This window comes from Pan troglodytes, chromosome 16 (assembly GCF_028858775.2).
Source record: "Pan troglodytes isolate AG18354 chromosome 16, NHGRI_mPanTro3-v2.0_pri, whole genome shotgun sequence".
NCBI classification, from domain to species: domain Eukaryota; kingdom Metazoa; phylum Chordata; class Mammalia; order Primates; family Hominidae; genus Pan; species Pan troglodytes.
The window spans coordinates 55013670-55085202 of NC_072414.2; the positions used below are offsets into that span (position 1 = coordinate 55013670).

Here is a 71533-nt window from a genome sequence, read left to right on the forward strand (position 1 = left end):
CATCCCATAGGGCAGTTATTGTGAATTGTGGGGGGCAGAAGTTGGATGCTGGGTGTGCAAAGGAAAAGCAAGGGAGGTTGTTTCATAAATGACACAATGGCACGCTCCAAAGTTGAGTTGCAGGGCTTCCGCTGCCCTGAGAGACTGCATGCCTTTCTGGAGACTAAACATTTTCACAGTTCCTTTGGCCCAAGGGTTATTTTCTTGTTGGAAAAAATGGAAAAATTCCCCACACGGATGGCAAGAAAAATAACTTCAGCTTGACTAATCCAGAGACAAAGCTTCTTCTGAAATTGCAAAAGGATAGAGTTGGAGGGGATCAAGCATTTCTTTTAAATAAACACAGAATATTTCTTTCTTTGCTTTGTTTTAGAGACAGAGTCTCACTTGTTGCCCAGGCTGGAGTGCAGTGGCATGCAGTTATGGACCACTGCAGCCTCAAACTCCTGGGCTCAAGTGGTCCTCCTGCCTCATCCTTGCAAAGTGCTGGGATTATAGGTGTGAGCCACCATGTCCAGCCCCACAGAATGTTTCTTCTGGGTTTCTTTTTATTTGCTCATGCCTAAGAACCCCTAATTGGCTCCTTAGAGAAAGGCCGGGTCCCATGGGTCAGAGGAGAAACTGGGTGGGCATGAGCCTACGGGAGAAGCCCCAGCTCACTGGAGCTCCCTGTCTGGCCAAGCCTGTTAGGAGCTGTGTCCCACAGGGCCTGGGCTGAGAGGGAGACGTGCCTTCTTGCAGAATCCCCCGCATACCCAGATGAGCCCTCCCTAGAGATGGGACTATCAACTGTCCAAGACCCTGTTCATTACTTATCTTCAAAATGTGCCTCCTCTTCTTAATGAATAAATGCCTTTGGCACTAAGAGTTCTTTTGCTACAACTTGTTTCTTAAAATCAAAATAACTTAGATTGATTTTATCAATTGCATAACTTACTAATTTTTTTATCTGATTTTTCTCAGTTCTTTAGCTAAAGAAAAACTCAAATTAGTATCTATGTTTAAAATATTTCTTCTATGAAGCCTGGGCAACATAGAAAGACCCAATCTCTACAAAAAAATTAAATAAGTAGCCGGGCATGGTGGTATCCACATGCAGTCCCAGCTACTCAGGAGGCTGAGGTGGGAGGTTCACTTGAGTCCAGGAGTTCAAGACTGCAGTAAGCGAAGATCGTGCCACTGCACTCCAGCCTGGGTGACACAGTGAGATCTCATCTCTAAAATACATTAAAAAGGAAAAAAATATAACTGTTGGAAAATACTGAAATTGTCAATGACTGCAGGTATCCTTGAAAACATTTCTCCTGTGAGATTAAGTAAATCATCTATATGTTCATGGCATCTATTCTGAGAACTTATTGATGCCTTTAAGGGACGCTTACAGCTGCACTGTCATTAATGACTGTGGATATTGCTAAACAGCAGGTTACCATCTTCTAGAATTTGTATCAGTTTATCAAATGTAGTCACACATAGATGGCTCACACTTGGCAAAAAAGTTAGGAATTGTCCTGGAAGGGTCCATGCGAGTGTGAGTTTTGATGCTTAAATGTCCCCGGCTTCACAGTAGACCTGCCCTGCAAACCATTAAAATGGTTTGTCCCAGCCTCGCAGGGGTCATTTTACCTACCCTTCAAGATACCCACCTCACAGCCAGTGAGCATGGAAGAAGCCCAGGGAACTGGGGTCATGACATGATCATGTGATATGAGTAGAGCATGAAGGAAAGAGCATCAGATTCCGGGCTGGGTGAATTAGGACAATGCTTTTCATACGTGACTATATGTTCACTCTTCTCTATAGTAGTATTCATAATACTAGCCCTCTATACCTCACAGGTATGGGAGTCAAGTTGTAAAACATCTGGAAACTTACTTCACAAACTAGAAAGCACTTCTTGAAAGTAATGTCTTTTGTTCATAAAATCATGCATTCATTAAATATTTATTAAGCACCGACTATATGCTAGGTACTGTTCCAGCATTGGAGATAGAGAAATAAACAAATATGACTATCTGTTTAAGACATAAAATGTATTTTCCTCCTAGCCTTTAAGGTGAATAGCCCTTGGGACAGTAGTCAGTCTCCAAGATGGTCCCCAGGGACCCCACCTCCTATTGTTGTGCCCACCATACTGAATTGGGGCTGACCTACACACGAGAATATGGTAGAACCAACAGTCTATGACTTCCAAGACTGGGCCATAAAAGACACTGCTGCCTCATCCTTGGCCTCCTGGATTACTCGCTCTGGGGAAGCCAGCCACCATGTCTTGTGGACACTCAAGAAGCCACCAAGAGGCTGGCGAGGAGAAATGCAGTGTTCTGTCAACATCCAGCACCAAAATGCCAGGCATGTATTACCTTAGAAGTAAATCTTCCAGCACCAGACAAGCCTTCAGATGGCTGCAATCTAGTTCACATCTTGAATACAACGTCATAAGAGACCTCAAGCCTCAGTTGCCAGCTAAATCACTTCTTCGTGTCTGACCCATAGAAATGTAAGAGGTAATAAATATTTATTCTTATACATAAAGTGTATAAGCCACTACATTTTGAGGTAAGTTGCTATGCAGCAATATATAACTAATATATTTCATTACATAATTCTTCCAAAAGGATAAAGGAAGATAATTCCACCTTTGGTCTCATATCACTACAGACTGATATTTGTTGCCTGACAATCTTCATTTGGTTGAGGAACTGCCATGGGTACCAATCATATAGTTGGTGCTCCATAATACTTACTTGTTGGCTGTTGGATTCATGATTCTGGAGCTGATGAGCACAACTATGGCTTGGTGGACAGGGATGAGGTCACACAAAAGTTGGCTAAGGCATAGAGAGATCCACCCAGGTAGGGCCGGGGGTGGGTGAGGATGGTCTCAGGAACAGGTGATCCTAGGAATCCAGATAGACAAGACCCTCAGGATGGCCTGAGGGGCAGGATCCCGGTGGTCAGTCAGAGCACTGCATTCGTGCAGATCCAGGTCTGATGGACAGTCTGGATTGGAGGGAGAATGGTTATCATGGAAAGACAGTACTTGGGTACTGAGGCCCAACAGCAAGACTTCAGACCAAGATGGGCGTGGGGGACAAGATAGAGGAGCCCAGTATTGGAGGATTAGGAGGTCAATGTAGAAATGGTAAGCAAGTCAGAAGCCCATCCCTGGAGCTCAGGCCCAGGTGGAGCTGAGGGTGCAGCAAGGCTGCAGAGGCCCAGGTTGACTCAAGGAGCATCTGCAGAATTGCAGCTGCAAGCCCCATAGCTGTGCTCCTCAGTTCTAAAGTCATGAATCCAAGAGCCAACAAGTAAGTGTTTATAGAACACCAACTCTATGATTGGTACTATGGGAGTTCTTCCAGCCAAATGAAGATTGTCAGGCAACAAATACCAGTTTTTAGTTATACGAGACTATCCTCAATCTGGAAAGGCATCCTTCATCTGCTGCCACAGGTAACACCGATTCCCCCTCACCTGGCACCTGGACCCTCCTAGCTGGGCACCCCTCTCAGCTGTGGAGCTCCCCACAAACTTGCCTTAAAGGTGTACAGCTCTAAAGTCTGGAATTCACTTTGATTTGGGATGATGGGGCTGCAACACAGTCCTTCATATTGAAATCTCAGGAGAAGCAGCCTCTCCTTAACTACACCTTCACAGTTTTCCTTTTTGTAGTCTCTGGGTTTCTGAGATAATAAACACTATCTCCAAAACAGGTGATAACAATGACAGTGATGACACTAGACTGTGAGACTCCAATGTGGAGTCAAGGCAGGAAACTTTATTGACAAAAGGAGGACTTAGTCAACACAGGAGTTCTGGGGACAATAAGATGGAAATCAAATACAGAGTAACCAAGATAAGGCCCTCACTTTCCATAAATACCTTTGCCTTCTCCAAAAGCAGGTACTTTCTAACTACAAAAGTATAACACAATGTGAGATGACAGGTTCAAATCCAAACTCCATCCTATTACTTTCAGAGACTACCTGTGATTTTGTAGCATCTCCTAGTTTTTTCAAATATATCAAAGACCCTAATTTTCCAAGCATTCATCCCAAAAGTAAATTCTCCAAAAAAAAAAAAGGACATACATCACCCAAAAATTATGCAGATTGGTCCTGAGCTCTTCCACGTCAGCTTCTGGCCTCTCAGAACACCCTCATCACCCCAATGTTCAGGTCCTGGGACAATTTTTCAATATCAATTTATCTACATAATGTTCACCATTGTGAGCAGAACTGGCATGAATCTTTGCACCTCACTGGAGCTATAAGAATTGTCTCTACTGGAAATGCTTCTGAATTAAATCAGCTGGGTTTCAATTCCTCACAAGCTAAGCTCAGTGTTATGTCTCATGTTGGTCCATTTTTGTGGCTTCCTTTCCCTCTCCCCAAGGCTTTTATGACCCATGAGAAAATGGGGGCAAGACCTCTAGTTGTGGTCCACTGTGGTCACTGTTAGTCCCTGGTCCAAGCTGTGGGGTCCATTCAAAGGTAGGCTGCTCCACAAATATGTCCACAACCAGCATGCCAAGCTCAACCACGGACAGAAGCCAACTCCACAGGTGCCATGGTCCTTAAGCTTTCAGGCAGCCATCCCACCCCCAGTTCTGCCACCCTCACAGAGCTCAGCGCAGGGTTGTTGTACAAGTATTGATGGATTGGGTGAAACCCACCTTGTTTCTTTCAGCTATCTGACATCTGGCTCATTACCATTTCAGAAACTAAAATACGGCTCCCAAAAACAATGGCCATGCTCATCCCATGGGCAAATGTACCTTACTACTAATTTGTCTATTTTGATGGTTGAAATAATTTGTTGTGTGCTTGTTAGGCACCACCAAAGATTAAAAGAAATAGATGACATGGCCACTACTCCTAAAGACTTTTATTTTCTAGTTGGGAAGGTAAGTACCCATGGGAAGGTTTAAAGTTAATAATAGTACAAAATAACAATGAAAGTAACACCTCAAGACACATTGGCACATCTCATTGGATTCTCGGAGCAATCCTGGGTGACAGGTATTACAATTTCCCATTTTGTAGGTGAGGAAACTGAGGCATATACGATCCTCCCATAAGACTTGCCTCTGGAGGGGGAAACTAACCTGGGGCCAGAGGGGGTCATGCCCGGCTGTTACCCCCTGCTGTCTTGCTCCCTACCCTCTGTGACCTGCAAACTTCACAACACACATGTATACACACACACACACACACACACATACTCCAACCCTACCTTATTGGAACATCTGACTCTGTAATGATCTATAAAAGTTTTATTGTTCCTGCTTTTAGAAAGTTGCTGGATCTCCCTAGCACTTGTAAATAATGTGTGCTCCAGCCCCTATCTCTGCCCTGTCCCTAATCATAGGCACCCAGTGGGTAATTATCCAACAGCCAACAAGGGAGCAACAAGAATCCCATGAGGAAACTCAGTCCGGGGATTCTTCTGAGGTCACAGACCTCCATTCATGGGTGGTCGACCCTTCAACCCTTCTGCCCCAACCTGTCAAGGAGACAATTGCCACAGCCCATGTGAGAGGCGCTCTGGTTTTCCAGCGTCATCCCCCACTCTGCCCTTCAGTCTTCCCAGTAGATCAAATGACTTCCCACTATTTCCTGAACATACCCCCTCCCCAGGCTTGGGAGCGTGTCCTTTCCTCCTCCTGGAGTGCTCTTCTCTCAAGTAATGCTTGTCCAATTACTGCTCAGACTACAAAAACTAGGCCTAAATATCACCTCCTCCTTCAATCCTTTCCTGATTTTCTCCATCCATATATGAGCTTGCCTTTCTCTGAAACACCATAAAATTACAAGTGGATCATCTAAAAGTGTTCATCTCTATCTGCTTCTTATTACAGAAGCATATTTGCAGATTTGTCTTAGGGGATAGGAGTCAGAGTTCTGAGTCTGTCCAACCTCTGGCACTTATGACCCATGCAAAATTGGGAAACTGAGCCACAAGAAAGTCATCTATAAAATGGGGTTTCATGAGGATAAAATGAGACAACAAAGAGAAAGCACTTCATAAACAATAATGGGCTTTACTCATGTTATGCTTAACCTCTCTCTGCCTCAGTTGGCACGTCCATGAAAACACGTGTAGTGATATGTCTCCCGCTTGGATTTGCCGTGAGGATTCGATGAGGTCGTGTATGTAAGGCAAAGTGAGCATAGTCCCCCGCCTCCATCTCTGGCCCTGTCCATGTCATAGCAGAGCTTGGACTGGAGACCCCCCATTATATTTTTCACTCTGACCACGATGTTGTACAGGATTTAGGATGCTGCTGCAAACACTCTTTCATGGGGGTGACTTTTGGAACCTGGGCAGGAATTCCAATGCTCTGTAATAATCATCATCATCATAAACAGTTGGTGGTCCCTGCATCCAGGAAATTAGTTTTTAGGGGCCAAGTCTGTGCTGTGAGGGAACATGCCCCTCCCTCAGAGGTAGAGACTGCAGAGCATGTGTGTCTATAAAACCACAGCTAATCCTCAGAGCCAGATGGAAGAGCTGCCTTCCTGAGTGGCCAGCTGCGGCATCGGAGCCAGAAATGCCCCACAGAGGCAGTTTGAGAAGCATCAGCCCTAGTGCTCCATGAGCCACGTTACTGAATTGCAACATTGGTGCGGGAAGGTGAATAATAAATCAGGTTAGACATTGGGTCAAGGATCTGCATCTGAGAAGAAAAGGAAATGATAAACTATCAGAGTTAGAAGGAACCAGCTCAGACCAACATCTTTGCTGCAAACTTCCAAGCCCCTCCCTTCCCCCCTTTCTCTTCTTCTTTTCAGGGCTGGGTCCCACACCCTTTTAGCATCATGTGTCCCTAAACCCTCCAGCCACAGTTGACGTGACTGAGAGCGGACCAAGCTGGGCCAGTCAAATTCTCTCTCCTGGAATTCTGGAATTGGAAACTGGACACTGGTCAGCTTCTATTGGGATCTTCACCCAGGAAGACTCACTTTCATGGATGGAATACAGACTGGAAGCCAGACAAGAGAGAAGAGTATGGGAAACGCATGCCTCATTCCAAGAGAAACAGATCAAGCAGGAAGCCCTGCATGAGGAACACCGCAAAAAAAAAAAAAAAAAAAAAACACTCACTGAAGACACAAACCTCTCTTGCCTCATCACTTTAGTGAAGTAACAGAGTGCCTTGCACACATAGGTGCTACTAAATTCAAGTTTATTGACATTCACTAATAATCAAAAACAAGTGGGGATCTAATCACAGTGTAGATTTGAGGGAGAAACAAAGAGCCACTGAGCTCCTTAAAATCAGGGGCCAAGTTTATATAAAGCTGAAACGCAGGAAAAAACTAGCTGGGATGGTGGTCAGCTGTAGAGGGGATAATATGTGGAAGGGGGCACAAGGGGCTTCTGGAACGTTCTGATTCCTGTTCTGGGTGCTGGTTACAAGGGCCTGTTGGGCTTGTGAAAATTCAGTGAGCTATATGAGTATGACATACGCACATCTGTGTACATATGGTATATGTCAATAAAAAGTTTAATGGTACAACAAACGGGAGTCAGGTCTTGACTTACCCAGAGCCCACCTGATACAGTCCTGGCAGGAATTCAAGGTTCCATCTCCCTAGCATTTTCATACAAGCAATATCTGATTAAAATAAATAACCAAAGTGGCCTGGAAGAAAATAGGAATCAGAAAGCCAAGTCAGAGAAGGGCAGCAGTGTGCTCAGAGGAATTCAGGGGGTAGAAAAAGAACTCGTTGCCAAGAAGACAATCCCAAATGACGCGTTAACAGTAATGTGTTTGGGCTAATGTTTTATACACAGACCCACAAACAAACACACATATTTGTCCATGTGTACACATGCCTTGGACCTTTTGATAAATTTATAACCATTATGAGGAGAATATTTAACTTTTCTACATGGTAGGCACTGTGTTTTACATTCATTAAATAGCTCAATCATGATAATCACCTGCTGAAATGGGTACTATTATTATCCCCATTTTTCAGATGAAGAAATCAAGGTTCAAAGAGGTAGTGACTTGGCTGTCACCCTGGTAATAAATGGGTAAATTAGGCTGGTCTAACTGCAAAACCCATGCTTTTAAAATAACACTTTCCAACTCCCCAAAAACATACAGACACAGATATTGGTACCTCAGCGCCTCTGTGTGAAATATAAGACAGAATACGTTCCATTTCATTCATCAATGGCTTCTACGGCTAACACATCCAACAGCAAGACAAGTGAGTTTGTTTGTTTCAAGGTGTAAATAGGAGACGGCTAATTTGCCGATCATTTTCGAATATGTGAATGTTGGAGAGGAAGCGGCAGACACGGCGGTTCTGCTAGCACACTTAACCCTCCTAACAATTTGATGAGGTACATATTCTTATCTCAAGTTTACGGAAGGAGAAACTGAGGCTGCATGCAATTAAGGGCCTTCATCAGACCCTTGCCTGGGTGACTCCAAAGCCCAAGAAGGCATGTTCACTCCCAAACAAGGCAATCTATATCCTTGTGTTAACCTCTGAACTGGCCCCACTGTGTCACTGGATTGGGCAGGAGGGCTCATGTATGATGGGGCCTCGCGCCAGGCCAGGCATGCTCAGCGACTGGGCTGTCACTCTCAGGGCTTCTGTTTGTCTCTGGCAATACCAGGGTGCTCAGGCCGACCAGCTCAGCAGGTGCCCAGAAATGATGACACTGAGGAGAAAACCCACCCTGGGCTCCCTGTCATGGAGGAACCCACGAACCCAGGGAACAGCCATCAGCACATGTGCCTTGGAGAAATTTGAATGAAGACGGAGAAGTCACAAGCCAAACCAGCTACCTCGGAAGGGAGAAGGACATGAGAAGTACATCATTCCAGCCATGAGCTCACCGTCCTTACTCAGAGTTCAAGGCTGATGAGAGGGAGCAGAGGTAAGGCCGCGGTGACCCCTGCCTTCTCTCTTCTCAAGCTGAGAAGATCCTGGCTGCTGGCTTTCCTATTGCTGTTAACAATGTACAACTACAAGATATCGTGACTGTACTTTTTTAACGCACTTAGGAACAATTGTTCACTCAGTAAATATGTGTGGTTGGCCTACTCCCATCAGTCATCGGGAGGGGAGACATAGTCTATTGGTTAAGAACGTGGACTCTGCTGCCTATCTGAAGAGTTAAGTCCTAGCCTCATCCAAGCCTTGTCTAGTGGGGGTCTGCGGCTATGATTACTTGTGTTATGACTCAGCGGAAGTCCTAAGGTGAGTGCTGGTGAGGAGCATGCCTTCTAGGAGAGGCTTTAGGACAAGTACGCAAGTACCTGTGATGGTGAAGACAGAACAGGTAGAATCTGGCATGTAACCTAACAGGTAATTCAGAGTCACAAGCACTATTCCTTTCAAAACTGTCTCTTTGGGAGGCCTCTTATTTATATGTAAAGCATTGTTGTGGATGGCTAAAGGAGCTTTTAGGCAAGCTTATTAACATTATTATTATTATAAAAGTAGAACATGCTCATTTTTCAAACATTGGAAAATAAAGAATTTCTGAAATTACTAACAAGTCCATCATGCAAAACAATGACAGTCAACATTTTGCTGTCTGTTCTTTTATTTGGATTTGTTTCCAAAAGCATTTTTTAGCTCCACATTTGGAGCTGCTATTCCTTTAGACTCTGTAGCACATTCTTTTTTTGTTTTTTGTTTTTGTTTTTTTGAGATGGAGTCTCACGTCGCCTGGACTAGAGTGCAGTGGCACGATCTCGGCTCACTGCAACCTCCGCCTCCTGGGTCCAGGCAATTCTCCTGCCTCAGCGTCCCAAGTAGCTGGGATTATAGGCACGCACCACCATGCCTGGCTAATTTTATATTTTTAGTAGAGATGGGGTTTCGTCATGTTGGCCAGACTGGTCTCGAACTCCTGACCTCGTGATTCACCCGCCTCGGCCTCCCAAAGGGCTGGAATTACAGGCATCAGCCACTGTGCCCAACCTGTAGCACATTCTTTTGACTTTGCCTGGTGAAGCAAATCTTCTTTATCCTTTGAAGGTAGGTTGGAGTTTTGGAAACATCCGTAAGTCGTCAGGAACCAGGTGTGGCAAACTTAATAAAAGATCAAGCTGGGGGCATGTTGCTTTTGGTCCAAACACAAGATGGTAAAGCAATGAAACTAATTTTACTGGGTGGCTTGTAAAAGACCACTAACAACAGTTCCAGTAGGTCGTTTGAAATTTGGGTTTGCCACAGGCAATAACCTAGAAATAAAGGATCCCACAGAGGGCCACAATTCCAGGTAGTTCACTTTTAAATTTCTGGTGCCAAGTTTTATGCCTGACAAATAGTAGGCACTGAAAAACAGCTGGGTGTCCCAAAGGAAATTGACTACTTTATTTTTATATTAGTTTTTACTTGCTGTGAGGCTTTGGCTTATGTACACGCCAAAGTGGATTCTTCTTCCTTTAAGAGACTCAGGCAATTATAAACCCTCCAAAATTTTCTGTAATACACTCAAGAATATATTTTTAAATAACAACGAAGGGAAAATAGGAGATTATTAATACTTTATATAATTCACAAATATATTCTACTTTAAAAATTAAACCATAAAGATATAGCTATACTCCTTTTTGAAGACCATATCTGATCCTAGCACCCCTCCTACCTCTTCAAAAGAAGTGAATTCAGTTATCAAATTAACAGTAACTTCCCACATCGGGTGTGTGTGTCTGTGCGTGTGTGTGCGTTTGTAATCATACGCATATATGACATATATTGCATATATGTAATACATATCGGGCTGGGCGCAGTGGCTCACACCTGTAATCCCAGCACTTTGGGAGGCCGAGGCGGGCAGATCATGAGGTCAAAAGATCGAGACCAACCTGGCCAACATGGTGAAACCCCATCTCTACTAAAAATACAAAAATCAGCTGGGCGTGGTGGTGCACGCCAGTAGTCCCAGCTACTCGGGAGGCTGAGGCAGGAGAATCACTTGAACCCAGGAGGCGGAGGTTGCAGTGAGCTGAGATCGCGCCACTGCACTCCAGCCTGGAGACAGAATGAGACTCCATCTCAAAAAATAAATAAAATAAAAAATATTTTAAAAAATACATATCATTTTTAACTAAGTTATATTACCATATGTTTGATTTTACTGCTTATATTTTTTGCCCAACTAAAGCAAAACTGATCATGGTGACAAAATCCATTTCAATATATAAGTTCTGATTTCCTTCCTTTTAAAATAAACTCTTGATTTCATACCAGGCCTTCCACAGCGTTTGGGAGAATTTAGAGTTGCCAGAGAAATTAGCAGAGGCACGTAAGAACTTCCACACTGGGTCAGCCCTAGGATTTAGCCGCCCAGCATTGTACATCTGACAGTGGTGCCAAGGAATGCTGTGGATGGATGGGCTGATGTCAAACTCCAGGATTAGAGACATCCTAAGACATTCTCATTATCCTTCATGACCCACGGTGCATCTGTCCTCCACAAATGTATCAAGCTTCTTGATAACATATTTCTATTTCCAGCTTGTACCATCTTTATGGACTAATGGGCTCCATGAGTTATATTTGCTAGGAGAGGGGTTTTCCTTCCCTTTACTATCATCTCATCTGAAACATTTGACCTGCCTTTGTCTCTCACCTTCACCTATTTTCAGGGATATCAAAAGAGGACTTTGCTTTGGGAAAAATATGTGTAGACATGCTTTTGTTGCTTCCATCTGGCAAGGACAGTAGAAAGATGGAAACTGGAAGCCTTGGGGAAGAAGGAACCACAGAACTATAAAATAAAACAGGCAAACAAACAACAGAAAAAGAAACTGTGAGCCAAGGGTAGATGGCTGGCATCAAGGTAGATAGATCCAGTGGTTTTATTCTAACTTCTTCCCAGGGCAGATGTCGCACTTCTCAGCCAGGATCTATAATAGCCCCACAGCTTAGGAAGGAACAAGAAGAGGTAGAAATGAAATGGCTCCCAAAAGAAAAACCTCCCTTGGGTGGTATTTTAGGACATTAGCTCAGGCTGCCTTGTCCTCAGTCATCTCAGTGGCATTTAAGTAGCCCCTTGGGTTACAGATCACGGCAGGTGCTGGGAAGTGAAGAAGGCCATGCTAAAAATACAGGCCTCTTCTGGAACTCTGCCGGCAGCCCTGATGGAGCTCCCTCCTCAAGCAGCAGTACCTCAGCAAAAGAACAGTTTCCTCCGCCTTAAGCAGTAAGAAAAGTCTGGCTCCTTCCTCCACTGAAGTTCCTGAGGTAGAATGGTCCTCAGGACAAAATACTCAGAGAAGCATTTCTATTGAGGAACAGCGATTTCTATCAAAGCAAGAAAACAGGTTCTCTTAAGAACTCAGGGTCCCAGAAGAAAGTGCTAAACCCTGGGGTACAAGGTTTTGCTTTTAGCACACTCATCCTGATGCTGTCATGAGAGGTGAGTAGGAGGAGGTAATGAACTTGTAAGTGCTTCTTAAACTACACATATATAAGAGAATATCACCATTCTTCAGACAGCTAAATTCCCCCACATACAGAGCTTGAATAAACCTACATGTTAACCAATTAAACCTTGGGGGAATGGGTTTTGCTAGTCTGCCAAGAAAGGGTCTTTACAAAACCAAAAGAAAGCCCATTGCTTACTTTCAGTAACCTAGGCCCACCCATAGGCCTCTAAATCAAATAACCTCCACTGAGAATTAAGCTGTTAGCACTAGGTCTGGCACAGGTGCAGAAACAAAAGTTTAGAAATCCTAATTTTGAATTTATCTAACACGGCTGCCTCCTAGAGCCTGAGTGGGTTGTAGCGAGACCTCAAGTAGAGGAGAGGCACCTGGGCCATCCGCCTCCATGGGCTTTTTTTTTTTTTGCATCGAATTTCATGGTCTGCAAAGTAAGGGTGGGGCTTTACTTGCCATTCAGGAGGTTGCAAAGGTCACTTCCACATATGTTCCTGTTAAGGACATCAGCAGAAACTTGAGAAGCAAGTATAAAAACATAAAAATGAGCAGGTGGCATTCAATAGGAAAAGAATGCAGGGTTTGCCGGGAAGTCATGATTGAAACCAGTCCAAGGCTCCGACGTGGCCTTCAAGGCTCTGGACTGCGAAGTCTGTACAGATGCTTTCGTTTCTGCGCAGGCTGGGTCTTAAGGAGGCACTAGTTGCTGTTTTGCCCCAAATTTTCTCTTCATTTTCCCCCCAAACATACTGCCTGGGTTAACTGGTGGCTCATTCCTTTGCAAACCCAAGGGTTTTAAGGGAATCAAGTGTAGATATCTATTGATTACCCCAAATCTCCATTAAAGCTACTGGGAATAAAATTAACATACTCACCTTTCTATCTTCAAGATGTCCTTATTATCCCTCCTTTGGTCATAAACACAAGAGTGGAAAAAGATTTTGTTGGCTTAACAACGTTTTCTCACTAGGTTCTCCCATCACTGAGAGTGGGTGGGAGGGTTTAAGAGCCCAGGCTTCTGTTGTGAGCTGGCCCATGCAGGTCAGGGCAACCCTTCAATCTTAGCCTCATTAGTATCACGTTTTAACCACGTTCTGCATGTAGAAACGACCTTAGCGCCCCCCCCTTCCCCTTATAATGTATTGCTTGTAAATATGAAATAAGGCCAGGCGCGGTGGCTCACGGCTGTAATCCCAGCACTTTGGGAGGCCCAGGTGGGCAGATCACCTGAGGTCAGGAGTTCGAGACCAGCCTGGCCAACATGGTAAAGCCCCATCTCTACTAAAAATACAAAAATTAGCTGGGTGTGGCGGCGCATGCCTGTAATCCCAGCTACTCGGGAGGCTGAGGCAGGAGAATCGCTTGAACCCGGGAGGTGGAGGTTGCAGTGAGCGGAGATAGTGCCACTGCACTCCCGCCTAGGCAACAGAGCAAGACGCCGTCTCAAAAATAATAATAATAAAAATAACATAAAATAAATATGAAATCAAACTGAACCTAAAGACAGGCTGGGAATGAATGAATGAAAAGGGCATTGTTACTGAGAGTTCAGATATCTGCATTTTTGTTCCTGCACTGCCACCTCCCAGCTGAGTGGTCTTGAACCAGTTACTGCCCTTGGTGTGTGTGGTTTTGTTTTGGTTTAGGTTTTTTTTCTTTTCAAGACAGGATCTCATTCTGTCACCCAGGCTAGAGTACAGTGGCACACTCACTGCAACCTCAAACTCCTGGGTTCAAGCGATCCTCCTGCCTCAGGCTGCCGAGTAGCTGGGACCGCAGGTGTGAATTACCATGCCCCGCTAATTTTTAAATTTTTTTGTAGAGATGGGGGGAAGCTCTACAAATTTGCCCAGGCTGGTTTTGAACTCCTGGCTTCAAGTGATCCTCCTGCTTTGGCCTCCCAAAGTGCTGGGATTACAAGCATGAGCCACTGTGCTCGGCCTGGTTTTCTCATGTACAGAGTGAAAATCGGAGAACTCATCCTGATGCTGTCATAAGAGGTTGGGAGGAGGAGGTAATGAACTTGAAAGTGCTTTATAAACTATACAAACATGAAGGAATATCACCTTTCTTAAGACAGCTAAATCTGCCACACTTGGAGCTTGATTAAATCTACACTGAGTTGCTACTGTTGAGAGACAGACAATAAGAGGTAAGGCAGGAAAACTCCTATGCCTTTTTTTTTTTTTTATTGTACTGGGACAATCATTTTGCCCATGCAAACATTCCAGGTAATAAGCGTGCTCAAGGGCCTGTCCGAAGAGTCAGGACCAGCTGTGTGTTACTAAACAATAAAGGCAGGCACGCCTTGAAAATGGCCTAAAGACCTTTCTCAGAGATCCAAACCAGCCCCACCCCCCGCCCCCAGGAAGCATAGCATATTTTCTGTGAGGCCTTGATGGTAGCATCACAAACCCTTGGGAAACACAACTCCCCAGTGTTTGAGGAGAGCATGCCGTATCTTGTTCCAGGGACACTGAGTCGTGAGCATAAAACGCTGCATTCCAAAAGAGACGAAGAAGCAGTCGTCTCTCCGTTTAATTATAGATTCTTCACTTTCCCTTAATTGCTTCAGTCAGCACTGTTGACTCTGGGGGAGTCACAGTACACCGGCAGGGCTATTGCTGTTAAACAAGGGGTGACTATCAGGTAATGAGGTTTTCATTTTGTTTTTTCAAACAAACAAACCCTGATGTACATATTCAAGTGAGCATTCCTGTTAAAGGTGTCACATTGGGAAATGATGCTCATGTTGACTCTCCTTCGTAACCAAATATTGATAAATGTAGTATGACACATACAAGTGTTTTATGGAAGGAAAAAGGCAGTATATTTAATATTAAAGCTTTCCTAGAAAACCCGAGATATGTGATCCTCATAACTATAGAGGGCCCCAGGTGACCAACTGAGCTGATGGTCATGCCATGGGAAATACACATTAAATGACTCCCAAAGAGAGGGTTCTCCCTGCATCGTACATAAACACTTTTCCTACAGAAAAAGATCCATGTCTTTTGTCTGCTTCCCTGGATCCCATAAGCCCTAAATGTCTTGCACACAAAAGGTGTCCAATAAATATTTGGAGACATTTGTCTTACCCTATCACAATACTTATATTCATTCTTCATGAAATAAGACACAGAGCCCATATTTTGAATGGAAACAAGATCTTTTGAACCTAGATTTGTTACCTTACCTTCCCAGACTTTCTTGTAAGTCAGTAAGAAAGCTGGACTTGTCAGTCATAAAAAAAAATTGTTCAACAAACATTCATTGAGAAATGACTGAATACCAAGCACTGGAGAAATCTGGAAATTCCAAGCATGTTCGTGGTGATCACGTAGAGCCTCTAGGCCAAGAATGTTGAATGTTGTGCAGGCTGTCATGCCACCATGATTTGGTAAGCTTTTTACTTTCAAGGAATATAGACTCGCTTATGTAACCTCAAGAAATACAGGGGGTTATTATAAGGACCCCTGGAACTGAAATTTGGTCATATTCTCCCAATCTCTTTCTCTAAATGGTGCTTCTGTTTATCTTGATATGCCTGCTTCATTCTTTCTCTATAATCACTTCTCTGCTTTTTCATAACTTAGCTGATGCATGCCTATTGTGCTGTATTAGTCAGGAGAAGCTAGTTATGCTTCAGTAACAAACAACCCCCAATCTCAGTGGCCTAAAATAACAAAGATTTATATCTTATTCTCACTACATGTCCACCAAGGGTTAGTTGGGGGGAAAGAGGGAGCCACTTGAAAACCCACAATGACAGAGCAGCCACAGTCTTGAAAAATGAACATGGTTAGTCGTGAGCTCTTCCACAGTCTTGAAAAATGAACATGGTTAGTCGTGAGCTCTTTAAGTATCCACCAGAAGTCATTTCTGCCCACGTTTCCTTGGCCAAAGCAAGTCAAATGGCCACAGCCAACTTAATTGGGTGGGATGTACAATGCTACCACGACATTGACTGGGGAGAAAGCCTAAAAAATTGTGAATAACCTTAATCACTTTTACACGTGGCATTTCCAGCCCGACACTGCAATCCCTTTTTGTTTCAGCAGCCACAGCTAGTGATTCCCATTTTTCACGTTCCTTAATTCAAACTGCAATGAAAGAAGCTGAGTGGCGCAGTTCATCATTGCCTGACAAGCCACAACGCCAAGTCCCTGGTTAGTATTTAGATCCGTCCTTGAGTCGTGGCCAATCAGCCAGAGAACAGGGATACACACTACATACAGCCTGTGACTGTCCAGCCTACCTCTGGAGAGGACCAGGAGACCTGTTCACTACAGAAGAATGTGTTATTTAAGTCATGACGTTTTGCTTGTCCTAGCTTTGTCTTAGCCCTTGGTGACAAAAAGGTCATGGGTGGTATAGCCCATGAAGCTGACTTGGGCCTGACACATGGCAGAATCTCAACACGGGTTAAAAGAAATGATTGAATTCAGGACCTGCTATGTTAACCCATCAGTCTAGAGATCAATGATGTGGTACTAAGGGATTTTAAAAGTTAGCGTTGTATAGCTCCATTTCCATACTTTGACACCATAGGTTTCGACCTCTGAATATAGGCCCTAGGTGAGGGAGTCTGGGAGAGGAAGAGGTGAAAAGAAGAGACATCGATGGCTTTAAACTATACAATAAGGTCTGAATGTCTGAATCTGGAATTCAAGGCCCTTAATCATACAGCCCCAAGCTTCCTTTCCAGTCTCATGCCCCCATTCACCCCCAAAATCCTACTGTCCAACCACCACCAAACATTCCTTTTTCTTTCCTTGGCGCATACAACGGCCCTCCTCTCTAGCTAACTGCTACCCTTCCTTTAAAATCAGTTTAAAAGCCATCACCTTTTCAGAGAATTTTTTCCCATCTGCTCTGACCTAGTCATTTCTATTTCTTCCTCGTGTGAATTCTTAACACCTTTCTCATGCCAAACACCTGGAGGACATAGACCTGTGCTACTCATTCTTTGGATTCCAGAGCCTAGTACCTGCCTAGTATATAGCAGGTACTCAACAACCGTGTGTTTAATAAATTGCTTGTAGCATGATTTCATTTAAGGAAACTTTAATGAGTCCCTCGGCTACATATGGCACAGTAAGAAAAGAAAAGTCAGTAACATGTGGTCCCGCAAGGAGTTTCTCTAGTTCAGTTGCCTCTTTTTATAAGTGAGAAAAAAGGCTTAGAGAGATTGTAACATGGCTAAGGTCACACTGCAAGGAAGTGACCAGGCCAGGTCTGGATCCCTGGAACTGACTCCTAACTCCCTATTCTTGCCTCCTCTGCTGAGCTCCAACCTGGGGAGTCAGCTCCCTGGAGTCCACGCATCTGGATATCGTCCACATGCCTGGAACTTTGTCACTGTTCCGGTGGCTGGGTTGACACACCGTGATTAAAGGGCTCTGGTCAATTTCTGTGCCACGCAGCCCCTATGCTAATGGTCAGATCTAATGTTCTGACCATTAGGTCAGTGTATCTTTTCCCTCCTGGGCAGTTAGGTTAGTGGAAGAAACCCGATAAAATCTTGGAGAGGAATTTGATCATTCTCTGAAGGACTTACAAGTTGTTTGGCCTGCCTAATCTGCTCAGATACCGTCCGGGGAATATTCGGTAACCATGCAGTACAGACTGTGAATTATTCTGTGGGGACTATTAACAAGACCCTCACCAACCCTGCCTCAGCTGATCTCAGGGCTTGGGGGCAGCCCCCCTCCTTCCCTCCCACTGAAGCTCTGAAAAAAAGCAGCCTTTCCCCCTTGGGGGATGGGAGGAGTAGTTAAAAATAAGAAGTGTTGGGGGAAATCCTCCTCCTTCCAAGCACAGCTCACCCGGCAGAGCCTCCTCAGAGTTGCGGCTGCGGATGCAATGACTTAGCCAGGTTAACGCCGATCCCATGTTTTCCGAAACCTGGCACCTAAGCATCTCACATGGAAGGCCGACTCCCTAAAATCAGTGCAAGAAAAATGATAACAAGTTATATCCGGAGGGACCTCGGGGATTATCTACCCGCTGGATTTAAAGTTGAGGAAGCCGCGGGCAGCAAACAAGGTCTCACAGTTGCTGGTGGCAGAGTAGAGACCACAGACCAAATTGCCTAAGTCTAAACTCAATGTTCTTTCCCCTTAGACTGCCACCCGCACACACACGCACACATGCACACCTTTTTGGAGGCACTGCACAGCAAGCACAGAAGTACGCCACTGAGTCCTGTGTCCCTAAAGTATTTGACTGTCCCTCCGCTGGGGGAAAGGGCAGGCAGAAAACAAGACTCCGTGTGCTGTCGCTGTGCCGCCCCCTGCCTCTCTGACCCGCGCCCGCAGAGAAAGTCTCAAGAGCCGCCCCAGGCTTTCTCCCACGTTCTCCCTTTCTCTGCTGCAGTTGAGTTTCCAGAGCGTAAGCGCGCAGGATGACACCTGGCTGGCTGAGAGCTGCCGGGGAGGCGCTGGCGGGTGCCGAGAGCGCACTGACCCTGACGCAGGGTGCGGCACGGCTGGGAAGCCCCCGGGCCTTTGGCTAAGCGCGCCGGAGGACGGCACAGGGGGGCGACGCGCATCCACCACCTGGTCCGCGCTCTCCCGGCCTCCGGCAGCTCAGGGCGGGCTCGGTTGGGGACCCTAATGGCTGGGTGCCGGCCCTGGGAGAAGGGGACGCGGAGGGCGGAGGGTTGCGCCTCGGCCCCGGCTCAGCCCCAACGCCCTCTCCCTGGCGCGCAGGTTTAGAAACAGGGCGGCCTCTCCGGCCGCCGCCTCGGCGGCTCGGGTCCCCATATATAGTCATATCCACCGTCAACTGGGAGGCCGGCGGCCGGCAGCGAATGGGCGAGCGGCCCCCGCGGGAGGAGCGGGGAGGGGGCACGGGGCGGAGGGAGGAGAGGAGGAAGGGGGGCAGGAGAAAAAAGCTTTTCCAAAAAAGTATTGGCTGTCTTGAGGAATGCGGTCGCCCCCTTGGGAAAGTACATATCTGGGAGCAGCAGGCGGCTCCGCGCTCGCACTCCGGCTCCTCCGCCCGACCGCGCGCTCGCCCCGCCGCTCCTGCTGCAGCCCCAGGGCCCCTCGCCGCCGCCACCATGGACGCCATCAAGAAGAAGATGCAGATGCTGAAGCTCGACAAGGAGAACGCCTTGGATCGAGCTGAGCAGGCGGAGGCCGACAAGAAGGCGGCGGAAGACAGGAGCAAGCAGGTCTGCGCCTCCCCGGCCCTGCGCCCGCGCCCAGAGCGCCGGGACTCGGGCCTGGCACCCCCGGCTGGATCCCCACCCCGAGGACTCGGGGAGCCACCACCCTACCCCCACCACCACCCAGGGCGGCCAGGGCGCGCGTCTGGAAAGAAGGAAGGGAAACGCAAGAGCCAGGCTTAGTCTAACTTTGTAGTCTGGTCTGAGGACGCTTATTTCCCTTCTCTGGTTCCCATGGCCCGCGAAATCAAGTCCTAGAGGCGCTTTATTCTCAGGACTGGGAATCAGTTTGGGGGAGGGAGGAGGACACCCGGTTCCCGGGGACGTTTGAAGGAAGGGCGAGGGATGGAGAAAGGGGGTCGAGTAACTCAAGTGTTAGAAGTTCGTTGACTTTTGACTGGGGAGAAAGGAACCTTAAACTTGGGGAGGAGAGGGGAGTCCTGGAGTTGTTACCTAAGAACAAAGATGGGGCGGAATGGAGGCTACAGCCCGAAAGCCAGGCCAGCAGTGGCGTTCTTCTGTGTCCCCAAGTAGTGGACTTGAGCCCGCTGAGACCTCGGCAGGAGTCTCGTCCCAGGGCAGGTGGGTGTGCGGGGTGAGCCGCGGAGCGGTTCCAGCTCGGGTAAAGAGGAAGTTACCTCGGGTCCTTTGCACTCCAACTCGGCGGCTCCCCGAGCCCGAGGGGCCCCAGCCAACCCGACGCCCGTGTGTTGTGTGTGTCTAACACCCGGTCCGTGCCGGCCGCCCGCGCCCGCCCGCCGCTGCCCCCAGCTCGAGGAGGACATCGCGGCCAAGGAGAAGTTGCTGCGGGTGTCGGAGGACGAGCGGGACCGGGTGCTGGAGGAGCTGCACAAGGCGGAGGACAGCCTCCTGGCCGCCGAAGAGGCCGCCGCCAAGGTACCCGGGGCGCGCGGCACGGCGTGGCGCACGAATGGCTAACTCTTTCTCTTTCTCTCTCTCCCTCCCTGTCTTTCCCTCTGTCTCTCCCGCTGTCCCTGTCCTTCTGGTTCTGTGCACCCACACCCCTCCCCTTCGGGATCACGCTGCCTGCTGCACCCCCCTCCCTCCCTGTACCCCCTGGCCAACTCCCAGCTGGAAGATGAGCTGGTGTCACTGCAAAAGAAACTCAAGGGCACCGAAGATGAACTGGACAAATACTCTGAGGCTCTCAAAGATGCCCAGGAGAAGCTGGAGCTGGCAGAGAAAAAGGCCACCGACGTAAGTGCACGCTCACACTGCTTCCCTCACCTCTTGCCTGCGTGGCCACTCCGGGGTCACCACAGGGCTGGAGAGCAATGGAGGAAGTTTACCTTTTCCTGCTGGACACCTGCACACAGCCCTGCCATGGCCCAGAGCATTGGATGCCGCCTCTGACTGCTACTGCACACATTCATTTATATTTCATCCACTCCTCTCTTCTTCTCCTTTCCTTTACCTCCCTGGGGGTGGAGGTGGGTGGATGAGAGGCTGGGAGAATAGAGCAGCTGAAATTGGACTCTGGAGGTGAACTTCACCTCCCTGGTGGCAGAAAACCCTTGAGGTGTCATCACCAAGGTTTGTGTAGAGAATGCCAGGTTTTCTTCACTTTCTTTCCTTTTGCCATCTCCAGTGGGTGGGAAGTTCTGGGTTTGGTGGTGGGGCTAGTCAGGGTTCAGAGAACCTGGCCTCTAAATGAAAGAAATGACACAGCGGTACCTTTACTTAGATGGCTGCACTTCATGGTGGGGCACAGAGGCACTTTGAGGCTTCCTTTCTCATTAGTGTAAGCCTTAATCCACCCCTTAAGATCTGCCTGGGAAGATGATACTTGCTTGGGTCTGCAGTCTGAAGGCACTAGATCCAGAAAGTAAGCTGTGAGTTATATATAGCTCAGTGCTTTATATGGTATAGTGAGCTAGCTGCCCCCTGCCCCTCCTGCTGGCCCCGCCCCCACCTGTCAGCCTTCTGACAACCACCACATAGTTGCAGGGGTGATGCACACAGCTAAGGCTCTCCTAAGCTCTTTGTCCACTGCCCTTTGGAAGCTTTTTAATTGAGGTCTTGCCTCTTCTGCCTCGGAAAGTCAAGCCAAAGGACCAACTTCTTTTCACACCATTGGATTCCATTCTAAAAGCTAATTAAGCCTAGAGGCCCAATTAGAAAAGAATTCCTTGGGAAGTTGGTAACAATTCCAAGAATGTGTGAGCACCAGGGAAAGCTATGCCAGCAGTTGAAACACTGAGAGCAACAGCAGACTTTTTTATATGAAAGTAATATGCAAATAACTGAAGGGTCTCAGGTCTTGAAATTAGCAAAGTCTTTTGTAGCATGAAAGGCTTGAGATGTATATCCAGGTGTGCTTTGTAAATGAGAACTCCAGAGAGGACATTTAGGATCTGACAAAAAGAAATTTTCAGTGAAAATCAAGCTTCCTGGAAAGGGGATTTGGGGGGAAGCACTGATTTTGCTAAAACATTTAAATTCTAAACTACCTGGCTTTGGAAAAAGAGCCAAAAACCATATATAACTCTGAGCCTACTTTGTATAATGCAGATCAGATGCCTGCTCTATATATGGCTAAATGGAAGATGCCTGCCTCCCGCAAATTCTCCAGCAGGACGTTTATTTAGCTTTTTCAAAAGAGCTGCTAATAGATCAAGGAAAGATATTCCTTATAAGGAAAAGAATGCAGAGAATTTGAAAATAGCCCAGTAAGACTGAAGGCAAAAGAGGGAGAAAAAGGTTACTACAATTCTTAAGGGAAAAAAATAGGATAATAATTATTGTAACTATGTAGTGCTAACATGTCTTTATTGAAAAGTCTTGTTGAAGGGAGCACTGGAATGGGGTGGGGCAGAAATGGGAAAGAAGTTATTTAAAGTCAGCTGGTGTGGGAAGCAGCAGGGGAGGGAGCTTCTTGAATCTTGTTTTGGTTATTTTTCCCACTGGGAAACTGCCCCTAAATCTGGCATATATGGCTTTTTTGGTAGTGTATTGATCACATTCCCTTTTAGGACACTTTAGGTTGTCTGGAGTTTGGAGCCCGTAGGAATATTGAAGAAGTTAGTGAAGAAATGCTATACAGTCATTTGTTGATTAATGAAGGGGGATAAGGTCTGAGACATGTGTCATTAGGTGATTTATTCATTGTGCAAACACCATAGAGTACATGGTACTTACACAAACCTAGAGGGTTTAGCCTACTAAACACCTAGGCTACAAACTTGTACGGTGTGTTACTGTACTGAATACTGTCAACAATTGTAACACAAATCACCAGGCGATAGGAATTTTTTAGTTCTATTGTAATCTTATGAGGCTACTCTCATATATGCAGCCCCTCATTGACCAAAACATCATTATGCAGTGCATGACCATATTGAGAGTATTAGTTTTTTATTTACTAAAAAATAGTCAAAACTTGAGGAGGAAGAGACAGATGTCACTAGAAGAAGGGAGAAGTCCGGTAAGGGAGAAGTCAGCTTCCTGAGGTGGAATCGTATTACCTTTGGGATTAGGACATTTCATTGTCATTATTCACCAATGTAAAACACTTTTACATTTTTCTACTATTATTACTAAAAACATTTTTCTACTACTTTACCGATGTACTTTACAAATCCTATTCTGGAAGTGGGCTCTACCTAGCTTAGAAGATTGTCATTCAGGAGTAGTATCCCTGATGGTCTTGTTTCGAATTTTGTGTTGTCTTTCCACCTAAGTCAAAAGTGAGGCTGAAGGGGATCGAAGACTCCATTTTTTTCTGGCCCCCAATCTCTTCCCCAGTAACTGTGATATATCTGATATTTATAGCATATGAGTCTTTATCCCTTTGTAGGTCTTTACTTCTTAACTTAGGGATTCTCAACCTTCTCTAAACATAATCACTTAGGGAGCTTTTAAAACCCAAAGTTAGGATGCACCCAAAGCCAGTTAAATCAGAATCCCTGGGGATGCAACCCAGGCGGCAGCATTTAAAAAATACCCAAGTGCTTCCAACCTACAGACAAGGATGAGAAAACTCTCCTAAACTCTTGTATAATGACATCGGCATGAAAATGAACTCACCTGAAACTGACCTTCCCAGGACATTAAGTCACTAGTTGGCTGCTTATGGCACTTGCCAGTGTCCAGCAGTTTCCTGGCTGCTCCTGGAGGTTGCCAGACACCCGGTTCCCCCATTCTCAATGTTGGAGGCCCACAGTCTCTGCACTTAGGGGACCAGCTGTAACCTCCCCACCTGACCAGATGAACCGCGGGGAAACAAAGCGAGAAGCTCCCACCTACAGGATGCAAGGACCCAAGCTGGGATTTGTGAGAGTCTCAGCAGAGGCTGTGAGGAACTCCACAGAAAATGAGTCAGGAAAGCAAAAGTTCCTTGTTAGGGCTTGGAGGAGGAGAGGGTTGTCAAGCATGTTTTCTTTATTATTCCCACACATAAGGGAGCTGGCTTTAAGAGCTTTCTGTGACAAACCTGAGGAGAAAAAGCCCTGAGACTTAGAAGGCATTTAAGAATACAGCTCAAGGGGGAAATCGGTGGAGACTGTATCTGCGGTGGTTTTCTCCACCTGTACCCAGAGGCTCTCTCATAGGGTTCTGTGGCTTTCCTTGGGGTGCCTTTTAAAGGCATCCCAGTCCAGCCCAGGACTGATTGGATTCCAGGAGATCTCAGAGGCTGGTCTGACACCAAAGAAGGCTGTAAAGAGAAGAGACCATTTGGATGACTGTTTTCATGGAAAGTGAGCCCCAGGGAGGCTGGCCTGAGATTACACAGCTGATTATGGGCCTCAGCCTGATTCTTAAAACAATGCTTGTGTATTTCTTAATCGTAGCTATCATTTGCGTTTTTAACTATGTACAAGGTATTGTGCTAAGCGCTTTATAGTCCTTCATAATTCTCATAGCAGCCCCATGGGGAAAGTACTATTATTATTCCCACTTTTACAGATGACGCCCAGAGAAGACAAGTTATTTGTCCGAAGTCACGCAGCAGGAAACTAGGAGCCAGAGTCAACCTAGGAAAACTGCATTTAGAACAGGAGGTCTAACCACTGTGCTCTACACGCGGGTGGTTTTCACTTCGTGAAGTTTTGGGGAATGGGGGTAGTGTTTGGGTTATAATCTTGCGGTTGGGATCAGGCCCTTTAGGGCATATTCCGGCTCCAGACCCGCCGCTCAGCTTCTCTGGCTCCTGGGCATGGGAATCTGGACTCGGGAGCGGAGCGCTCCCGCGGCCAGCAGGAGTCGCTATTGCCCTTAGCAGCCAGCTCCGTTACCCCGGGTCACCACGGCGCCGCGGAGGGGCCCTAGAAGTGGAAGCCAGAGCCCTAGTGCAGTGGCCTCCCGGAGCGCCCAGCTCACCAGGTACCCCCGCAGCGCGCCGGGAGCGCCTTTCTCCCCGCCGCCGCGAGCATGCGCAGTGCCCCCAGCCAGTCCCGGGATCCACGGCGCGCGCCCCTCCCAGCCGCGCGCGCCCGCCTGCGGTTTGTCTGCGCAGCCCTGGAGGCCGCGACTTCCGGACTGCTCCTGGCCGCAGGGGGCGCCGCCGTCGCACTGAGAGGCCTGGGCGGGGCGGACCGGCGCTGGGCAGCCAGGACAGCCGCGGCAGCCGGGTCCGCAGGGCAGCAGCCGGCCTCTCCCACTGCAGCCCTCCCGCCCGCCTACCGTCCGGCGCGATGGCGGGGAGTAGCTCGCTGGAGGCGGTGCGCAGGAAGATCCGGAGCCTGCAGGAGCAGGCGGACGCCGCTGAGGAGCGCGCGGGCACCCTGCAGCGCGAGCTGGACCACGAGAGGAAGCTGAGGGAGACCGTAAGGGATACACCCATCACCCCGCAGCCCCCAGAGGCGCATCCTCCCCGGGCAGCCCCGCGGCGCCCCGCAGGGCCCTCCTGCATGCCCCCCCCGCCTGCGGGCCCCGGTCCCTCGTCCCCACGCCTCCAGGGCGCACCTGGCGCACCTGGGCCAGCTGGCGGCGGGCTCTGGGGAGGGGCCCGGCCTGTTCTCCTCAGCCTTTGTTTTCCATCTTGCTGATCCAAAGTAAACGCTCCCAGGGGAAACGGGTGGTGTTGAGAAGGTTCTGGAAGGAGCATTTTCCCAGGGAAGGTCTGTTTCTGGGGTGGTGGCTTTCGGTCGTGTCTGTGCGTCCCCGGGAGGTGCACTTTGCGCTGCTGGCTTGCTTTACTCTGAGAGTGGAGAGGAAGGAGGTCCTTCCTCTTGGAGATCCGTACTTTGAGAAGGGGCGCCGACAGGTCAAGTGGGAGAGGCACTGTGGACTTGGGGCCCGGGGATGCTACACTCCGCCGTTCCCGTCGACCCTGTGGTTTCCCGGCGGCCTGTGTCTCCGAGGCGGTAGACAGACATTGACAGCTTGACAGCGCCGCGTTCTGCTGGAAGAGCTAACATATAGTGCAAAACCCTTCACCCGTCCCTTTTTTCAGCAGTCCTCCGCCCCTTTTCTCTCATACAGATAGATAATCCTTTGTTACCAAGTCTTGGAAAAAGTTGGCGAAATGTCAACAGTTATTGGGTGTATTCTCTTGCGGGCTTCCCCTCCCCCTTGTTAAATGTAATACCTGGCTTCCTTCCTTTCTTCTAAGGCAAATGTATCCAGCAAACACGAACAGGATTTCAGAGGTAGTCTAGTATTGGATATTTGTCGATTTTGTGTGTGTGTGTTTTTAATGAAGATGCTGAAACAAACACCTTGGGAGTTTTATGACAATTGATAGTATGATGTCCTGCTGTGCTTAATATACGGGGTTGTTCTGAGTTGAGTAAATCGTTCTGGTTAAGTGTTTGTAAATGGCTGTATGGCTGGCCACAGAAACTTCAAGACCTGAAATGGTCCTCTTCAGAGGAAAGCTCAACTAGAGAAAGTTTCAGATAAAATACAAGCAGGAATAAGAAAATTAATAGGCAAAAGAGAATTCTCAGTATTTGCTTTATAGGACGAGTCAGCAAAAGTCCTGTGGATATCCCTGAACTTGGCTGGGTGGTAAACTAATTCCGACTCCCTAACTGGCTAGTAGCTGTCCTTGAACCATTAGAACTATATAGAATATGATGGATAAGAACAAGAACTTTGGACCCAGACTGTCAGAACTTGAATCCTGTCTCCACTACTTACTAGCAGTGGGCAAGTTACTTAATCTCTGTGTTTCAGTTCCCTGTGTGTAAAGTGTGGATAGTAACAGCATCTACCTGTCGGTTAAAGGAGTTACTATGTAAAGACAGTACACTGATGCTTGGCGCAAAAGGGTAAGTGCTGTGTGCCCGCTGTCATTAAAACTGCACAGCCCTGGCAGCCCAGTGCTCCTTCACCTTCAGTTCCCTACCCAGCAAGGGGTCTTAAAGATGGCCTGCTCATTTCATGACATCATAAAACACTTCATTTACTGCTTTTAATCAACATTTGTTGGGGCGGGGGGCTTCAATGAAGAGGAAGTGGGCGGGCTGGTAGGCATGTTTGATAGGTTGAAGTGGTATCAGTGGTAGAAGTCTGAGGTCTCCTCACCCTGCTAAGAAAGAGTATGTGTGACCCTATGCGGGAGAGCCTTGTATTGGCTCCTGGCCTAGTGATTGATGTTAGACACAAAAGATAAATTTTATGAAGGGCACATTATTACTTGTATTCTTACCTTCTCTTTTGCACATCGTTTTTATAACAGAACTCTTCCTGTGCCAGTTGGCTAAAGATAATACTTTCGTTCTTTTCACGGCTTTATATCAAAAGTGGTTTAAGTAGTTTCAATTTTTTTAAGTAATCTTTGCAAACAGTCTACCTGGGTGATTGATTGAACACAGAACCTTTTAAGACAGCAACTTGAGGACTGGATCAGACCATTGAAGAGAGACTTTCAGGCTGCAAGTTGTTCCTAACTTCTGAAATTGGAACTTAAATGTAGCTAACTTAGGTATTTAGATGTAGCTTGGGCTGTGAGTTAAGTTAGCAGTAACAGTTTCTTTTGGCAGCCAAGATAAAGGTTTAGTGACAAAACCATGAGCCACTGCAAAAAATATTTGACCAGAGAGTTGGCCTAAATTCAAATACTCAGACTGTAGTTAATAGGCCCTATTAAACCAGCCCTTACCTTGGAAAAAGCAGCCATCCCTTACTTCCTCCTAGTCTGTGTTTCCAAGGTGTGTGGATCCTTCAAAATGTTGGAATGAGGCTACTTTGCTTGACATGATTGATTCCAGATCTTGTGACCCACTAGGGTTATGTTTGCTTTTTTTCATTATTTAAAGAAAAAGGCAGGAAGAATCTTCCTTTCTGAGTAGTATCCAGCAAACAAGGAGACAGGGAGTTGTGGCCAGAAGGTTCTTAATTAGTAACATGATTAAATCATGGGAAATAACCAATTTACAAAAATTCCCAGCACTTTCCCTCTTTACACTTGGTAAATATTTCCGGGATAGGAAAACCGAGGGTGCATTTTGTGCTTGCATTGGCACTCCCAGAGTGGCTGTAACTGGAATGTATACTCTCGATTTCCGCTTTCATATGTAGGCAAGGCAGAGGCACTACAATGCCTTGTTCATGTCTGTTCTCCCTCATTATACAAATATGCCTCATAAATTATGGGCTTTGGCACACACACAGGAGGTTGTGTTTATCTGTTATCCATGGGAGTGCCCCTTAATGTCATCAGTGTTTTCTTTTTCCCCCCCTTTCCTTACCATATAAGGGCAGAAGTTTAGCTTGGCTGTGGTCACTTGGTCTTACACAGCAAGTTGGGTGAAACCTTCTTCGTATAACTACAGTTTGCATGAAATAAAAAGACCTGACCTTTGATCATCCCAAGTTCCACTCCAGTTCAGTCAGGACTTTGGAAACATATTCCAGAGGATTGATTTCTAGAGTGTAATATTCTCCCACCAGTATTTTTTCTTAATAACCTTAACTGGAATACTTTTTTAAAAAGTAAAAGTCACTGCCATTTTTAATTTTCTGTTGTTGTATTGGCTAAAACATCTGGATTTCATGAAAATCTAGGCCTCATAAAATTTTTTTTTTTTTTTCAAATCTGATTGGGATAATATTATACTATGGTGGGGTGGGCATGCCCTTGATTTCTATATAGTACCATGTTGGGGTGGGGGAATGGGGTGCCTGCCCTTAGAGGAGGGTCATATGCATTGTAAGGCACCTCAAGTACAGAGCACCAGGAAGTTACTTAAAAACATCTGCAGGAGGACATTGGTAGCCTTTACTAATACAGCAGTCTCTTTTTTGAGTAGTTCATTAATTGTTAGAACACAATAGCACTTTTGAAATAAAAGAAACTAGCATCCCAGATTGAAAGACTTCACTGGCAGTCAGCACATGGGCTGCTGTTAGAAGAAAGCTAACTTGGCTGGGTGCAGTGGCTCATGCCTGTAATCCCAACACTTCGGGTGGCCGAGACGGGTGGATCACCTGAGGTCAGCAGTTCGAGACTAGCCTAGCCAACATGGCAAAATCCCATCTCTACTACAAATACAGCAATTAGCCGAGCATGGTGTCACATGCCTGTAATCCTAGCTACTGGGGAGGCTGAGGCAGGAGAATCGCTTGAACCCGGGAGGTGGAGGTTGCAGTGAGCCGAGGTCATGCCACTGCACTCCAGCCTGGGAGACAGAGCTAGACTCCATCTCAAAGAAAAAAGAAGAAGAAGAAGAAAGCTAACTCAGTACACTAAGAGTGATTTACATGCCTGCAAATAATTTGTGTCTGGGGTCTTGACCCTCCCCAAATGCCTTGTTATTTATATCTCTGCTTTTAGATAGCAGATGGTCATGTGTCTATGGGCTTGTACCGGCAGAGGCAACAGCAGGTCCTTAAGACTCCCCAAGTGCCATGATGAAAAGAACCTTAGAAAATATTGAAATAATCTCAAAACTTAAAAAAAAAAAATACCAGAAATAAAAGCTAGTAAAGGTGAGAGGTGTGGGGCTTTTGGAACATAGAGCATAATAAATCAGAATAAAAAGTAAAAATAAGAAAGAGAAAAAAGTGGCCCCGATTAAATTATAAAATTAAGCATATCTTGAATTCTAACGAGCCAAACAAAAATTCTGCTAGGCCAGTATAATAGGGCCTGCAGAGCCTGTCATGGGTTCAGGGTTTTCCCATAAAGATAGGTGTACCTCAGATACTACTCCTAGGTCCTGGCTTTAACCTCAAAGCCCCTCTGCCTGTCCTGCTCTGAAACCTCTGGGGCAGTAGGCATTGACTTCTGGGCTAGGGAGTAAATGTTCCGTGTCCTTATGTGAGCTTCCTATTACCCATTAGCATTGTTTTATGAAGTTTTCAATTTTATATCCTGCCTAATTTCAAAAAGATTGTGATAATCACTTTAGCAGATGATTTGCATTGCAGCAACTGTTCTCCCAGTCCTGGTTAGGATCTGTGCCTGAGGCCTTTTTTGGGGAGTTGGGGTGGGGGCCGGAGAACATCTCAATCTGATCTCAGGAGAGATAAAGACACAGGAGTGAGAACTGCCAGTTCCAAGGTTTCCGTGATGTTCCGGGAAGCCAGGAGAAGTGACATAGTGGAGAGCCGGCATGCTGGGAGCCTAGTGACTTGGATTTTAATCCTGTCTCCCACTGATGGCTGTATGGCCTCCACATACTTCTGTGCCCAGGGTCAGAGTTCCCTCCTGCTGCCTGTTTTTAGTCAAGAGCTAGAAGAATAGCCAGCTTCTTTGGGTGGTGGCAAAGGGGATTGTTTATTTATAGTACAGATTCCTGCCCTCCCCCTTTGACCTCCTGAATCAGAATCTCTAGGGACAGGGCCTGGAAGTTTGAATTTTTTTTTTTTTTTTTTTTTGAGACAAGAGTCTTGCTCTGTCGCCCAGGCTGGAGTGCAGTGGCATGATCTCGGCTCACTGCAGTCTCTGCCTCCTGGGTTCAAGCAATTCTCCTGCCTCAGCCTCCTGAGTAGCTGGGATTACAGGCATGTGCCACCATGCCTGGCTAATTTTTGTGTTTTTTGTAGAGACGGGGTTTCACCATGTTGGTCAGGCTGGTCTCGAACTCCTGACCTCATGATTGCCCGCCTCGGCCTCCCAAAGTGCTGGGATTACAGGCGTGAGCCACAGCGCCCAGCTGAAAGTTTTTTTTTTAATGCTCATCTCTGAGTTGATTCTGACACTCAGCCACTTGTGGGAATTGCTGATCTGGACAATGCCGAGGGATCCTTCTAGCTAAAAAATTGAGACCCTATTTTTTGGATTTACAGGGCCTCCTCAGGAAGGGGCAGCCACTCTCAGGTCTGCTGTGTGTGGCCTACCATTCCTCCCACTATATCACAAACTGGCACCTAGAAACTGGTCTCCATGCCCAGTCGTTGCTGGGGCACCCTGTATGAAGCCCTGCTGGCTGGTATTGCTGTAGGACATATTCTCTGATGTCCAGGAGTCTGAGGTTCTACAGAATGCCCCTGGGGAAACAGGAGTGGCATTTAGACAACAGCATTCTGTAAACACAGTGCCAAGAGCTAAGGGAAAGAATGGGGGTGGGGGTGATCGGAGGGAAGACACGGATGGATTGGTAGGGGCCCTTTGGGTAGGAAGATCTCATGTGCAAGGCTGGAATGAACATGAGGTGCTGTCTCCTTCCTTTCTGGTGACTCGGCTGTGTGTGGAGCTGGGGATAGAGACCTGTCACCCAGAGGGTTCTTTCCCCAAAGCATAAACAGTCGTCTTTCTGTGAGTACAAAGTCCTTGAGGTTTAGGCCCAGATCTAAAGCAGAGCAGAGAACTTGGAACTTGGTAGCTTCAAAAAGGTTTTGAAAATCTTGCTGGCATTTCTCTAATAGGCCATAGCCTCTGTAACAAGGTTATTTGCCATCATATTGAAAATGATAAGAAAGGGGGAAAGAGAAGAAAGTGTACAGTGCTTTTGAGTACATAACCTAGACACTCTATGGAGGCTTTTTGTTGTTGTAGGGCTTTTGGTTTGTGTGCTTGGTTTTTTTGTGTGGCTTTAAATTTTGTTTTGTTTTGTTTGCCCTTTGTTTTTGCTTCCGCTTTGAGTCTCCCCCCCCACCCTCAAAAGGAATAGAATTTTACTGGAAAATGAAAATATAGAAAAGTGAAGAAATCTTACCTGACCCAAAAGTATATTCTTAATATATACATCCTTCCAGTAATAGTAATTAAAAAAAAAAAGCCTAATGGTTTTTAAAAGACACTTCCCTACAATTGAGAGATTTGTTATCCTATTACCCTCACCCTTCAATACACACACACACCAGAAACAACAGTCATCTGCCAGTAATTCCTAGCTGGGTCCAGTTACCAGCTGTGCACTGATAATGATTTACTTTGTAGGCAGTACAGTTGTAAGTGCTCTTCCTCTGATTTATTTCACATTTGCCCTGCTCCCTGCCTCCATCAACCAATTACTACATTTTTGTCAAGATAAAAGTGTATTTACATGTTTTTATAGAGTCCTTCACCGTGGTTGGAGATGCCCTACTCACCTCTCTTCCCAGATAAGACTTGGCATTTAAAATCTTACAAATCTAGGTGAGCAAAGAGCTGAAGGTTCTCAGATTCCTTTGATTAAAGACTATGACCACAGTTTCTAACTACATTTGCATTTCCAACTCTGTATTGTGGATCCATAAGCTGAGAACGTTGCTTTTATTAAAATTAGGTTGGTTTTACTCATCTTACTGAGCCCATACTCTGTGCAGAGAACTGTGAGTTCTCTGGATGTGAGCAGCTTACAGTTCAATGACAAAGACAGGGCTGTGTGTAGAGAAATTTGTTATCCTATTACCATGGGTCCCTAAGTGTGTATTGTAATTTCTAGAAAACTCCTAAGTGTTCTGAAAACCCCACCACCCCTTAGTGAACATACATTCAAAGTGGATGAGGATATTTTACCTGATTAGTAAATTCCATCTCCCACTTCCATGCACAATATTTAAACAGCCACCAGTGCAAGTGTGTATAATGGACCATCATAGTCTTATAAGTGTTCTGAGGCTCATAGCAACAATTTCTTATGACAGGAAAAAAATCATTGCCTCTCAAAGAAACCAACATTTTATTTCAGTGACAGATAACAAGTAAAAACAGTACTTGTATTATTTTTCATTTTAGGAGTTTGATACTTTTCTTGTATTAACCTTGACTTCAAAGAAAAATCATAGGCTTACATCAAAAACACTTGGGAAATTTGTCTTGGCTGTGTTCCAATGAGGCCAGTTATTCTAAAAGGGGTTATTGGATTGTGTTGGGCCTTCATGTGGTGTATTTTAGAACCACTGAATTTTAAACTATTTAAGTTCCTTTGTAAGGATCCTGTGATAAAGTGGCTTGAAGGAAAGAGTTGAGTGAAACTCTTGAGTCCGATTTCTGGCTGTACTGCTATTGTCTTACATGGCTGAGCCTGGGTAAGTCTTGTCTCAGTTCACACTTCAGGCCCCCAGTGAGTGAGGTGGCTGTGATGACACTCTTGTTTAACAGGCAAGTAAAGCCAGGGTGTTGAAATCTACGGAAGTGAGCCGGGCGCGGTGGCTCACGCCTGTAATCCCAGCACTTTGGGAGGCCAAGGCAGGTGGATAAGGAGGTCAGGAGATCGAGACCATCCTGGCTAACACGGTGAAACCCCGTCTCTACTAAAAATACAAAAAAATTAGCCGGGCGTTGTGGCGGGCGCCTGTAGTCCCAACTACTCGGGAGGCTGAGGCAGGAGAATGGCGTGAATCCAGGAGGCGGAGTTTGCAGTGAGCTGAGATCGTGCCACTGCACCCCAGCCTGGGTGATAGAGCGAGACCCTGTCTCAAAAACAAAACAGAACAAAAAAATCTACGGAAGAAAGGAACCATGTGAAAGAGCGTTTGCTAATGATCTGTCTGTCTGATGAGAATTGTGTGTATAGATTTGTGTATACACAAATATGGATGTTCACTGTATAAATCAATGTGTAAATGTGTCCGAGAACTCCAGAGTTGATGAGGGCTTGTAATGCACTTAAAGGTAGCTCACCACAAGACAGTCTTCCTATCTGAAATCAGCATTGCAGTCCCAGCCATTTCCTGAAGCTACCACCCTCACTTTCTCCCCAACTCTGAAATGCTTTTCACTCTCTACCTAGGCTGAAGCCGACGTAGCTTCTCTGAACAGACGCATCCAGCTGGTTGAGGAAGAGTTGGATCGTGCCCAGGAGCGTCTGGCAACAGCTTTGCAGAAGCTGGAGGAAGCTGAGAAGGCAGCAGATGAGAGTGAGAGGTGAGAATGCCTCATCAGCCATCTTTTGCAGCTGCCTTTCCTGGTGCAATAAACCGGAGGGCTCCTGTGATCTTTGAGGTTTAAGAATTTTTCAGTCCCCTGGTGATGGGATCATTTCCTCTATTGATCCCAGGTATAACTCGGTTGGTTTTGTTCATTTAGCATTAGTGAAACACCTACTATGTCCAAAGCACTGTCCTAAGCCCTAAGGTTATAAGGAAGAAGATGATCTTGTTCCTGCCCTCACAGAACTCACCATCTAATGAGGGAGACAGACATGTAAAGGAGAAATGTCAGGGATACAAGTTGGCCCTTTCACTCCTACTGACCACAGAGCAATTGTGCATTTTTTAAAGTGTAACTTTATTTTATAATATACAAGGAGGCTTAGGTGTAAATAAAGGAACTGTGGACTATTGGTTGTCAAAATAGCTTAACAAATAGGTGGAAGAAAAAACACAAAGCAGAAACATGGTCTGCAAAAGTAAAATATTTTGGACTTGGTCTTAGTAATACACACAACACACATGCACACAAATAGTCAGATGCTCGTGTGTTCTGAGCCCACCTCCACTGTAATCTGGCTGTAGCTGAATTATTACTCAGATTCAGCTTTGTGGTAGTAAAGGAAAGCATGGTTCGTATAGACCAGCACAGCCTTGTGTGGTCTAAAAGGCATTTTCCCTTATGCTCAACTGTTGGAAGTAAGGATTTGCCATATTGCATAGAAGTACTTCAAGAGAGACTCCATGAGGTGAGAGAGCGTTCTGCCGCTTGAGGGATGGCATAGCATGAAGGGGCTCAGAGCACTGAATGTGTATCTGTCTGTGCTGTGACCTGGGCAAGTGAATGCAGTCAGTCATCTTGTCCATTTCTTACTCTTTGAAGTGACCCTACCACCAGGTACCAGGTATAAAGAGTGATTTCAGACTTTAGGATTAAAGAAGATTTTTAGCTAAACTTTTTAGGCCATTATTCACCGCTGCTTAGTGTTTCTTCGCTAACCAAGCATTTTGGACTTCTTTAAGATGACTAAGCATCTTACAGTATACGCATAAGAGCAGTTTTGTGGCTGACTTCTTTCTGAAATATACTTGTTAGTGTGCCTTAAAGGCAGTCTGGTAATGTTAGACTTCGGAGTAAAGGGGACTTGGGGATCATTTAGTCCCTTAGTTTTACAAATGAGAAAAGTAGGGCTCAGAGGCTGATGTGACTTGCACCAAGGCTCACAGCATATTTGTGGCTAAGCCAAGACTCCGACCCAGATCTCCTCAACTGTATTCCAATGCTTCATCAAAAGATAGTGGGCCAGATGTGGTGGCTCACACCTGTAATCCCAGCACTTTAGGGGGCCGAGGCGGGCAGATCACTTGAGGCCAGGGATTCGAGACCAGCCTGGCTAACGTGGCATAACCCCTAAATCTACTAAAAAATACAAAACTTAGCCAGGCGTGGTGGTGCACACCTGTAATCCCAGCTACTCGGGAGGCTGAGGCAGAAGAATCGCTTGAACCCAGGAGGTGGAGGTTGCAGTGAGCCAAGATCACACCACCGCACTCCAACCTGGGTGACAGAGCGAGACTCTGTCTCAAAAAATAAAAATAAAAAAATAGTGGTTCACTTATACTGCCTACTTAAATTTTGATAAATGAATTCCATTTTACATGACTTGTTATTCCATATATCTGTAAAATATCATAGGTCAGTTAGTATTTTTCTGAAACATTACACCACGCTATAGGACCCTAATATACACCATGCCATAGGACCCTAATACACTCAGTGTAGAGGACAGTGTCAGGCCTGTCTCCCAGCATTGCTGTCATGAAAGGGTTCCATTACAGGTAAAACTTAATTTGAAGCATTCAGTTGAACCATAGGAAATTGCCATTATTACTCGTCTGAAATGGTCAAATATCAGCATTTTTGGTGGACTTAATAGTTTATTAAATCTAACATTAAGTCTAATATTTTTGTTTATGGGTGGCAGGGTAAGAAGATTCTTTGTAGAAAGAGGTATATAAAGATAAGTTTGATTTTGTTCTAGCTTTGGTTCATGTGCAAGCTGAGGCTTCCCACAGGAAAGGCAAGAAATCTCATTATCTTTTTAATAGTAAAGCATATTGGCTTTTCCGGTTTCATACCGCCAAGATTCAGACAGATTCCTGACATGGTACCTTTCATCATCATTAATGTTAGATGCCTGATAGTTTCATCAGTACTCAAAGTGAGAGAGTTCACTCACAGTGAACAGAGAGAAATGTGTCTCTCTTTTCCACCTTTAGCTCTGGAAATTGTTGTTTCCTGGTTTGGAAAATAAAAGTAGCTCTGTGCTCTATTTTGGTCTACCACTTACACTAAGCCTCACAGGCCACAGCAGTGCAGTGTGCATTTGGGAAGTTCAGCTCTAAATCTTGGGTTTTCTTGCTTGTCTTTCTTTTCAGAGGCATGAAAGTCATTGAGAGTCGAGCCCAAAAAGATGAAGAAAAAATGGAAATTCAGGAGATCCAACTGAAAGAGGCCAAGCACATTGCTGAAGATGCCGACCGCAAATATGAAGAGGTCAGATCCTGGGGCCCAAAGCCTTGTGGACTCCCAGCAGTGGCCTTCAGGAAGCCGGGGAGCAATGCACAGTCTTGATTCCCGAGTGAGGCCATCTGCTTTGTTGGCAGAAATGGGTGGTTTTGAGAAGCAGAGTTCCTTTGTGTCCAGAAAACGGTTCTAATTTTAATCCTGCTAGGGGATCCCAGGCTTTTTCAGGAAGCCGATCAGTAGCACTGGGAAGAAGGACCAAAACTCCTCTCCCCCAACCACAAAGACCTGGACAAAAGATCTTTGGCCGGAAGGGAGAGTTGGGCCCTGTGTCTTGTGAAAGGAGGCTCTCATGCTGTCATGGTGCAAGTCATTTCTTCCCAGAGTGACCTGGCACATCCAGATTGGGCAGCTTAGAGACCACAGACAGTTTCTCAGTGGATTCACAGAGGCCTCTCTCCTCAAGGGTGGTAGAAAACTATTATCAACGCAGGTTTTCAGCAGAATTTGCTCCTGGTCGTGTCCCCATGAAAACAGCCTCCTGTGATAAGAGGCAACATGATTATTAAGGTTTCTGTTTTTTCCTTATTGGATCACATCGTGGCTATCCTGAAACAGCATTGCCCCTCCTTTTTATTACCATTATTACCTTCAGATTACACTATGCTCACAAGTTTTGATCTGCTTCAGAGGCTCCCTTCCTCTCTCTGGTTCTTCCACTAAATACAAATTTGATTTTGTCAGTTATCTCACCAACTTGTCTCACGTTAGTGTCTCTTGTATTCTTCCACTGCAGTAAGGAGGTAGATGCACAGATCAGCCATCAAATTGATGGAGTTCTTAGGTTTACTTTGTTTTCCTGGCAGCCCCCACCTTTTTAGTACATGTCTCATCCTACTGCTGTTTTTGAGATTGTGAATGTGTATTTTATCCCTCCTTCCGCATTTTGGTCTGGCTGCCGGTTCACCTAGGTCAGACTTCCAATTGAGACTGCCCAATCACAGCTAACCATTCTGAGTCAAAGCAGAAGCCTCTGATCTCCTCTCTGCTGGCACTCCTAATAGAGAGTTGCTTCTCTCTGGTCTACCAGAAAGAGGATCATATTGTTTGTAGACAAAACCCTTAGGGCCTGATGGGATCTGATCTCTACCCCCATGCCCTTCTGTTACACAAAGCTTGCAAGACCCATGGTGTGTGTGTTGTGTTTTCCTGCTGCAGGTGGCCCGTAAGCTGGTCATCATTGAGAGCGACCTGGAACGTGCAGAGGAGCGGGCTGAGCTCTCAGAAGGGTAAGCGGGCCCGGCGCCAGGAGGCCACGAATGGGGTGCTGCAGAGCAGTGACTAAACAGCATGACCTTCTGGCAGCTGCACATTACCTGTTTCAGCTCCGGGCTCCTTTTGTGCTCATTTGATGTGGATGAGCCACGAGTATGGAACATGGAGGACTCGTGTGGGGTGTCTTATGTATGAATGCGTGTATCACTGCATGCCTTACCTGCACACTGATTTTGTGAATGGCCTTGTGCATTTCCTGTGTCCACTAACAGCCAAGTCCGACAGCTGGAAGAACAATTAAGAATAATGGATCAGACCTTGAAAGCATTAATGGCTGCAGAGGATAAGGTACTGATGGCTCGTGTGGTTTTTAGGTTTAACTGCAACCCAGACATCTTTCAGCTTCCAATGCCTCCTGGTTCGTTTGGTATAACGACTGCACCTTCACTTCACCCTCTGCTATTTATATCTTGCTTTAAGTGCTTTCCCTTGGTCCTTTATGCTCCTTTGTTTTCCCTTCATAAATGCTCTTTGGGCAGCCAAAAAAGGAGCCAAATTATCGTACTTCAAAGTTGTTGGATTTGGTCACCCTGCCTTCTGCTGTTGCGAGGTTGGGGGGCAGTGTTCCTGGCAAAACTAAACATTTTAATACCTGATGATTTGGCTACTTTAAGGCAGCCCTTCGTCTCTAGGACTCAGTTTTCATTTTTTCCCATCCCTCTCCTTTTTCTCTCCTCCTTCCTTTGGCTTGTCTCCCACCCTTTCTGCCTCTGATCGAAAACATTAGCAAATGTGCCGAGCTTGAAGAAGAATTGAAAACTGTGACGAACAACTTGAAGTCACTGGAGGCTCAGGCTGAGAAGGTAGGCCAGGAGGATGGTGTGGGGGAAAGGCATCTTTTAAGAGCTGCTCAAAAGAGGCCCTGCCAGAAAGCAACACTTACAGTAGACATTTTAGTGAATGGCAATATTGTGAGGTGATTTTTGGAGAGTTACTAGATAACAAATTCTTTTTTTTAACTAGAGAATTTATTTTATGTTAGGGATATGAGGCATCAATTTAATTTAAACCAAGTGCCAAGTGGATAAGTTATCTTGTTGTTATCCCATGTAAAACAATAGGCAAGAAAGCAGAGAATGTATTGCAGTGTGCCATTTGATATCAGAGGTTCCATTACCTCCTAAGAGATCCTTAACATCTGTTGGCTGGGCTGGCGAGTTCTTTGCATGAGAAGCCATGAGTAGATTGAGCTGCAGCCTGACATCTGGAATGCTCTTTCTAATTACAGTACTCGCAGAAGGAAGACAGATATGAGGAAGAGATCAAGGTCCTTTCCGACAAGCTGAAGGAGGTAATATGAGAGTTGTGGATGAAGCCAACTGGATTTTAAATGAGTTTGTTTTCATGGAACCGGTCAGGGCCTTTTCATTTTAAAGTTCCAATGATCCAAGTCAGGAATATTCAAAGGTCGCCTTGGAGTTTATGTACTGTGCTAACTGCCATTTCTCACAGAGGTGACTGAAACTGACAAGTAGTTTCTGATCCATTTTATAGGTGATGTGCTTCATTTTCATCCTCTAGTTTTCCCTATGTTTGTAGCTACAGGAAACATAAAACTTCCCAACTTTAACTCAAATAAATCATTACAGGCTGAGACTCGGGCTGAGTTTGCGGAGAGGTCGGTAACTAAATTGGAGAAAAGCATTGATGACTTAGAAGGTAAGATCTTAAGTAGTGTTTTTAGTTTAATCCTTATGGTTGAATACCAATCTGGCAAAATAATTTTCCAATTCAAGGGCATCCACATTGATACGCTCCTTTGCACTTGCACATTCTTCCTGTCTGTCCTCTGGGGTTTTCCTCTGTGGCTCTTGAACTCATGAACCTAAGTCTTCTGCTCACGAGGTGACTAGTTAGCCACCAGCCATAGTGGCAAATGCCATCCAGCTTGACTTCATGCTCATTAGAAGTGTGGCAGGTTTATTTTTCACTGTGAATGAGGTGCTTATTGGTGAGAATGACTCTAGTATATTTTATATCTTTAGTGTTACTTCCTAATTAAATTGGGAATGATGTGGTGATTGTGGTCTTGTTTTTAGAAGAACCCATCTTCTTCCAAGTATGGATTCAAAGTAAGGATTTAGGGGTTTTTTTAAGTCATATATTATCTTATCAAAATACTTTATATCCTGAAGGAGGAGGGAAAAATTATACTTAAGCATTTCTTCCCTAAGGCACTTAGGTTTTATTTTAGTAATAACCACTCTATCTCACAGATATCCTAAATGTTGAGCTTTGAAGCTTGTGAAGGATTAGCTGTGAACAAGAAAGAAAAAAGACAAATATCTACATCACAGAAGGGATTAGAGAAGGAACTAGTGTTTGGTGCAGATAATAACCAAAATAGTGGAGAAGAGAGAATGACAAATGGTTGCAAAATGATCTGCCAAAGTGCAGCAAAGTATGAAACCTGCAGCATTACAAAAACTAAGTTGCAGACTTGCCATATAAAGTGTGGCGCCCATTGCTTTTCAAGCCTCCTGGACCAGTAATAGGCAGCTTGAGTGGGAAGACCACAGGAGTAGCTTAAATGGCACTAAGAAATTGCTATCCCAGTGGTCTAGTGTGGTCAGGAAGTCAGTGGTTTGAAGGTGGAACCAGATAAGGACTACAGGCTGTAGTCACAAATTGTTCTTCCAAAACACTGCCCTTGCATTTTTTTCCCATTGTTTGTAGCTGCAGATGGCTGACTACTCCAGTGTAATTAAAATATAGCTCTGCAAAAGAAAGATGTTCCATTAGCCCCTGCCTCCCCTCACCAGGAGACAGCCTTCTGTGGTTTCGTTTAGGATTTAACATGGTTTACTGATATACCTACCATATTTGTTATGATTTTCATATTGAGTCTTTCTCATTTTATTTTCTAATGGGTTTTGTTCTCTTTGTTTTTGTTTCAATTTACTTAAAACAAAACGCACGCCTCCTGCATTGGCCACCTGCTGCGGCACCAACCCCTTCATGCATTGCCCTTTTCTTGCTGCTGTGTTGGGATGGTGCGCGCACCACCCTCACTCACCCTCCATTTCTTGATCACTGTCCATGTTCTTGCACCTCTGCCTTCCACTTCCTGGTCATAGACGAGCTGTACGCTCAGAAACTGAAGTACAAAGCCATCAGCGAGGAGCTGGACCACGCTCTCAACGATATGACTTCCATGTAAACGTTCATCCACTCTGCCTGCTTACACCCTGCCCTCATGCTAATGTAATAAACTCACCACCATGCCTTCCTTGCTCCCTAATCTCCATCTTTGCACTCTTGTGTTCACCCTTTTTGTCATAACCTAGAATAGTCATTGTTTTTTCACTTTCTACTAATATAAAGGCCAATTAGATTAAGTCTGTCTATACAAACCATTTTCTTTTCAGAATCCGTTTATTTTGTAAACGCTGAACTAGAGCAGTGAACTAGAATGAGTGACCTTGAGCACTGTCCTTTTGGGAAATTAAGCTAAACTCAAGTAAAACTAGAAGGCCATGCCGTTTGTTGTACAGGAACTTCTCAAAAAATATCAAAATTTGTTTCCTGAAATTCAACTAAGTACAACATAATCATTTTCGTTAAATATAATTTGAAGGAACCCTTAAAGTGTCAGGTTTTTGAGAATCTGAGGATAAGGAAATTGGCATGATCCAATACAGCCTTAACAGTGGTACTATAAAAGATCATCTCTTTTACTTTTAAGAATTCTAGAGTAGGCCAGGCACAGTGGCTCACGCCTGTAATCCCAGCACTTTGGGAGGCCGAGGCGGGCGGATCACGAGGTCAGGAGATTGAGACCATCCTGGCTAACACGGTGAAACCCTGTCTCTACTAAAAATACAAAAAAAATTAGCCGGGCGTGGTGGTGGATGCCTGTAGTCCCAGCTACTCAGGAGGCTGAGGCAGGAGAATGGCATGAACCCGGGAGGTGGAGCTTGCAGTCAGCCGAGATCACACCACCGCACTCCAGCCTGGGCAACAGAGCGAGACTCCGTCTCAAGAAAAAAAAGAATGGTAGAGTAAAAAGAACCCTCTGCTGAGTAACCAAGCCTTTAATTTTGTGTTTTTATGAAAGGAATTAAAATACCCACGATAAATATTTACCACAACCTGTGTCAAAGAAATGGGAAATTAAACACAGATTGTACAATGTGAGCTTGGGAGTTAATGGCCCAGATTTTACTGTTAGGCAGTAAGAGTTGGAGTAGGTAGTCTTGTTATCATGAGAAGAACCTTGAACAGATATAACTAATTTACATATTACTAACCAAACTTAAACATTAAACTTTTTCTACTACTTTAAATTCTAACCTGGAATGTTTCAGAGTTCTTCATTCTATCATCACCCTGAATTCCATTGAAGCTGGAAATGTCATTTTCCAAGCCCACCTGTCATTCATTTACCCATGCAGAAAAAATGGTAACTTGAAGAGAGTGGCATGTGCCTGCTGCCTCTTAGAGGTTATAGAATCCCCACACTCAACAAAAAAGCCTCTAGAGACATGACTGTTGCCATGGAAACCAGAGAAAATGTGTCTTCTCATCCCTCATTTGTAAATGAGGGGGTGGAGCAGATCATCTGTCTCTAAGGTCTTTTTCAGTGCTAAAATGTGGTGATTCTTTGGGGAAAACTTTTTGCATCAGGTATGATTAAATATTCTGAAAGATGAGTGTAGCTTAAAATTTGTTTTGTTTTTAAATTCTGTTCATGGGTCTTCTTAAAATGGACCCTTGCCGAAAGGCGGCCTGTGACGGCCTCAGGTGGGAAGATGGACGTCCTTCCAAGGGTGTGGCTGGCAGTGGGGTTTGCATGACTGCTTCTTGTCTGTGTTTCAAGTGCTCTCATCTATTGGTTTGGTTTCCTTTTTTTTTTTTTTTTTTTCTCATTGTGCCACTTTTTTTTTCCTCCCACCTTTTTATCTTCACGCAGATAAGTTTCTTTGCTTCACTTCTCCCAAGACTCCCTCGTCGAGCTGGATGTCCCACCTCTCTGAGCTCTGCATTTGTCTGTTCTCCAGCTGACCCTGGTTCTCTCTCTTAGCATCCTGCCTTAGAGCCAGGCACACACTGTGCTTTCTATTGTACAGAAGCTCTTCGTTTCAGTGTCAAATAAACACTGTGTAAGCTATTTCTGTTTGCTATTCTTTTTACTTCTTATTTATTGACATTTTAGTTTCAACATTGAATAAAACTACAAAGCTGCTTCACACATATGAGGGTTAGTGTTTGGCTGCTGCTTTTTCTTTTTAAATTCTGAACACTATACAGAATTATATCAGGAGTTTCTAAAGCAGTAGTTCCTTGTTGAACTTCAGAACAATACCCAGGCCTGCATTCCCTCTCAGAGTTCTGATTTTCAAAGGTTAGAATGAGGTCTGGACATCTTGGGGGGGTTTTGGGGGAATTGTGATGGCTCTGCTTTGCAGTCTGGGTCACACAGGGGACATTGCTTGTTGAGAGTTGAAAGGTCTGGCTTGATCAGTGTCTTCCTTTGCTGGAGGTTTAGCTCGGGATGTAGTGACCCCTCTGTGTTGATTATTTCGGTGGCCTTACTTGGGAGAACCTGGCTAACTAATGAAAGGCTCATGATGAATGGTTCTGTAGCTGTCCCATATTACTAGGAAGTTATACATTGAGAAGGGTGAAAAAGAACTTGGATTCAAACAATGTACGTTTTGGTTATTGTCGATCATCCTTTTATAGCACAAAGAAAAGTTCAAGCTTTTTTGAAGTATATTCATGACTCAGCCACCTTTATTTTGATCATGAAAATGACATCTTAGGTTTTCTAAATATGATTACTCTGTTTAGTCGTGATTTGTTTTGTGCTTTTTAGCACATACTCTTTGGGAGGGATTGTACATAATCTTTGTGTTCAATGGCTGTGTTTTCATTTGTGGACATTTTTAAAATATAGCAATGAAAGTTTCTTTTTTTTTTTCCCAAAAAGATAGTTGGTGGAAATTGTTCAGAAGACAAGTGTATTTCATTTGGGCTTCTGTTTTATTTCACAAACAGCAATTAAGTGATTTTTTAAAAAAATACATTGCAAAAAATAGAACTTTAACTAATACGGACTTTAGTGTTATAATTCCCAACATTTCTCCTTCCTCAACAATCTAGCTGTATATTTCTCCTGTTTTTTTTTTAACATGGATGATCTGCATGTTTTGTATATAGTTTTTTCAGCCCAAGAGGGCTGATATACCACCATATTCAAATAAATTTGGACAAACTCAGAAGATAGTGTCATTCTCACTCTACAGAGACTTCAAAGCATAGAGGAAATACTTTCTTTTAAAGAAAGCTGTGAATTAAAGTATTTTAGTCATAGTATGGTGGACTTTTAGATTCTGGACAGTGTCTCTCCCTTGAGTTTATAAAGACTTCCATGATTTCATGTTTTTCTTTTCTTAAGGCTCCTTGGGTCTGCTTCTGACTATGATTCCTTCCTCATTCTTTTTTAAATTCAGAATAAGAGAAGTGTACCCTTCTCTGAGTAAATCCTGCTTCCTGATGTAGACAAAATGCCAAGTCTGAAAGTTCTGCTGAGCAGATGTTCGTGTAATTCTGGAGGCACATCTGTGTTTTGGAAATCCTTCCAGAGACTTTTGCACTTTCTATAAGTACACTCTACAACGGGTAGTGGGGCACTAATGGACTGGGAGGGCAGGTCAGGAGTAGCCCAAGGTATGCATGTGCAAGAGGAAAACTTGATAAACTCAAGTTTATCAAGAAATTGTTGATTTCTTGTTCAACTGTTGATTTGAACCAGGCTTCTGGTTCAAAGGGCCAGGCCATAGCTACAGCTGCTCTGGTGGGCCAAACCAAAAGCATCACTGAGTTTGGGCACTTGAAGTTTCAGACAGCTGGGAGTCTCCATAGAACCGGAAGGGAAAACACTTCCAAGGATATGAGCATGTCTTGTCCCTGCCTTTGGGCCACCCATGCACACCAGCTCCACAGCAGCTGAAGCAGAGCAGATCTAGAGGAGGCTGTCGGAGGGACCACTGTCCTTCCTGCTGAATTCATACTGACCCTCTGGATTCTCCAGATTTTCTCCAAAGTTCTTCCATTCTAGCCTGGCCAAACATTTGGGCTCAGCAAACTGAGACAAGCTCCCCACCCATGGCGACACTTCCTATGTCCATAGTATGAATGTAGTAATGGGATTTATGTCTTGGAACCCCCAAGCATATGTCACGTGCAAAACACCGTGGGAAGCAGTGGGGGTGTGGTAAAGAGATGGGCTGGAAAGGCTCTTTGTCCTCGATAAGCTGGCCATCTGGTGGGGAGATAGAGGAGTGAAGCGAGTCCGAACTAATAGGCATGTGTATTTGGAGGCAACAAGGAAGAGAGAACCATTCTGACTGGGAGCTCCCTGGAGGAGGTAGCGGACATTTGACTGGGGTTTGGCATATTCAAAAAATGTGGATGAGCAAAGAGGACAGAGCAGCAGATATTCCAAGCAAGAAAACATAACGAGCATAGCATCCTCCCATGTCCTACCATTTATGAGAGAATGTTAATGTGAGAACTGCTCAGTCTCCTGACAGACCTGGGGGCTGCAGGCACATTTTCCCTAGGGGTAGGTCTGTTAGCTTTTCAAGATCATGAAGTATTTTTAGGTCCAAGTTGTCACCAGCATTCAAAGCCACCGTGCATCCTCCAGCTGTTCCCAGTGCATACCGGGCTCTTGCTTGTCATAGGTTGGATGTCCCCTGGATCATCAGATACAGACTGACTCCTGCACTTGTTTTCCCCCGTAAGCAGATCACGTGTCAGTGTGTAAAATGTATGTCACGCTGGTCTTCATGTAGGTGTTGCAAGTTTCGTTCATTTTATACACATCCATTAGCACCACACATGAATGCCATCCTCTTCAAGAAGTAAGCAGATAGGGCTGGGCGCGGTGGCTCATGCCTGTAATCCCAGCACTTTGGGGGTTGAGGTGGGTGGATCACGAGGTCAGGAGATTGAGACCATCCTGGCTAACACGGTGAAACCCCATCTCTACTAAAAAAATACAAAAAAATTAGCTGGGTGTGGTGACGGATGCCTGTAGTCCCAGCTACTAGGGAGGCTGAGGCAGGAGATTGGCATGAACCCGGGAGGTGGAGCTTGCAGTGAGCCGAGATCGCGCCACTGCACTCCACGCTGGGGGACAGAGCGAGACTCAGTCTCAAAAAAAAAAAAAAAGCAAGCAGATAAATTCTAAATCAATGTTGAGTGGTGACAAGTGCTTGTTCTTTTGCTGTTTGAATGGATAACACTATCAAAGCTAGACGGGAGTCAGAATGTGTACCCTGTATCGTGGTGACTGGGGGAAGGACAGAGACTTAATTCCAAATTTCAAAAAATTTCAGTGCAGCAAAAGCAGTAACCCCCAGTTGGTCCTACCTGAGGAGAAAGCCTGCCCTGTGAACGGAGAGGAAAGGGGTTCTGGAAGAGGTGGGCAGCACTGGGCAGGTTGATGTTTCACCTAAGTTCAACACTGAGCCCTAGGAAGGGGTGGATGTCACGCTGGGCTCGCCTCCAGCCAGGCCTGCATTCCCAAATCTATTGCCAGAAACCATGTATGGCTCAGCTCACAAAGTGGTTTAGTGAGGTATAAGAGGAACATTCACTCTTCTTCCTCCTCTTATCCTGTTGCTCCTCCTCCCCTCCTTTCCTCACCAAGAGAGAAATTCTGACACTTCCTAAGTCTACCAAGCTTTTTAGGGTCTACCCTTCCTGGATACAGGACAGGTGACTATGGGGTAAGAGTAAACTACTCAGCAAGTGACCAGTTGCTGTCCTGCTTGAGGTCTCTTTGTGTTCTCTATTAACTGCCTCTCACCGAGTCTGCTAACCTCTCTTCCTTCTGCCTCTTTTCTGCTAACCTGCTTGCTGACCTGTACAGATCAACTCTACCAGCAACTTGAGCAAAATCGCCGCCTCACTAATGAACTAAAGCTGGCCCTGAATGAGGATTAAACTTAAGAGTGAAAAAACTTGGGCTGAATTCTAGGCGTGGAGCCCATGTGCAGAAAATCTAAGACTGTCCTACCTTCAACTAATAGAGTTGAAAACAGTTGCTTTCTGCAGAAATGCAAATGCAAGGAATTGGCTGAAAGGCTGGCCTTGCCTGCTTGTTTCTCTATATGGCTGGAATAATTACGTTCTCTTTAATCACAAAACAGCTTTTATGGTAGAATACTTATATCAATTCAGCACTGCTCCTTGAAATAGCAAGTCCTCTTGTTTGAACTGATAAATAATGAGGAGCTCCCCCAAAAAATGTTTTCTATTTCCTGACAGCCATGAGTCCTACTTTAAGTATGTATATATATATATATATGTGTGTGTGTGTGTGTATATATATATTCCTATCAGATACTCATATTCCTAACTTCTAAATATCTGGTGTAGTGTTTGAAATATGATTAAATGTACCTATGCTTGGGCAAAATAGCTTTTGAAAACAGGAACTCATGCCAGAAGCCCCTGGTTGTCTGAAAGGTATGCTTTACTCAGTCTAATGGTGCTGTTGGAGTCTGGGGAGAATGTCATGCTAATAAATAGAACACTATAAAAATATTAAGAGAATGTCCTAATGAAGTGTGCATGAAACATGTTGACAGTTTTTTATGAGCAACAGAAATAAATCATTTAAAAAGTTCTCAGAAAACCTATTTATGTCATCTTTGCTTTTGTGAGTTTGTGTTACCGCACAACTCCCAGACTTTTAACTGCCTGTACCTCGGAAATGTCTGCTGTTCGTAACTTCTTCAGTTTGTATAACAGTGCTGCAGCTGTATTTGGTTTTTACCTCTCCCTGTTCCCACGGCACACCGTCAGTGAACCTTCACCAAACCCCACGTGCATTTTATCCTCAGTGAATTGTTGGTGGAGGTGCACCTGACTGCTCTGTGAGAATCCGTGCCATGGCTGCTTTGGGTCAAAGATGCCCTCCCCTCCGTCTTAGGTTCTTGTCTAGAAATGAGTAATGTCTTACAAGCATGCCTAGTTCTAATCATCTCATCCTGTGTTTGTGATTGATGTTTGCCTGCCTAAATGTACAAACCACCATTGTGTCCAAAGCACAGCTATTCATGACTTAATTTTCTAATCTCACCACAGAGAAAGTGGCTCATGCCAAAGAAGAAAACCTTAGTATGCATCAGATGCTGGATCAGACTTTACTGGAGTTAAACAACATGTGAAAACCTCCTTAGCTGCGACCACATTCTTTCATTTTGTTTTGTTTTGTTTTGTTTTTAAACACCGCTTACCCCTACAATGCAATTTATTTACTTTTACCACTGTCACAGAAACATCCACAAGATACCAGCTAGGTCGGGGGGTGGGGAAAACACATACAAAAAGGCAAGCCCATGTCAGGGCGATCATGGTTTAAATGTGCCATTTCCCGGGTTGATGTTGCCACACTTTGTAGAGAGTTTAGCAACACAGTGTGCTTAGTCAGTGTAGGAATCCTCACTAAAGCAGAAGAAGTTCCATTCAGAGTGCCAATGATAGAGTCAACAGGAAGGTGAATGTTGGAAACACAATCAGGTGTGGATTGGTGCTACTTTAAACAAAAGGTCCCCCTGTGGTCTTTTGTTCAACATTGTACAATGTAGAACTCTGTCCAACACTAATTTATTTTGTCTTGAGTTTTACTACAAGATGAGACTATGGATCCCGCATGCCTGAATTCACTAAAGCCAAGGGTCTGTAAGCCACACTGCTCTTCCGAGACTTCCATTCCTTTCTGATTGGCACACGTGCAGCTCATGACAATCTGTAGGATAACAATCAGTGTGGATTTCCACTCTTTTCAGTCCTTCATGTTAAAGTGAAAGATTTAGACACCACATACAACTGGTAAAGGACGTTTTCTTGAGAGTTTTAACTATATGTAAACATTGTATAATGATATGGAATAAAATGCACATTGTAGGACATTTTCTAAATTTGGTGGTCCTGTCATTTGTATGTTCTTAATTTGTGAACTTTTGATCATGCGACTGACCTGCCTTCCCCCACAAATAGGTTCTCAAAACAATATCCCACAGTCCAGGGGAAACTGGGTTTCACGTGTTACCTTCTCAGAAACATTAAAGGCAGCATTATTTTGGTCTGTTAAAGTTATAACCAAGCAGGAGAGACCCTTTCCAAATGTTGTTTTCAATGTTATTGGTGTATGCCTGCACATACATGTAGGACTTTGGCAGTGGCTTTACTGGTTTGGGGATTTTTCTTCCTGACATATTAGCTAAGCCTCTAGCAGTGGCATAGCCACACAAGAACAAATGATGGGTTAATGTGCCAAATCTGCTGTTGTCCCCCAGCGATATGATTTGACTCAAACTACTGCTTTAGCGAGTCTTTATGAATTTCTGCTTCCCAGCTCATGAGTTCTCAATTCCAATACGTCTCCATTTACTCAGACTTGGAAACTAAAAATGTCATCAGTCATTTCCCTAGCTCTTGAAGACTCTAAGCAAACAAAAATAGATTACAAACAGTACTGGCTTCAGCTGTGCTGCAGGGAGAAAAAAGGATGTTCTCACCAAAAGCAAACAGAATGGAAATAAATGAAAACTCATTTGGATGCAGATATATTTTCATTCAGAAGTATTAAATGTCTCTGTAACTGTACTTCCATGTCTCTTAATCAGGAATCTCTTCTCCACAGAAAGACAAAGGCTGTAAGGCAAAGAATCCAAGCAGGGTCCCGGAGCCTGGTTTTAGGTCTCCTTCCAAAAAGCTGTCCCCTTGCTCACGGCAAATAAATGCACAGGTCTCAACCTTCCTACAGTTTCAGGACCCCTAGCCTCACCTCTGCCAGTCCTCAGCTAGGAAAAAACCCTCTCTGCATCACTCTAGTCATGGAAGCCTTTCCTAAACCTGGTCCTCTTTCACTTGGAGAGCCAGATCCGGCTTCAAATCCAGACTCCACCTTTATTAGACGCCTAACCTGTCAAGTCCCTAAATCTGAGCTGCTCCATCTTTAACATGGAGATGAGATTAGCACCTAGCTCATAGTTTATAACTGTGGGAGTCTAATCTATAACCACTTCAAGTACACGGCACAGTACCAGGCGCCTAGGGCTTGTTCCATAAGTTAACCGCTCGGCCAGCCATGGTGGCTCACACCTGTAATCCCAGCACTTTGGGAGGCTAAGGCAGGTGGATCACTTGAGGTCAGGAGTTTGAATGAGACCAGCGTGGCCAACACAGCAAAACCCCGTCTTTACTAAAGTTACAAAAATCAGCCAGGCATGGTGGTGTGCACTTACAATCCCAGCTACTCAGGAGGCTGAGGCAGGAGAATCGCTTGAACCCGGGAGGTGGAGGCTGTGGTAAGCCAAGATCACACAACTGCACTCCAGCCTGGATGACAGAATGAGGCTCCATCTCAAAAAAAAAGTTAACTGCTGTGGTCCTCAACTTGCCATTTGTGCTCCAAAGACCATCACAGAAGATAGTACCCATCCTTGTGAAGCTAAGGGGGGACTAACCTTACCCCAAATTATGATGATGGTTTTTAACACTTTCGGATCCCATTTATGTGTGCTAAAGAACTTGTACTCACAAGGGTTATTTCACTTAAGCCTCACATCACTGAGGCTCAGATACTCAGTTCAGTAGCTCCCAAGTAGTGGGGTTGGGCTTCAAACTCTGGCCCTGTGTGACTCCTGAGCCCTGTCTGGAATCTCCTTCCCCTTGTTTCAAATGCTTTACAGCAGAAGAAAAACAGTTTCTAGATAATAGATGAAAACAGATGAAGCCGCAGGTATAATTAGGAGAGGAGGAGGCTGGGAAGATGGAGGTGGAGTCAACCATTTAGCAGCTGACACAACCGTGTGGGAGTGGTTTAACATCTGACTTCCCCTCTGGGTTCCAGGGATCAGACAAGATCAGTTAATTACGAAGCATCATGCCAATTCGAAGAATGATTACCTAATCTTTCAGATTAATATAAAAAAGGAGAACAGCTCTGTCTCTACATGGTACACGCCTGGGGTATGACTGGGTGTGATAACCTCTGAACATGCCACTCTGTGAGGTCAAGGTACAGAGATTAGGACTCTTGAATATGGAAAGGCCAAGGCTGGAAGCTGAGATGGTCACCATTTAGAGAACCATGAGGTGTAGAGAGAGAATTCAAGATTCATGTTCTAAATTCCATTGCTGAAACTTAGCAGGCCCAGATTTCAGAATGAACAGCTGAACAGTTGCCCTGTTCAGAGTAAAACATTGTGGAACTCCACAGAGAAAGGACACAGGCAAAAACATAAGCATCTTCAAAAAATAATGATGAGAGTTCTACAGTTTGTTTTGTTGTTGTTGTTGTCATTGTTGTTTTTGCTTTTTTGGGTTTTTTTGAGACAGAGTCTCACTCTGTTGCCCAGGCTGGAGTGCAGTGCCATGATCTCAGCTCACTGAAACCTCCACCTTCTGGGTTCAAGCAATTCTCATGCCCCAGCCTCCCGAGTAGCTGGGATTACAGGTGCATGCCACCACGCCTGGCTAATTTTTGTATAAAAATAGAGTAAGAAAGTACTCTAAAAAGTAGAGACGAGGTTTCACCATGTTGCCCAGGCTGATCTCGAGCTCCTGACCTCAAGTGATCTGCCCACCTCGGCCTCCCAAAGTGCTGGGATTACAGGCATGAGCCACTGTGCCGGCCTACAATCAGTTCTTAAGAGAAAAAAGAAAAGCGCTTTGTGGATACATTCAGAACTTTTTGAGACTGACATTGAAAAGAACAATTCCCCTCCTTATTGTTCCTAGAGATGTCGTTAACAGAAACAAAATCTAATTTTTGCATATGCTGGTTTGTATCCTCCAGAGTTCAGTACTTTGGGCCTGATTTTTCTCCAGGAAAAAAAGATTATATAGAGATAGATAGATATAGATATCTGTTTTACTCAAGTATTTGAATGTGTGTTAACCATTTTTTCAACTTGTCAACACTATTTGTAGCTGGGTTTTTTTTAAAATCTACAGTCAGATATATATACAGGGAGAAAAAAAGTCCGAATTCTCCAATCAAAACAAAAAGCACTAGGGCGTTCAGGGAGCCATCATTTCCAGAATTGGAGACAAAGGTTTGGAAAGAAAATAGAAATGTTGGGCAGTACAAGAAGTGTTCCTTCCATTATATATACTTTTTGACATTGAGGGTTTTCAGAGCTACATTCCTCCAACAGATGTCATAAATTTTGTGTGTCAAACAATGAATGAAACTATGTTGAGAGTTCACTAATATGAATGTAACTTTTGCGAAATTTTTGACAAATGGGCATCAACCCTGAAGAAAAGGCTGCTTTCTGCTGCCTGTGAGAGTTTTCTTTCCATTTGTTACCAAATCCATGGAGAACCAAGGGTCAAGTCAAGGCCATATCAGGGCCTGCCAAGGCTGTTGCCCTAAACTGAAAACGCTGATTCACAACTGGAAGGAGCCTTAAGATCATCGAGGACAGAGAAAAACGAGACCTAGAAAGATTTAGTGGTTTGCTCAGAGTCATCCAGCCCCCGTCAAGGCGGGCAGTGCAGCGTGGGGCCTGGAAACCAGAGGCACTGGTTTTGCATCTGCTCCCTGCTCACAGACCGGCCCAGGTTAATGTTGCCATCTGGGCGTTGATTTCTCCATCCCTGAAGGAGGTGGTTTCACTGCCCCTCTCCACGTGCCCACTCACTTCCTCAGGGCTGAGAACCGAATGGGGCAATGTGTGTAGAGTCCCTCTTCTGTTCCTTAGCCCCAATCCTTTTTTTTTCACCTGCATTAGGTCCTTAGGGAAACTGAAAGTAACTTTTTCCTTTTGAAATGAAAATCCCCAATACCACTGCCCGGGAGGATAGTCACTGCAAGGCCATGGTACCCCACAAGTGGCCCGGAAAGAAAGCTCAACTCACAGTTTCGAAGTTTGTTTTTGAGTTGTTAATCACCTGCGCACAGGAGGCAAAGAATGTTTCAAAGTAGTAGATTCAAATCTCACATGGAAGCTAAAGGCTGGCTCTTTTGTAAGTTTCTGTTACTCCATTCTCAAACTGCGTTTGGATTTGTTGCTTCATGGAAGCCAACAGAACACTGCTCTTAGGCCTGGCATCGGACGTAAATGAAGGCAGTTCAGCCCTTATTTATTCTAGAGGAGCCACAAGGCAGATCCTGTGGAGCCGTGGAATCCACTGTCTCCAGAGGGAAGCTAATGACCGGGAAGGTGAAAAATGCTTTGTCTGTGGCAGGGAAGCAGTTGTTGTGTCTCCGGAGGGGCCGGCTGGGCACAGGGGGGCCGGAGGAGCAGAAGAGTCGGCTCCTCTCGGTGGATGCTGCATGGGGATGGGGTCAGAGGGGACAGCACACATCGTGATGGTAAATCCTGGTCTGTTTTCAACTCCAGAGACACTCAGAAAGGATTTGGAATGCTGCCTTTCCAGTGGAACTCTTGGTTAGACTCATGACTCCAGTGTTAAACTCCCAGATGCCTGCACTGGTATAATATAGCCCTTCGGCCTTCTGGTGAGCTGGGATTCCATGGGCTGCCCACATCCTGCACCTCCACTCCCCCAGCTCACCCCAAAGTCCACTTCCTCTATGAAAACCACCCTTCACAATGAAACACTTGCCAAGGAACTGCTTGAATCATGCTGTGGTCAAGGACGCCTTTATCTGAAGTGAGCCCCATCACTATTCCCAAAAGGATTAAGTATAGTTGCCCAAAGCCCAGTGATGTAAATATTAGAAATGGGAACCCACACCCAGGCAGTAGGGGCTTTTGTTTTTGAAGGGGATGCTGGCTTCCTAGGAATGGCCAAAGCATACCTGCATCTCAGAAGCCTGAGCCAGCGGGAAGTGATTAACCCCTGGGTTACTCAGCTCAAAGCCTGTCATTCCCATGATTTGTTTTCCTGCTATCTTCACACAAAGCACTCCTTTCCAGAACACTCCGGGACTGTCTGCCTAGCACCTTCCGGAGAAATTAAAAAGAGCAAAGGCAGAATAATTTGCCTAAGAATAGGAATGTCAAGAAAATGTGCCTCAACAAAGAGTTGCTAGGCTCAAATCCTGGCCAAACTGTTCACCTCTCTTCAGTTGTTAACCCTCTACTTGAAAACTTCCTATCCGCCACGCCTCCTTTTTCTGGCTTTCGTTCTTCCCTTCTGGCTACAATTTTTTGTTACTCTAATCTCTTGTTCTGCTCACTTTCTCTCAGACACAGAGCTTCCATATTGTCTTCTAGTAACTAAAATTATGAAAGTTAAGATTCATAATTTTGCCTACAAGACAAATTGTATTTCCATTTAAGAATGTTTTACAGTATTTTGGGGACTGTATTTTGGGCTCGGATGGGCCGGAGGAGTAGAAGAGTCAGCTCCTCTTGGCGGATGCTCTGTGGGGCTGGGGGCTGAGAAGCCAGCAAACATCATGATGGCAAATCCTGGTCTGTTTTCAAGGTTGGGTGTTGTAGGACAATACAAAGTATAATAGACGTCTTGCCCTCAAGGAGTCTATGGAAGCAACTGAATATGTGCACAAACGCACTAAAAAATAATAAAACAGGATATGATTACATGGCAAATAGACAGTAAATGATACAAGACTACATGGAAACAGATGTCATGCCCCCTTCCTGTTAGATTTCTAACCATCTAAAACCAGTAGAAAAGGCTCTCCTGGGCATGCTCTATAATTTTCTCAGGGGTACTCCAGCCACAGGCAAATCACCACTCACCCCGGCCTCTCAAATCTTAGAAACAAGAGCTCTGCTAGTTTAAAAATGCTTTGGTTTTACTACTTACTCTGGCTACAAAATTTTTTGTTCATTATTGTAGCTTTTTTCTACCAAATTCTCATTTTAAAATCTTCCCCTCTTACCCACCTCTCATTCCTTGCTGTAGGCCATGTAGTTGTGTTCTGTATGTTTGTTTGTTTGTTTGTTTTTTGTTTTTAAACTTTTGGTCTTACCATACCTTTGCTTTAATCCTAGAGCATCTGTTAAGCTTTAAAGGAAAGAGCATAAATGAATGCACACATATACTCTTGAAGACTATAAAATCAGCTTCCTACTCCACCAGGGAGGTCTGAAGGAGCCTTTGGTTTCTGGTAAAGCAAATGGATGAGGATTGCCGCTAACATTCACTTCTCCCATGGGAAGCCTCCCCAGGCTGATTGCTATAGTCGCTAGTGCAGACAGCGACCTGATCTGTTCAGGCTGCCAGACTTCAGAAGCCTCAGCCAGGTTCAGAGCCTCCCTAATCCTAATGGGCTAGGAGCCCTGGGTGTCTCCAGATAACCCATTTTCCAGCCTTCCAAGAAAGAGGAGTAGTGGGGCAGTGGGCGAGAGAGAATTGGGTTTCAGTGCTGTTTTTATGTAAACTGCTGGGGGCTGGGAGCTCCCCTTTTGCTCTCCTTGTTTTGGTTCCTACCCAAGAAACATAAAGTATTACTGATAAACATGGATAATTAAATTTGGATAAAAACTACTTGAACCTGAAGAATTCATTCCAATTTGTATAACAGCAATTGATGTGGGTTGTGTATTTAAAGGAATATTTAAATTTCACGCAGCAATTTGCAAGTTCAAATGAAAAGCTATTTGGCACATTTGGATACAGGGTTGCAAGGGAAATAAGCAAAATGTACACATAAGGTTCATGCCATCATATAATTGTGTACATTTTTTATTTGTCACAAAGCATTATAAAAACAATAGAGAAAAACTATGAAGGAAAAAAAGGTCACCACTGGAAAAAAAAAACTTATTTTGCATATGTTTTGCCTGTGTGTTTATGGAAGGCTTTTTATTCAAAATTTTGGTTTTTATTCAAAAAATTTTGCATAAACATCTTCCTGTGTTGCTTCACCTAGTCTTCTGGTTAATGTGCCATAATTTGTTCTCCTATTTTTGATCACTGGGTTTTTCTAATTTTTTGTTCTCACAACTAGGACTGATGGGAGATTGTTTTGTAATACGGATATTTTCTGACATGTAAGAAATGAAAACATACACTTAAAAAAAAAACTATTTCATTTAAGCACAGACATACCCTAAATATAGTGTTAAGTTGTTTCTTAACTATGTAGTGATTCCTGCTCCGGCCTGGACTCCAGCCTGGATAGCCCTTTTTTGATTTCCAGGCCTCAGGTTCTTAAAAGAGAAGCAAAACAACTTTTCCCAAACTGGTGTGGTAAAGCCTTTAAGAAATCAAGTTCCGGCCGGGTGCAGTGGCTCACGCCTGTAATCCCAGCACTTTGGGAGGCCAAGGCAGGTGGATCACCTGAGGTTGGCCTGTCGGCCTGACCAACATGGAGAAGCCCCTTCTCTACTAAAAATACAAAATTAGCCGGGCGTGGTGGCACATGCCTGTAATCCCAGCTAATCAGGAGGCTGAGGCAGGAGAATCGCTTGAACTCGGGAGGCAGAGGTTGCAGTGAGCCAAGATCGAGACACTGCACTCCAGCCTGGGCAACAAGAGCGAAACTCCTCCTCAAAAAAAAAAAAGAAAAAAGGAAAAGAAATCTAGTTCCACATGTTATCCCTTTCCCACTCCCTCATCTGTGCTGCTCCCCCAACAAAAACACACAAACTTGAGCTTTAAGACATGCCTTCACCGCAGCCACCCGGCTCTTTCTTGTACCCCTTGTCTAGACCTAGAGTTGATAAAAGTGAATGATGGGTGTGTGGGCTTAGAGGCACTGCCTCGGGCCTCAGTTCTGGGAAGACCCTTAATTACTGGATGATGAACAGTGACAGAAGAAGGAAGCAGCCATATAGAAAACATAACTGCCCTGCTAAAGAGGCAGCCTAGATAGTATGTACAATCCCAGCCTTTGAAATTAGACCAGAATTTAACAGCCACCTCTGCCACGTACTGGTTGTGTGACTTAAAGTAAGCTGCTCAACTTCTCTGCAATTATTTCCCCATCTGCAAAATGGGGATAATAATAATAGTACCCAACATCATAACGTTCAGGGCATGAATAACTAAGATACTGCATGAAAAGTTTTAGTATGGTGCCTGGCATAGCAAACTTTCAGTGATAGACAACTTCTATTGCCCTGTTCTTTAAATAGTCTTAGATCCCGGCAATCAGCCCTTAGAAGTCACGCTCCCCAGGATTCAAAGACAAGGCCGCCCCTCACCTCTTCCCTACTCACCTATCAGGCTGCCCTAGTGTGCTGTCATTTTCTCCTTCAAGGCTGCCTCTGATGTTCATTTCACCAGGATGATTCCTCGGGATGGGTCAGGGCCAGTGGCGAGTTAGCCTGATAGCCCAGCTGGATCTTCCCCTGAAATCTGACGGAAGCACACTTAGCTGCCCATCAGGACTAAAGTCCGGCATTGGTGAGCAGTAAGAACAGCCCCTCTCCAGTGTGGGAGGAGGGGCCTCGAGTAGACCCCAATGACTGACCCTCATCAGCTCTCCAGGAAGTGCCTGCCCAGTGGCATCCAGAAGAGGTGCCCAGGTCCTGTGTCTCCCCAGGGCACACTGGGGTTTGCCACTGGGGTTAGGTTTCCTGGGGACTTCTCAATGACACTGTGAAAACCTAGCTCACCTCCTTGTTGATCGTACTCTCAGCCACTAGAAGGTTTCCTAGGGCACTTAGAAGTTGAGTTCAGACAATAATAATATCCTGGTCGTCTGGTGAAATCCTTAGCATCTGAGGGGCTGCTTTGCGGTACCCTCTGTTGGGCTTGCGGCTCCTGCCTTTGTATGTTTAACCTTTAAACAAGGGGGTTGGCAGGAGGAAGCAAGCTGTTCTGTCACAGCTGGTCCTGGCGATGCCAGAGGAGGCCCAAGCTGGAGCTTCCTAGTTAGCTTTGCCTTTTGCTTAAAGAGGATTTCAGGAATAGGGCAGGACACAGGGACCCAGCCAACACCAGGAATAAAAGCCAAGCGTTTACTCCATGCTTTTGGTTCTGGCTGGCCAGGGCATCTGACACCAGGGAACATCTTTCCTTTCACACTCCATTGTCCTGGGGCTTCAATTACATTCTTGACTGAGAGCCCAGGAATGAGGATAGCGGGCACTCCAGAAATTAACCTTAGAGAAGTGACTACGTGAGTTTTTAGCCTACTCGCCTCCCTAACAATGGTGCACACCATTGCTGCTCCAGGTGGAGGAGTCACTGCCACCTCCACTAGCTGAGCAAACATCCCTTGGCCTCGGATCTGGGATTAAAAGGAAGCAGGAGGTCAGCTCCCCACTCATTAGAGCTGGATTATCCTACGAGGGTTTGTACTGCGTGCATAGACAAAAGCATGGCACCCAAAAGAATGAGACACAGCGACAGAATTTTGTTATTTTATATTTCAAAAAAAGGCATTGGCTAAGTATAGTGGCTCATGCCTATAATCCCAGCACTTAGGGAGGCCGAGGCAGGAGGATCACTTGAGCCAAGGAGTTTAACATCAGCCTGGGCAACATGGCAAAACCCCATCTCTACAAAAAAAATATGAAAAATTAGCTGGGTGTGGTGGCACACGCCTGTGGTCCCAGCTACTTTGGAGGCTGAAATGCGCCTAGGATCAATTGAACCTAGGAAGTGGAGGCTGCGGTGAGCCGTGATCACACCGCTGCACTCCAGCCTGGGTGGGCAACAGAGCGAGACCCTGTCTCAAAAAAGAAAAGGCATTGACAAAGTCATTATTGGAAAAATCTGAACGTATGTAGTCTCATTTCCATTTGTTTCATAGTTTAGTGATGTTTTATCTTGAGTTACAAATCCCTTTGGTGCAAAGGATGATGTCTTATGCTAGCTGCACATCTCGTCGGTCTCATAGCTCACCACCACAGAGAGCTGAGCCCTCCACAAGCCCCTGGTCTGTGTCCTTGACTCTCCCAAGGCCACCACCCCACCTTTCCCCACACTCAGAGCCATCAGCATCACCACCACCATTGATCGTATGAAGACATGCAGACCACTTTTATACTGCATGTGCTTTGTTGCAGGTACTTTTGTGAATCTGCAACACTGAGAAAAACCCGAGTTCAATCCTTAGTTCTTCCCAGTTAACAACTGGGGGATCTGAAGCAAGTTACTCAGCCTTTCTGAATTGCAGTTTACTCAGCCTCTCTGAATGTCAGTTTCCTCCTCTGTAAGAGCCTGCGCCTTATAGTTGTGTTAAAGAACAAAAGCTATCCCAGCTACTTGGAAGGCCGACATGGGAGGAGTGCTTGAGGCCAGGAGTTCAAGACCAGCCTGGGCCATAAGCAAGACCCTGTCTCTACAAAAAAAAAAAAAAAAAAAAAAAGAGTTGTTTTAATTAGCCAGGTGTGGTTGTACATCCCCGCAGTCCTAGCTACTTGGAGCCTGAGGTGGAAAGATCACTTGAGCCCAGGAGTTGGAGACTACAATGAGCTATGATCTCGCCACTGCATTCCAGCCTGGGTGACAGTTGCTCTGACCCCTAGAGCAACTCTCTAAAAAAAAAAAAAAAAGAAAAAGAAAGAAAAAAAAAAGGCCAGGTGTGATGACTCACATCTATAATCCCAGCACAGGGAGATCGAGGCAGGAAGATCACTGAACCCAGCAGTTCAAGACAAGCCTGGGCAACGTAGTGAGACCTCATCTCTACAAAAATAAATAAATAACCAGGCATGGTGGCATGTACCTGTAGTGCCAGCTACTTGGGAAGCTGAGGCAGGAGGATTGCCTGAGCCCAGGAGGTCAAGGCTGCAGTGAGCCACGATTGCACCACTGCAGTCCAGCCTGGGTGATGGAATGAGACCCTGTCTCTATTTAAATAAGTAAATAAACAAACAAATAAATAAAAAAGAATAAAAGGTAAAACATGTCTGAGGCCTGCTACAAGGCAGATTACCTATAAATATTAGAGTTATTCATGCCCTTTCTTCACTCCTGATCCGCCTAAAAAAAAGATAGAGTAGGTCCCTTCCCTAGGGAAAAGGAACCACAACCACCACCATCTCAGCTTGAGGGACTTGTAGCGAAGCTTTACCCTGTGAAGCAACCTCGGGAGTCTCCGGCCTCCATTGCCCCACACCTTGGAAGGGGAGGGGCTTCTCTGGAGAGAGGTTTGTTTAAATGTCATTATTTTCTGAAATCATTGCCCAATTTTTCCTATTTTACAGTCAGCCATCCACTATGCATCAGGTGAGTGCGTCTGAGAAGCCTATAGCTGAGGAGTCCTCGGGGAATGAGGTCATCTGGAAACGCAGGGCCAGCCCGGAGCCTCCCTCGGTTTCAGCAACTCATGCACGTGAAGACAGGCCCCTTCCCCAGGCCCCTGTTGCTGCGAAACGGTGTGGGAGGGTGAGGAAAGGTGTAGAGAGGCACTCCCCACACTTTAATGAGCGCAGGAGCCCGTCAGTGATCTTGTCCAGATGCAGATTATGTTGTGGTGAGGGCTGACTCCAGCCTCTGCGTTTCTTGCCAGCTCTGGGTGATGCCGGTGCTGCTGGCCTGTGGGCCACACTTTGAGTAGCAGGGCTCTGAGATATGATGTGGTGTGTAACATGGGCATTATTCAGAGGGACTGTAGGTGTCACGGTGGTTGGTGGCAAGAAAAACAAACCAGTTCATTCAGCTCAGGATTCCCAGCCCTGGAAGGGAGCACCAATGGCCAGGCACCGGGCTTCACACCAGCCTCAGCCCTGGGACGGTAAGGCCCCGGGAGAAGTTCCATAAGACTGTGTACAGTGAAAAAGAGGTCATTCCTCAATTCTGCATTCGAAAATCGGGGCATCTTAGGAAGGGGACATGAGCACTAGGTGTCCAAAACCCACAAATGCCCACTCCAGCAGGGATTCCTTGGAGCCAGGTGAGTGGGCGGAGAGTGAGATCTGGAGGCCCTGATGAGTCTGAGACAGCGCCTCCTATTTGAGGGCATCTCTCTCTCTGGCTGAAAGAAGGAGGGGTGTGCATAGCAGTGCTGCTGGGGAGGGAGAGAGGAGGGAGGAAGGAGTCTGTGGGCTCTACAATGAAACTGGAGGCCCAAGTCCTCCCGGGACCACAGCGTTCTTAGCGGGAGCCAACGCACAGGCCGGACTAGGAGGTGACAAGCGGGGCACGCTAGGGTACAAAATTTAAGGAGGTGCTTACTCTCAAGTCATAAAAGTACTTGTATATGAATGCCTCCTTAAATTTATTTATTTATTTATTTATTTATTTATTTTTGAGATGGAGTCTTGCTCTGTTGCCCAGGCTGGAGTGCAGTGGTGCGATCTTCGCTCACTGCAAGCTCCGCCTTCCGGGTTCACGCCATTCTCCTGCCTCAGCCTCCTGAGTAGCTGGGACTACAGGCACCTGCCACCATGCCCGGCTAAATTTTTTTATTTTTAGTAGAGACGGGGTTTCACTGTGTTAGCCACGGGGTCTCGATCTCCTGACCTCGTGATCTGCCTGCCTTGGCCTCCCAAAGTGCTGGGATTACAGGCGTGAGCCACCGCGCCCAGCCAAATTTTTTATTTTTTATTTTACTTTTTAAGAGATGGGATCTTGCTCTGTCACCCAGGCGACAGTGCAGTAATATGATTGTAGCTCACTGCAGCCTCCAACTCCTAGGCCCAAGCAATCCTCCCTCCCGCCTCAGCGTCCTGAGTAGCTGTGACTACAGGCAGGTGCCACCACACCCAGCTAATTTTTTTTTTATTTTGTGTAGAAACAGGGTCTCACTTTGTTGCCCAGGCTAGTCTCAAACTCCTGGCCTCAAGTGATCTTTCTGCCTCAGCCTCCCAAACTGCTAAGATTACAGGCGTTGGCCACCGCACCCAGCCCCTTCTTAAATTTTGCAAGCTAGGCGCTTCACCTGACTCCAGCCCTGCTAAGGAAGAGTAGTCACACTTTGGTCTCCTCTTTACTCTTCCACCTGGGCAAGCCACCTCTGGGCCTCTGTCTTTTCCCTCAAGCAAATAAGAACAAGGTGATAGTGAGGAAGGATGATGCTTACCATAAACGTCTTCAGAACTTATTTACCTTGAAATGGGTAGCACCAGACCCAGGGCCTGGCATGCTCAATCAATGTTTGTTCAATGAATTAATCAATCCCACCACTAAATGGAAAGGATCTTTCATTGTTTAACAACAGTTGTCCCTCTCAGAGGGCAGAGGCTATTTTTGCATCATCTTTGCACTTAGTGTGTTCCTGGAATATAACAGAGGTCAAAAGAAGTCTACTGAACTTGATGGACGTGAAACTCATTTCACCTGAAGGTAAAGTTAGTAGTTGTGTACAAGGTGTCAGATGAGGGACCATCTCCAAAATATTTTCAACTCTTTTGAAATTCCTCTATTAATAACTTATTCCTTTGACTTTCATTTTCCTTACCCACTTGTCTTATTTTAAAATGCCAGTGCCAGTAGGGAAAGGTTACATTAACCAAAAACCAAACTTTAACTTCTTTGCGTTTTTGCCCTGGGAAACCTCTAAATCGGAATTTGGCAAACTATGGTCTATGGGCAAAATTCAGCCCGTGGCCTGTTTTTGTACAACCTGAGAGCTAAGAATGGCTTTTTAATTTTTTAGTGGTTGAAAAAAAAACTCAAAAGAGGAATAATAGTTTATGATATGTGAAGATTATATGAAATTCAAATTTCAGTGTTTGTTTACAAATAAAGTTTTATTGGAACATAGCCGCATTTATTCACTTAAGCAGTGTCTGTGGCTGCTTTGGTGCTATGATAACAGAGTTGAGAAGTTGTGACAGAGACCTCATGGCCCACAAAGTTTAAGATATTTGCTATCTGGCCCTTTACCGAAAAAGTTTGTTGACTCTGAGGGGAAGCTGTCTGTACTCCTGTATTTATCCCATCAACTTGTTTTGGTAATTTTTTTACAAAATCACTAGATATAATCTCATTTTAATAGAAACCATCGCTTAGAGAGATAAATAGATTCCCAAAGAGTTTATGTATAAATAGAAGTCTTGCTAATAAAATCATATTTTTAATATTTCTGTTTAAAATATTTTAGGTTAGACAAATGAAAATGTTGTCTCTTCTAGTTTTGGAGGACAGGTTTGTCAGAAGCAGGGACTGTGTTACCCTAGAGAAATCTCCTTTTTATCTTGTCTTTTGATTTTTTGTTTTTTGTTTTGTTTTGTTTTGTTTTGAGACAGGCTCTTGCTCTGTTGCCCAGGCTGGAGTGCAGTGGTGCCATCATAACTCACTGCAACCTGGACCTCCTGGGCTTAAGTGATTCCCCCACCTCAGCCTCCTGAGTAGCTGGGACTACAGGTGCATGCCACCATGCCTAGATAAATTTTTGTATTTTTTGTAGAAATAGGGTTTCTCCATGTTGCCCAGGCTAGCCTTGAACTCCTGATCTCAAGTGATCCTCCTGCCTTGGCCTCCCAAAGTGCTGGGATTACAGGCATCAGCCACAGTGCCTGGCCTAGTTTGTCTTTTACTATGGGTCGTTCTTTGGGCTCAGGCCTGTCGGCACTGGTGCATGCCATACTTAATCTCAGAGACTCAGCTCGCTGGAGGCAGACTGAAAGCAAGTATCTCGAAGATGTAGTTTTGAGTTATGACCCAAGCAAGGGAGAGACTTTTCCCAGGGGTAGAGAAGGACATGATTTACTGGAATAGTCCCAACAATATGCCAGGAAATCATTTGTCTGCAGCTAAATGGTTTCCATACTGCAATGAGTAGGAGGAGTAAACAGACAAGGATGAGAATTCCAGAAGTGATTTTTCTCCCATTCTCCCCAACCCCCAAGTTTATTGGTAAATGTGTGATTGTCATTTTGCCCCCTGCACCTCATATCCCCACATGTACTCTCTCGCCAAACTTACGGTTTTGTAGCTGATCAACTTCAAGCAAAGTACACTTGGGCTGGGTTGCCAGCCTAAGAATTTTCAAGTAGAGGAAGCTGGTGAAATCTGATCCAATGTGATTCCCCTGGTTCTATGGAATTCTAGATTTTCCCGGATTTGCCAGAGAGATTTTGTTGGTCTCACCAATATGAGCCTTGAGTGTCGCAGCAGAGTAATGCCTAAGAATTCCCGGGTCAATAGCAGCATGTGAGCCTTCTAGCTGCACTCTGCATTGCTGAGAGCAATTTTAAAGTCCATTCCATGGACAGGATGTGAAATGAGGGGAGTTCATGGAAGGCGACAGGATTTTACTCTGCCTGCCTGCCTCAGTCGATAGTGAAGCTTTCAAACTCCCTGTTTTCATAGCTTAATGGAGTGTATGTTATGAAATACCTTTAAACGAAGAATCCCTAATCTTTTCCTGATGTGAAGAAACTTTGAATTTTCCCAGAGTCATAAAATCAGAGATGCTAGAATGGAAAGGGAGACCTCGTTTTACAGATGTAGAACTGAAGCCCAGACTGCACTTGCTGAAGCAAGTTGCCCAAGATCTGCAGCTGAGGGGCAGCAGGGTTCATGTTACACGCCAGGGTCCCTGACATCACACCCAGAGCATTTCCCCTTATGCTACAGTCTCCCCATGGCTGATAGGGGTGGGAAGTGGGGGCAGAACTACAAAGACAGATTCTTGGTAGATGGGACCAATTCATCCAAAAGGAGAGAGAGGAGCTCCGATATGCCAGAGGGCGGAAGCACTGATGGCTGCCACCTCTATCTCTGATACACACTACTGATGTTTATATATATTGATGTTTATAAAAATTAGCTGGGCGTGGTGGCGGGGGCCTGTAGTCCCAGCTACTTGGGAGGCTGAGGCAGGAGAATGGCGTGAACCCAGGAGGCAGAGCTTGCAGTGAGCCACGATAGCGCCACTGCACTCCAGCCTGGGTGACAGAGCAAGACTCCGTCTCCAAAAAAAAAAAAAAAAGACAGTGGATCGTATCCTAAACCAGGGCTAAGTTTTATGCTGTTTCCTTTTTCAGGAAGAAAAACAACTACTACATACTCTGTATGGTGTCACCTCTTAAGAAAAATCCCCCAAAAAAGGCCGGGCACGGTGGCTCACGCCTGTAATCCCAGCATTTTAGGAGGCCAAGGTGGGCGGATCACCTGAGGTCAGGAGTTTGAGACCAGCCTGGCCAACATAGTGAAATCCCGTCTCTACTAAAAATACAAAAATTAACCGGGCGTGGTGGCACATGCCTGTAATCCCAGCTAATCAGGAGGCTGAGGCAGGAGAATCACTTGAACCTAGGAGACAGAGGTTACAGTGAGCTGAGATCTCGCCACAGCATTCCAGCCTGGGTGACAGAGCGAGACCCCGTCTCAAAAAAAAAAAAAGAAAGAAAAGAAAAGGAAGGAAAAGAAAAATCCCCCACAGGATTGGGCATTTGGACCCAACACACGCTGACCACGCCAACAGAACCAGCCTTGTCATTCTTTCACTGGTTCATCTGGGTGTGTGTGTGTTGGGGGGGGTGATGGTAGCTCATAGACCAGGAGGTGCCAGGTCTCTGTCCCCTCAGTAGCACAACTGTGCCATTAAATGGACTGGTGCCATTAAATGGACTGTCACACATAAATTTCAGTCCAGAGACCCCTGCCCACCAGGGCCATATTATCACTGTGTGGACCTGGACCCTGCGTACTGTTGCCTTCATGGGCCACTTTATGAAAAAAAAATTAAAAATCATACTTTACATCTGCATTGGTAAGAAGACAAATATATTTGTATTACATGTTAAAACATTTTATTTGACCTAAAAGTTATTTTTTTCTCCCGATTTTAAAAGAAATCGCATCATTTCCATGGGTCCTATTGTGGGCCTTGGGCACTGTGCCTCCTGTGGCTAGTGGGGAAGCTGGCCCTGTTCCCACCCCGGCCCCTCCCCGCCCCCCACCCTCCACAGCTCTGTTTACTTCAACAAGCAGAGAGCTTCTGTTTGCTGAAGGAAATTCACAGTGCAGTGCATTTCTTCCCTGAAGAAAGCCGAATAATAAAAGGCAGTCAGGGAGAAAATAGGACCTTGAGAAAGCCCAGGACTGCAAGTCAAGAGGCTGGATCTCAGCTGGGGCTTTACTACAGGGCTCCTCAGTTGTCCCATGGAGACACAGCTCTGTCTCTCAGGGGGAAGGCTGAAGGTCAAAGGAGCCCAGAGGCAGGATCAGGAGCAGCTGAAATAAAGCCAGAATTCACATTCATCTTATTACTTCTTTTTTTTTTTTTTTTTTTTTTTTGAGACAAGGTATCTCTCTATTGCCCAGGCCGCAGTGCAGTGGCACAGTCATGGCTCACTGCAGCCTCAAGTCTCCAAGGCTCAAGCGATCTAGATGGCTGAGTAGCTGGGACTACAAGTATGCACCACTACGCCCAACTAATTTTACAAGTAGTAGTAGTAATAGTAGTAGTGCTGGTAGTAGTAGTATTTGTAAAGATGGGGTCTCCCTGTGTTGCCCAGGCTGGTCTCAAACTGCTGAGCTGGAGCAACCCTCCCACCTTGGCCTTCCAAGGTGCTGAGATTACAGGCAGGAGCCACACATCTGGCCTCATCTTATTCCTTTTTAATGGTGAGAACAGGCCAAAAGCAAGCAAAAGCCTTGTCCTGAGAGACGGTGATATCCCCATCCTGGGAAGTGTCCAGCAGCAGCTCCTGCCCAGGAAGCTCTGGAAGGGATGGAGTCATCGGATAATGCTTGTGTAGAGATGGAGCAATGTTGCTCTGCAGATTCAAGGGGGATAGGGACTGCAGGCATTCCTGGCTGTTTGAAGGAGAAGCAGCCAGACAAGGGAAGTGGTTGATGTGATGCAGGCTCCCTGGAGAGCTGCCCTTGGCAGGATGTGGAGTGAGAGAGGGTGGGCACTGGGAGGGAAAGGGTGGAGCCAAGCAGATGGCAGGAGCTTACAAGGTATGTAAGTGACAGTTCTCCATGGTCCTCAGAATGTGTCCAGGTACCAACCTCATGAAATGTCCATGTAACAATGAAGGAGCTGGGCTTTGTGGTCAGTTTTGATACCAGTGGAAACTGAAACACACGCAGATAGACACACAGGAGCGGGGAGCAGGGAATCAGAAAGATGCTGGGAATGAGGTGAGGGGTGGGGCAAAATCTTGGGAAGGGCTCTCAGCAACCACCAGCAGAGCCATCTGGTCTGCAGGGCCCCGGGGACAGGGCCTCTGGCCAATGAGCTTTTTTCAAAGGCCTGTGAAAATACGTGACATGCCAAAAAAAAAATTATTGAATCTAAAATATAAAAGGAAAAGTATGAAATTGAAAGGAATACATTTTAATTAAATGTCTATAAAACAAACAACGTCAATTCATTCATGTTTAAATTTAGTGTTTCTGGATTCTCTGTTTGAAAATAACACTAAGGTTTTATTTTCTCCCTCCATAAAATGTACTGTGCATGCACAATGCCAGCCTGGAGAACATAGCCAGACATGTAGTCAATGAGCAGCTATAATTTCAAAAGCAAGATTAATAAAGTACTTTTGATCCTTTCTACAGCAAAAATGTGATACTCAATGTGAAATATGGGTATATTCTAATGTGTTTGATATTATGTGGAATGCGGACTCCATAATTAAAAGACCCTGGGGCCTGTAATGGTCTTAAACTGGCCCTGGAATTGGGGTCCAGGCTAAATTGAACCAAATCTCTGAGAGGTGAAATGAGGGCCCAGCTGAAGTCTGGGTAATAACAGGATTAGATGGAACCTCAGAACCTTCCAATTCAGAGTCCATCTGAGCACAAGTGCTTTTAACCCTGAAGGGCTGTTCAGACAGATGAGCTTTTAGAGGGTGGACGTGAAGTTCTCTGGGAGGAAGAAGCACCTTTCAAGCGTGATGAACTGTTATGGTAGGTCTCCACTAGAGCTAATGTAACTCAGGAAACAGAAAGTGAGCCAGACCAAGTGGGTGGTAAATGACCGCTTGGCTGGGGGCTGGTGGCTGATGGCGGGTGGCTGGTGCAGCATCACTCAGCAGTGGTAGGTCTCCTGACTGCAGCTGGGATGTGCTGTCACCCACTCCAGCACTAAAATTCAACACTGATTGCCAATTCGCCTTTGAAGGGCGCATTATTTTCTTTTATGATTTCACTCTTACACTTGAGAAAAGGGAGGAGGAAAAAATTGCATTCTCCAGACACCTCTTGCCCCCGCGTTCTTTGTCTTTGATCCTGTTCCCAAGCTTACGCCATTACACGCCCTCCCTGTCACGCCCAGCTGTGTGCCCTCCCTGCCCGGCCCTCCCCAGCCAGGTTTCTTTGGCTGTGAGGCAGCAAAGGTGCCCAGCAGACACCCCTTCTGCCCTCTCTCAGGCTGCGTTCAGAGCTGGGAGCAGAGAGGCCAGACGGAGGAGGATGCCACCCAGCCTGGCCGCACAGGGCCCAAGGTGACTGGGAGGACCCCGGCTTCCCTCTCACCCCACCCCAGGGGCTCCGGGCAAATGACCTCAGCCTGAAGCAGCCAGTGAGGAGGCGTTTGTAGGGCCACTGGGGTTTGCCAGCTCCTCACTGGCAGATGACCTGGGGGAAGCAGTTTAATAGGTGTGTGTGCCCTTCTATCATGCGTGTCAGTGACCAGAAAGGCAGAGAGCAAAGAGCAAAGGTGAGTAGTGACCCTCTACCAGCGAGCAGGCCTGGCCCTCCTTCCCTGAGACCCGTCCCCAGCCTTCCTACTCCCTCCATGACAGAGCACACACGTGGCCACTGTGGTTTTCATAATAATGAACTCATAAGGAACTAAAATTCACCTAGCACTTTCCGGCTCCCAGAGAGCATTTCCATTTTATTTGATAGTGACAGTGATGCTGGGAACAAAGCAGGACAGACATCAGCACTGTCCCCATGTAATCGGTAACAACACGGTTCCAGGGTGCACTGGCTTGGCCAGTGTTCTGTGGCTAAGATGTGGACAAGCCCAGTGACATTCAAACCTGGGTCTTCTGACTCCAAGACCCATAGTGAGCGGGCTTCAACCCTAAGAACCAACAGGGAAGCACCAGCTCTCAATGAGGAGCCAACCAGGCAATGAGTGTGGATTTGGAGTTGGGATGCACACATGGTGAGTAGCCGTGACCCTAGAATCAGAATATCTGTCTCAAGAAGCTTTGGGGGCTCTTAAAATGCTGACATCATGTAAAGTCATTGACCTTTGGGGGGAAAGATCATTTTATTTATGGCAAGATTCAATGCACTCATTCATTCATGTGTTAATTAATTCAACAAGCACATACATTGAGCACTACTCCATGTTAATAGATGCGAGCCAATTTGCCAAAAAATCAGCGTACCCAAAGACCCAATCTGCTGAATCATTAATTCACTCAATTTAATCCATTTGTCAAATGATTAGTTCACTGATTTTTCCAAATTTACTTGTTGTAGTTGTAACAGCTTGAACAGTAATGTTTTAACAGTGAAAATGTTGGCCAAACAGAAATCTGTAGAAATTCACGTTTTGCAAGTGAAACCCTACCTTCTGGGCAGAATTTCAGCCTTGAACCATATGATAAGATTGTCTTGGGTACCTCTGGTTTCTTTACATGCTTTTGAATGTTAAGTGTATATTTTCAAACTTGAAACACTTGAAATATTTTTTCATCAGTTTCTCAAAAGACATTTAATCCTTAACTTGATTGAGGAAGTGTGGAGAAGTAGGTACACAGAAGAACCTGGCCCTGGAGGCAGCCCTGCCTGGTGTGTGAGCCCAGCTTTGCCCCTGTCTTAGCTTTGGCACCTTGGTCGAGTGACTTACACATATGTGATGGGAGCTCGGCCATATCACTTACAAATACTAGGGGAAAAAAACACATCATAGTAATAACAAGGTTATTTCTAGGTGGTGGATTGTGAGTAAATTTACTTGCCTTTTTAAATACTTTGTATTTATTTATTTATTTTGAGATGGAGTCTCGCTTTGTCGCCAGGCTGGAGTGCAGTGGCGCGATCTCAGCTCACTGCAAACTCCGCCTCGCGGGTTCAAGCGATTTTTTTGCCTCAGCCTCCCGAGTAGCTGGGATTACAGGCATGCGCCACCACATCTGGCTAATTTTTGTATTTTTAGTAGAGACGGGGTTTCACCATGTTGGCCAGGCTGGTCTCAAACTCCTGACCTCAGGCGATCTGCCTGCCTCGGCCTCCCAAAGTGCTGGGATTACCGGTGTGAGCCACCGTGCCTGTCTAAATACTTTTTGATGCTTTAAAACATCCCTTGAATAATTTTAAGTGTTCACTATGGAAGAGGAACCACACCAGATGGCTTCATATATATTGTTTTAAACCGTGTATGTTGTTTTAAACTTCATGTATGTTGTCATAAATCCACAAGATAGGTAATATTATCACTCATTTAGAAAGAAACTGAGGCTCCAAAGCATTAAGTAACTTGCACAAATCCCACAACTCTAATGAGCCTGACTTCCAATCTGTCTGACTTCAAAGCTCGTGCTAATTTGTACTTTCTCTGGCTCAACCGGTGTCCGCCTCTATTATATTAAATGGGTGTAATATTTGCATCTTAAAATATGGTGGGAGGATGGAATGAAATGATAGGTATGAAAGTCCACTGCAAACGATAAAGCCTTCAACAAAGAATATTAATAATAGGTAACGTACACATAGTGTGCGCCCAGTACTGGGCTGTTCCAAGGGCTTTGTAGATATCACATTCCCTTAATCATCTCAGTGATCCTGAGAGGCAGATGGCCATTATCCCCATTTTACAGAAAGGATATTGAAGAACAGAGAAGCTAAGTAACATGCCAGAGTCACACCACCACACATTATACCAGTTACCCAGATGGGAGCCTTTCAATTATAAATGACTCCCAAGTTACCTGTTTCCCAATATTCTCCCCAATTCCTTCCCCAGGGATACACTGTACCTTACTAGGTGGCAGGTAGTACACCTGGCTCAGCAGGAGGTCAGAGATGAAAGGTCAGGCATTAGGTTCAGGGCTCCATGGTATTGCACGGACCTTGCTTTCTGGGGACTGCCTGGGACAACCACGCACTCCAAAGACACTGCTGCCACCTGCTGTTCACACATTCTCCACCCAATGGCTTCTCCCCAGCACCTGCATGCGTGAGCCTCTCAACAGCATTACCGTCTTTCCCAGACCCATTCTGCAGCCTGGGTAAAAGAATTTAAACTTTTGCTCAGTTTCAAATGCAAGAAGAGTAAACCCTTAGAAACAGAAGAGCTTGAATAAGGGAGCTGAGACACACTCCTGAGCAGTGTGACCTCGGGGCTCTTAGCCTCTTTAAGTCTGTTTCCTCATTTGTAAAATGAAGACACCATAATAATATGTGCTTCATGCAATTGTTTTTAAAATAAGATTTTTTTCCAATCTACAATTTACTTTCCTATCAGAAAAAAATGCTAAATATGTAAAGGGCAAGGCAGGATGGGACACAATTAAACATCCTAAATACCTAAAATCATCTCTGCTTACATTATTGTTTTTAACAAATCTTTAACTTTTTTATTAATAAGGCATCTTGATTTATATTTTGCTACTGATTTTGAGCTCATCAAAGTAAATTCTGTCATTCTATTTGCATTTTATTGAGTACCTGAACCAGAAATGTGAAATGGGGAAAGGGTTACCTGATTTTTTTTTTAATGAAAAAAGATTTCATAATTAAAATGGTCCCTTCCATCTGAGATTCTCAGAATATTCCCAAGATTCTGGTTCACAAGTTTCACATCACTTCTTTCAGGCAAATGGGCAACCTAAAACTGAGAAAATTGAAGTGGGCTTTTTCCACTTAAGTTCCCTTGGGAACTGACACAAATAGCAAAGCTAAGAGGCCTGGCTCCCGCTACGCAGCTATAAACATCACACCAGATTCTGTTTGCCTGAAAACTCCTTCTGACTGAGTCTAGATGCCAGTTGTTAGATGATAGTCAATTTGCATGTTGCCAATCTAATATTCCTGGATCCTTAACTTATGTTGCTGGTTTAGAAGTTCAGTAAAACTGAAACTGTATTAGTAAGTTCCAGCAAGAATGTGTAAACTATTTCAGTAGTAT

At 45.3% G+C, this 71533-nt stretch overlaps 1 protein-coding gene across 30 annotated transcripts; it reads left to right on the forward strand.

Moving 5' to 3' along the window:
- Positions 1 to 19337: 19337 nt before the first annotated feature.
- TPM1 (tropomyosin 1) lies at positions 19338 to 48611 on the forward strand. 30 transcript variants are annotated; one of them, XM_054666993.2, is made up of 10 exons: positions 19353 to 19607; positions 20373 to 20498; positions 33671 to 33804; positions 36249 to 36366; positions 37555 to 37625; positions 37884 to 37959; positions 38900 to 38962; positions 39261 to 39330; positions 40749 to 40827; positions 42584 to 42781. In XM_054666993.2, exons 1-10 carry the CDS (start codon positions 19494 to 19496, stop codon positions 42585 to 42587), a joined length of 855 nt encoding a protein of 284 aa, XP_054522968.1. In that variant the 5' UTR covers positions 19353 to 19493; the 3' UTR covers positions 42588 to 42781. The 30 variants fall into 30 exon arrangements, with proteins under 30 accessions (XP_001173721.1, XP_001173556.2, XP_054522968.1 ...); XM_009429286.3 differs by lacking the exon at positions 37884 to 37959 and adding an exon at positions 38399 to 38474; XM_054667001.2 differs by lacking the exon at positions 42584 to 42781 and adding an exon at positions 20694 to 20819 and having other exon boundaries at positions 40749 to 40831.
- Positions 48612 to 71533: the final 22922 nt, after the last annotated feature.

Excerpts from the sequence above, each read along its gene's own strand:
- TPM1 (XM_054667001.2), top strand. The coding sequence starts at position 19,494 with ATGGACGCCATCAAGAAGAAGATGCAGATGCTGAAGCTCGACAAGGAG. Across the intron at positions 38,963-39,260 it reads TTTCCGACAAGCTGAAGGAG|GCTGAGACTCGGGCTGAGTT; the intron begins GTAATATGAGAG and ends AAATCATTACAG. Across the intron at positions 39,331-40,748 it reads AAGCATTGATGACTTAGAAG|ACGAGCTGTACGCTCAGAAA; the intron begins GTAAGATCTTAA and ends TCCTGGTCATAG.